The sequence below is a fragment of the Azolla caroliniana genome, unplaced genomic scaffold (genome assembly GCF_043228905.1).
Source record: "Azolla caroliniana isolate FFs.n. ecotype wild unplaced genomic scaffold, voAzoCaro1.0.p SCAF_17, whole genome shotgun sequence".
NCBI classification, from domain to species: domain Eukaryota; kingdom Viridiplantae; phylum Streptophyta; class Polypodiopsida; order Salviniales; family Salviniaceae; genus Azolla; species Azolla caroliniana.
This window is the reverse complement of record NW_028230452.1, coordinates 5,503,987-5,575,868: the sequence shown is the minus strand read 5'-3', so window position 1 is coordinate 5,575,868 and position 71,882 is coordinate 5,503,987. Positions and strand designations below refer to the sequence as shown.

Below are 71,882 nucleotides of genomic sequence, written 5' to 3'. Positions count from 1 at the left end.
TTTATGCGTCTATTTATTTTGTGAAACTGATCCATATTTTATGGAATGAAACCTCTAAACCAAGCACCGTTACTTGTGACGCCATGAATCCTGAAGCCATGTAAAGGATGTATCCTGTAATCTAGAACCCACAGAACATTTCAGAGTACATTTCTCTCCTTTCATGCGAAAAACCGATTCTTTAATAAATTGATGGTTTCATGAGCTAGACCATCCTATTTGGCAGAAAAAGAGTGGTAATTAAAGCAAAGGGGTAAGGGAGGAAGGAGGAGGGAGGAAGGAGGGAGGAGGGAGGAGAAAAATGCAGGTTATGATGGAAAAAGATGGCCATAAAGAAAGAGATAAAAGATTGAGAAGATCCTTTGCATGTAGGGTTTCCTGCCAAAAGAAAAAAGAATGGTCTTTCTACTGTAAAATGTAACAGTGTGAACTCCCTCATCACGTACTCCAAATGATTGCCAGTACATACACCAGTGATAACATGGAGGTGAAGAGAGAGGAAAGAAAGACAGAAACGAATACTGTTTAATATCTATTAAAGGCCAAAATTTCCTGTGAGTCAAATGTGTATGCCCGCCTGCTATCGGGAACAGTACCAATAAAAATGACACTCTCAAGAATGATAGCTATCTTGAGATGCTTATTGATAGGAAACGTATTTTTCTTCCAAGTCTTTCATCTTATTATGTTAAAGACTAATAAGAAATGTGGAAATAATGGGATTTTTTGAGGATGTTATAATATCATCTCATCAGAGCCCATCCAAGTCTTTCACCTTAATGTTTCAGAGCACTCGTCTCTTTATCTCAAAGCCCCAAACAAGAAATTTGTGGATTTTATCATTGGACTTTGACAATTGTTTCCTAAGTGGGATCATAATATGCAGAGATATACAAACTTCCATATATTTCAGTGTCAAGCATACGAATAATTCGGTTTCTCGAATTGGCTTTTCAAGCATTTATCATCAAATTGAAAATCAGCTGCTCAAAAGTATATTTGAGTTGGTAACAGGAAAGAAAACAGGAATTTACTAGATATGAGCTTTATCCTATCCTCTGTTGTTGGGAAGTTGTATGTACATATTCTAGCTAAAACCATGTTAGTTTCCATTGGAGTGATTCAAACTAGTAGTTTCTTTTTTTTAATGATAATGATGTACATGTATTAAGGAGTAGCTCCAGTAATCTAGATAATGAATAACTTTGCGACCTTTTCTTGATAATGGTGTTTATTTTTATTAGCTTTTTCTGCATTACCTATTCACTTTTGTTTTAATCATTTGGGTTTTTTTCATTTCTTTTCTTTTCTCAATGTATAACTGTGTGCTCAAAATGCATTTGAAATTTGAGAATTATTTACACATATAAATATATATTGTGCTGCAGTTTGGTTATGTGGTAGTTACCACATCACAAGGCATAATGGACCATGAAGAAGCTCAGAAGAAACGTGTCGGAGGTCAACTTTTAGGTTTCTTTTACTGAAGAAATTGGGCAATAAATTAGATGATTTGTTTTCCTATGATAAAAACTAGCTCTCTCTTCACTTCACTTGAATGCAGTTTGTGGAAAACTGACATAATTATACAGCAACAAAATATAATGACGAAGCAATGTACTACATCTTTGCAAAGCACTGTAATAACATTCTCAGTGTTTTGAAAGGGGATGTTAGTTTTAACTAGACCTTCCTTATATGCTAATGGTTATGGTATATATTTGGTCTTTCTTTTATATGCTTTGGGCACACAATGTGGGATGTCATTGTAGAGAGGCATGCCATGATGAAAGCATATGGGTAATCAAAAGGTGGTCATTTTTATAAGTATCTAAGTTCAGTGGATAGTGAGTTGCCATTTTCACATGGCTGTAAATATGGTTATGTATAATTACTGTATATCTATTTGTGGCATAGTAGCTCTTTACAGTAGCTTCTTTTTATAGAAACTATATTTGGAGTTCAAACCTTCCTTTAATTTATAGAGATGAGTGGCATTTCTAAACATGAATATGAACAATGATTTGGCAAAGACCCCTTTGCTTGAAAAGAGTCTGTAAATCTTTGGGCTTGTTGGAACAAAGAGAAGCCCGTAGTACTGGTGATCATTTCTTGCTTGTTCACATGTATCTATATGTAGGGTTTCAATAAAAGCATTGCCCACCTGCTATCTTTTTATGCTTGTGCATGCATTATTGATGGAAGTTTTGTATTTGTCAAATTTTTTTGTAGTGAGCACAAGAGTTTCTACTGCAAGTGGAATACCCCCAAAAATCATCCCAACTTCAATTTGGAGTAGAAGAGATAATTACAATAATATAATTAGTTCATAAGGTGTAAATAATAATAAGATGATATTATGAGACCTAGAAAATATAATTTAGGTACATTTTTCCTTCAATGTGACATCTCAATTGGGTCTTGTTTTTTGATGGGGTGCTCCTAATTGAGTGAAGCACCTATGCCAAGAAGTGTAACCACTTATCTATTGTTGTCTTATTGAAGTTTAAACTTCTAAACCATCTTATCTACAACTGTTGGATCTATTAAGCATTTATGCCTATTTGTTGTTGGGGAGGGGAGTTGTAAGGTTGGCGATTGACCATAATTAAGTCCCATGAAATTAAGACTATCGATCATGACACACTCCTAGTCAACAAGCGTAATGAATTTCAAGTCAAATTTTTTTGGTGCTTCTAACTTGATCACGAATAAAGGTTGTGCCATGTGCTCTTGCATGTGTTGCTTCCTAGAACACAATGCCTAAGAGAGATTAGTTCTTGTTTGCGATGCTCGAAACCCCCCAATTTTCGCTTCTTTAAATTTCTATTCACCGTAATTCAAGAGATGAGTGTTTGAGCACCACAACAAGCCAATATAATGTGACCCTACCCAATGTTTCTTGAATCTTTGAGAAGCCCAAATCACATTGTGGTAATATTTGTTATATTTACTAGGGACTTATGTGGCAAAAGCTATTGTGATGGAGGTGACTTCTGTCCTGCATGTTGTTCAACTCCTTTGTTGATTCTCTATTTTCTATGTTGTTTTATCTTTGATGTGTAGTTGTTTATATATAGTATTATTCATTGATATAGCTTTTTTATTGCATGTGTTTTGTTCTTGATGGCATAGTTCAAGAACTAGTTCATATGCATCAATGTAGTGCATCTACATAACTTGTGCATGGAAGAGCTCTACCACATTCAATATTCTGAAGATCAAAGCAAGAAGAAGAGAAGAAGAAATTGCAATCAACAAGATGCAAATGAAAAGCTCTCTCCCTATGAGAAGGTTGTTAGAATGAACTTCACAATTTGAAAGTACAAAATGAGACAATTCCTAGTTGGAAGGGATATTGAGTGACATCGATGACAACTTGGAGGTCATATCAAATCCAAGGAGCACAGATTACGTTGAATTTCAATAAGGAACAAGCTATGTGGTGTACTTCCTAGAATTATGAATGCATGATCACACTTGGCTATGTACAAAAGTGACGATATTGAAGGAAGCATGGTGAAATCTATGTGGAAAATTGCTTTGTTGGAGTTATTGAAGATAATATTCGACTTGGTTTATGCTTGGCTTTCTCTTTTTCAGAAATGTGCAAGTGAAAAACAACCCTCCCAAGAGTTTAGTCCAATATCCATTTATTCGACGTATACTCTCATCTCTACATGAATTTTGAGTCTAATTACTCAAGGAAATAAATAATTTACATAGTAAACATTTAGTAAAATTAAAATAAGAAGTAAATGGCCTAGTGGTTAGTGTTGTTGTTTATATACAAGGGGTACAAAGTTTGGCATTTTGGGAGGTTAATCTTTTGAGGATTTGCACATTTAAGGAATAATTTTTCATTAATTTTCACTTCTTCTCTACCCTTGCTTTGAGTTCCTGGTTTTTTTGGTCTTTGTCTCCAGCACTGAGGGCGTTGCATATCAGTGTCTTTGGAGAAAAAGGTTTGGTTCATTTGCACATCGTTTGTAGGAGGAAGTGTCTTGAAAACACTATTCCAACAAGAGGAGTCATTATTATCGATAGTAGTTGAGGTCTTGGCAACACTAGCAAACTCGGATCTACACTAGAAGCTTGATTGCGCCTTGTCATTTCTCTTGTTATTAATCTTGTAAAAACCATTGTAATCTTGGTAATATTTGGTTAACCCTTTTGTAAAAAGACTCATCCTTGTCTAAACAAGTGATTTTGGGTCCTAAATCTTGTTTTATTAGTGTTAAGTGTTTGACGCCCCAATATCGTGTGGTTAACACTAATGGAGTGTTAACCACCCCTATCATTGTTGTGTGTGAGAGAGTGAGAATGTGACGTGGTGGTAAGAAGAATGAACCTTCGCTTACCAACCTTTGCATTGTGAGCCTTCACCTCCTCTATTTCTTTCTCCTTCTAAAGACATGATGAATTCCATAAAATCTAATTAACTTTTGAACATTTGCAACAAACACTTTCCATGCTTAATAGCCAACAAACTGAACACAATAAATAAATACATCAAGCAAGTGACACATATAGGCATTGAAGACCTCATGATCCAAAAACGATGAACTAAAAATCAACGACAATTTTCCTAGAGCTAATTGAATGGTCCATGAATCCAAATTTAATGGAAAATTATCCGATATAATCTGAAAATATCCTAAATTTTCTGGTAAAAACGCTTTAGAATATATTCAATCCAACCTATTGTAAGCATCTTGATATTGAATCAATTGAAAGGTATAATCATGTTCCTCTCCCTTAATCAATTTTCATGTATTTCTCAAATTGATCCCACTCTTGACTCAATAATTTGGTCTCTTATATATATCATGGTACTCCACTAGTGGCCTTAGAGGAACAATATGAACTACACTTCTTTCATAAAAAACATGCAATTTATTGAGTAAATTTTCTTTATACTCTTGCAATACCAAAACAACCTCACAAAACTCACAAGAATGCAATCATCTTGTTACCCAATGTAACGATGGTTTAACCCTCGTAAGAAAGGGTATTTTCTCCATGAAAACAATAAGACCCCTCTATCAAAGAAATCAAGAAAAGATCCCAAAATATCCTTACTATCCATTTCTACCTTTGCACCTTTAATATTGACAAACTCATCATGTCTTTTATACAAATCTTCATTAAATAGTTTGGCTGAGTTGGCTAAGGTGTTGGATTTAGGCTCCAATCCAAAAGGGCGTGGGGTCAAATCCCACAATTGTCATTAATTTGCAATCGGTTGAAACAAGTGATTGTTGCAAGAGAGGTTATAAATCCATGGCCAATGTATGTAAGAAACCTGGTTGTTTTATTATTTGTAAGGAATTACCCTTTATTAGGTAGGAATGTCTAGTTGTTTTATTATTTATAAGGAATTGCCCTTTATTAGGTAGGAATGTCTAGTTGTTTTATTATTGATAAGGAATTGCCCTTTATTAGGTAGGAATGTCTAGTTGTTTTATTATTGATAAGGAATTACCCTTTATAATGTAGGAATGTCTAATGACTAATCCCATATTATTTGTAAGGAATTACCCTTTATTAGGTAGGAATGTCTAGTTGTTTTATTATTTATAAGGAATTACCCTTTATTAGGTAGGAATGTCTAATGACTAAGCCCATATTATTTGCAAGGAATTACCCTTTATTAGGTAGGAATGTCTAGTTGTTTTATTATTTATAAGGAATTACCCTTTATTAGGTAGGAATGTCTAATGACTAATGGGCTTGCAATGTCAAATGAACCCAACTTTGGGTTATCAAAATGTATACCATAATAAAGTCTATAATGTAAAAGTGGCCTCATTCTTTCAGTTTTGCATCCACTAGGAGCCAATTTCCTCCATGTAGCTTTTCCACACTAATTAATCAAGATATTTATATTTTTCACTTAAAATTTATCTATTAAACTTATGCATCTCATATGTTTCTTATTTAGTAATTATATAATTAATTAAGACAATCATGTTTCTTAATTAGTGTAGTGATTAAGTGTATATTCATTTTAGATTAACTTAAGAACCCTTCGAGACTTCCATGGTTACATGGAGTAGAGAGGTCACTAGCTTTATGTGTTGATGTTTGATTCGGTCTTTGCAATTGGGGAGTAACATCCTATAATCCCGTCGCTAGTCCACCGCAAGGAAGTTACCCCCTCAAGACTCGGTAATGACCCTATGAAAAGTTTGTCCCTTTTGGGAAACTCCAAGGTATGAATAATGTTCTTCCCTTCAAGGAAACTCAATCAGTAAAGTTGTTAAATATTAAGAGTCAATACTTACTTTCACAACAGTGACATCCCCCAATTCCTTGCTTAGTCCTCTAAGAGGAAGCAAACTCCTCAAGACTTGATAGTGACCCTTGTAAGTGTAGGAGGTCAAAGTATGAGTAATGTTGGCTCTTTGGAGGAAACTCAATTAAGTAAAGATCTTGAACATTGAGAGTGGCTACTTACTTTCACATGTATTACGTGAGAGTGTTAAGTTTTTGCCCTCATAAGTGAGACCCGACCTTCGAAAATGATTAAAAAGAACTATTTATTTATCTCTCTCTCATGGATCTCAATCGCTCTCTCTCTCTCTCTCTCTCTCTCTCTCTCTCTCTCTCAAGGTCCAAAAAAGTCCCTCACATCGACTTCCTAGAATTGCATGGGAAGCAAGCAAAAATATCGAGAAGACACATAAAAGCAAAATTTTGTGTTTCGGTTGGATGCAAGGTATAGAAAAATGGTTTGGTAGATGGGATGCAAGACACTTGCTTAATGATGCATCACTAGATTCCTCAGTAAATGAGGCATTTCTGCAACGTCAATGTATCATGACATGGGACAAATGTGGAGGCTCGTGCTTCACACATTATACTACACATGTTGCACTTAACTACAAAACCATATTCTTCGTAGAATGGGAAAACCGTACAACTCGATACACGTTAGAGCCCATCCTGTTATCTGCCATTCAAACCATTGCTTCCATGCAACTTAGTTCACATGCATTGCAATGTGAGACGAGGCGTTGGGGCACAAGTGATGAGAGTGGCCGACTATGCAGACTTTGCCCTAAAAAAGTTCGAGAGTCTGAGTATCACACTTTGATACAATGCTCTGCCTTTGATCGTATGCGACCATGCTTTCCACATCTCTTCGACCGAGCCCAATCCTTGCACGAATTTCTCTCACAACCACAATGTGCACTCTCGATTGCAACATTCATTGGTAAAGTTCTTGCACATCGAGAGTCTCTACTCACTTTCACATGTATCACATGAAATGTAATATTTTTGGTCTCATAGGTCATATTTGACCTCCGAAGACGATAATAGAATCTATCTATCTATCTCCTCTCTTTTTTTGGGTAAAAGCACACAATTATATTAATTGTATGTAAAATCCACTTAGTTACAACACTTCTTACTCTCTCTCTCTCTCTCTCTCTCTCTCTCTCTCTCTCTCTCTCTCTTTGCGGAATAGGGAAACCGTACACATCGATACATGTTAGAGCCCATACAGTTATCTACCATTTGAACCATTGCTTCCATACGACTTAGCTCACATTGCATTGCGATGTGAGATAGGGCGTTGGGGCACAAGTGATGAGAGTGGTCGGCTATGCACACTTTGCCCTAAACAAGTTCGCGAGTTTGAGTATCACACTTTGATACAATGCTTTGCCTTTGATCATATTCGACCATGCTTTCCACATCTCTTTGACCGAGCCCAATCCTTCCATGAATTCCTCTCACAACCACAATGTGCACTCTCAATTCCAACATCCATTGGTAAAGTTCTTGAACATCGAGAGTCACTACTCACTTTCACACGTATCACATGAAATGTAATATTTTTGGTCTCATAGGTCATATTTGACCTCCGAACACGATAATATAATCTATTTGTCTATCTGTCTCTTTTGGTAAAAGCACACAATTATATTAATTGTATGTAAAATCCACATATTTACAACACTTCTTAGTCTCCTCTACCTATCATATGCCTATGTGGGGAGAGGGACGTCCTGTAATGCCATTAAAAAACCTGAATATGCATTTGAGGAAATGATCCCCATATGCTCTGACACCCAAAAATTCCACATGAGAATACCTTTCAACTTCTTTATATAGGCTTTCACCCCATGTCTATTATCAAACATGAAAGAATTATGCATATTCCAATTGTGTTGTAGTCCCCAATAAGGTAAAGATTGGAGCAATATCTCCATCTCCTCATTTGAACCATTTTGAACATATTTTAAAACCCATTGTTGAGGTCTCAAATAACAACGGGTTAAAACTTGCCAAATGTCCGATAAGTACTTCCAAATGGTACATGCTATAGGACATTTAATGAACCTATGTGTATTATCCTCCAATGGAACGATGCAAAATAAACATGTGGCTGACCCTAGTCCTCGTCTCTTTAAGGCCGAACCTAATGGGAGCCCACCGATCATGACTCTCCATATGAATACCTCCATATGAATACCTTTGCACGAAATGGTAGATGGGAATGCCAACCACATTGTAATATTTTCCACCACCTTGCATCTGACTTACATACATTCCAAAACTTCTTTGCTTTAGGAGATAACCAAGATAATGATGTCATTGCATGATGATACAATATATATGTAGTGACCTGTAACAAGCGTGTACCATCTTATAACCACCAATCCACCCAAGGTGCAACATTTGTTTTCAATGGCAAAGATCCTTGCAACAAAGGTATATATTGTAGTTTCTCCCAAATAAATCCATAATTTGGGGGAATGCATAACTATCCCTTGGCATCTTCAAATTCCGACAACCTCTGAGATTCATTATCAACCACATCTTCCAAATGTACAACCCCTAATCGAAATAAACAATTGAATTGAGATCTCAACTTCTCTTTCCCATGCCAAAACAACACTTGAGACGAAACAAGCAATTCATTTTGTAATGAATTGCAAGATTCTCAATCACTTGATGGTCCCCACACAAAAAGAGATATAATTGGCCACCAACATGTCCCTCTATCAGAAGGATAAGGAATATCCCATTTGATTTTGGGGCTTTTTTGGCCATTTCACAAAACAACTTGATACTAGTATCACATGTTCTTGAAAACTTAATGAAAAAGCTGAAAATTTCGGTTTGTTGTGAACTGCTGCAACTTGTCGGCTCCCAGGGCCTTCGTGAAGATGTCAGTCAACTGCAGGTTCGTGTTGTACATCAATTTTCTATAATAAAACATAAATGAAAATAATATTTTACGTATTATAATGTATAGTCTAATGGTCAAGAGCTCGACCCATGTAGCATAAGGTTATGGGTTCGAGTCTTGCCATATCATGACACTATCCCCCTTTTAAAACGACTTACGAGTGTAACGAGTCGTTTTGGATTGAGGACCCGGTTTGTCTGGATATTGACGATGGAAGTCTTCAAGAAGAGCACGAGCATTGGTGACATTCTCTATCGGTTCCCAAGTACGCTCGCTGGGACTATATCCTAGCCAATCGACTAGATAGTAGAGCTTGTTGCGAACAAGCTTGGAATCAAGGATGGCGGCGACCTCGTACTCAGGTCCATCTTCAAGCTCGATCGGGGGTGGAGGCTGTGTAATACGTCCTGGGATGGTGCTCTCTTGATAGGGTTCGAGGAGAGAACTATGAAACATCGGATGTATCCGAAGTTGTGGAGGTAGATCAAGACGAAAAGCGACATCATTAATCTTTCCTATAATACGGAAAGGACCTAATCGCCGATAATCTAACTTCTCGCATGGGCGAGTGGTCTTGATGTGTCGTCAGAGTAGCCATACCCGATCTCCAATGTTAAAACTAGATGGGAGTCGATGACGATCCGCATAAACCTTGTGTGTTTGTTGAGCTTGGTGGAGGTGAGTAGATACATCCGCTTGTATCTTGCGTAATCTCTCCAAACGATCTTCTGCGCAAGGATTTGTGGACACCTCTGGGGTTTCAAGTACACACCACCGGGGGTGACATCCCGTATAAGCATAAAATGGCGTAACTTTAGTGGATGTGTGGATAGAGTTGTTATAGGCAAATTCGGCGAAGTGGAGAATATCTGCCCAATCATCCTGATGATAACTGAGAAAGCACCGTAGATACTGCTCCAGTGTTTGATTGGTTCGTTCGGCTTGGCCATCGGTTTGGGGGTGGTAGTCGGAGGAGAGGTTACATGTGACCTTGAGCATGTTAAAAAGGTGCTTCCAGAATTTTGACACGAACTGGGGTCCACGGTCGCTAATGATACTATCGGGAAGTCCATGATGCCGACATACTTCACGCATGACAATTTCGGCAATGTCTTCATTGGAGATCTCCTTAGTACATGGCAAGAAATGAGCCATCTTCGTATATCGATCGACCACCGTTAGAATCGCATTGAACCCCTTAGAGACTGGAAGATCTATGATGAAGTCTAGAGCAATGGATTGCCACGGCTTGCTTGGAATTGGTAATGGTTCTAATAAACCATATGGATGATGCCTTGGCATTTTCGCTCTGCAGCATGTATCACAAGTCCAAACAAAATCCTCGACAAATTGTCGCATACAGGGCCACCAGAATGATCGTTGTACTAAATGTAATGTTTTAGTACTACCAAAATGCCCAGTTGTATATGTGTCATGACAGTTTTGTACTACTTGAAGGCGGCAAGAACCATTAGGAACATACAAAAGTTCTTTAAAGAAGAGTAATCCATCATGGTATTTGAATTGCCGATAGTCCGTACCTGGTGGTTGCAATTGTGAACACGACACGCGAGAGGGATCAATTTGTGCTAGTATAGCTTGGGCGAACGCATCTGTCTTCAAGCCTTTGCGTATGGTATCGATAACACGGGAATCCATGGGCATATCAAAGATCTGTGTTGCTTGAAGTCATGTCGGTCCCAAGATGACTTGTTTTTGGTTATCGAAAGCTAGCTCGCCGGGACGGGGTGCTAGATACGAACGTCGTGATAATGCATCTGCCTTCCCTTGGTGCTTCCCCGGACGATATGTAATTTTGAAGTCGAAACGCGTGAGGAAGTGGGCCCACCGAGCTTGACGTCGATTCAACACACGAGCATCCTGAAAGTAGGCAAGGTTCTTGTGGTCACTAAATACAGTGACCGGATGAGAGGATCCCTCCAGAAAATGCCTCCATTGCATAAAAGAATCCACTATTGTCAATAGCTCCTTATCATGAATTTCGTAGTTGATTTCGGCGGCGTCAAACTTGCGTGAGTGAAAAGCCACAGGATATAGCTTCTCATCATTCCCCTGTTGTGACAGAATGCTCCCCAATGCAAAATCTGCTGCGTCAGCTTTGATAATGAATGGTTTTTCCGGATCGACATGAGCTAGAATTGGAGCCGATGTAAATGCCTTTTTAAGACTCTCGAAAGCCATGTCCGTTTCTTCAGACCAGATGAACGGTTGTCCCTTCCTGGTAAGTTGTGTGAGAGGTAGAACGATCTTTGAGTAATCTTGTATGAACTTCCGGTAAAAATTGGCAAAGCCTAGGAAGCATTGCACATCCCGCACCGAACGCGGAGTCTGCCATTCTACCACCGTTTTGACCTTAGCTGGGTCCATGGAGATGCCTTCTGACGAAATGATGTAGCCGAGAAATTCCACTTGGTTGCACCCGAAACTACATTTTTCCAGCTTTGCATACAGACCATGTTCTCGAAGTCGTTTTAGTACTAATAGTACATGAGAATCATGTTCTTCTTGGGCCTTTGAATAAACCAGTAGATCATCCAAATAGATGATCAAACAATCATCCAATAGATCTCGGAATATATCATTAGCCATGTGTTGGAAGACTGTCGGCGCATTAGTGAGGCCGAACGACATGACCGTATACTCGAAGTGCCCATATCTAGTGCGAAACGCGGTCTTCCATTCGTCTCCTGGTCGGATCCGTACGAGGTTATATGCTCCCCATAAGTCGATCTTCGTGAAGAACCTAGCACCATTGATCCGTTCTAAAAGACTTGAGATAAGGGGAAGAGCATACCTATTCCTGATTGTAACCTTATTCAGGCCACGGTAATCTACAACGAGATGAAGCGATCCATCCTTTTTCTTGACGAAGAAAATGGGCGTGCCAGCTGGAGATTTCGAATGCCGAATGAAACCATTTTCCAAATTCTCCTCTATATAGGCCCGAAGGACTTCCAACTCGGTTGGTGACAAATTGTAGATCGGTTCCCATGGTGGCTCTTTTCCCAGTTGTAAATCGATGGGGCAATCGTACGGTCGATGATGAGGAAGTGTGTTGGCTTGTACTTTATCGAACACATCGACGTAATGATGATACTTCTCGGGAAGTTGAACAGTGGATTCTTCTTTAGTGGTGCTGGAGGGGTTTACTGATCTATGTCTAGGTTATGGAACTCAAACCACAATAATCCTAAAACTATGGGATGTTCTGGGATACTAATAATATTAAATGATACTACACATGCTAAGTTATCTAGGACAATATTAATGGGCTCTGTCTCTTCTATGATATTTCCGGAAGCAATGGGACATCCATCAATGACTACTACAGAGGCTGGACACTGGAGTTTTCTTAGGGATATCTTATGAGCTTGAGCAAATTTCTTATCCATAAAGCAAGAGTTAGCTCCGGAATCTAGGAGTGCTAGGACATGTACTGGAGGGGTACTTTTAGTACTAACTATTACTTGGGCTACGAACACATCACTAACTTGCTTAGAGGGAATGGAACCACTAATGGGCTGCACAGATCTAGGGCTATCCAACCAAACGACTCCTATTTTGGCTGGACTTAGTCGTTTAACTCTTCTTCTAACTGACTAAGGACATCAAATCTGTTCGCTAGATCTGGGCTATTAGTACTATTAGGACTATCAGATATCCCTACTGAAATAGGCTCGGGTTTAGTACAATTAGAACTAGCGACTATTTGGTTTACCTGTCTTCTTGGCCTATGGGGGCAATTTATTGTAATATGTCCTGGTCCACCGCAGTAAAGACATAGTCGATTTGTACGGCGTCGTTGCTTTTCTTCTTCGGATAATGGCCCTCGATGACGTGTAGTGTCAATCTCCATCGGAGTCGGAGTATTCGCTGGAGGCGCATTATATGACTCCCTCAGAAAAGGTCTTGATACCACTGAGGCGTAGGTGGGCTCTGATCTTGCCCTCGGCATTTGTAGTTGTTGTTCCGAACGTCGCTCAAAGAGGCGGTTCTCACATCTCACCGCGCGACTGATTGCTTCTGTTAAGGACTTTGGCTCTTCGGGGAAGGTCAAGAGTAAATCCTTGACGTCGTTGCGTAAACCATAATGGAATTGCTCCATCAACACTTGATCATCCCAAGGGATATCGGCGGCGAGTAGGCGAAAATCTGCAGCGTATGCAGAGGTTGGACGGTCACCTTGGCGTAATCGCCGAATTTTGTTGATTGCGGTCCTGATGTTGTCAGTATCTCCGAAACATGCTTTAAACTCACCTAGAAACTCTTCAAAATTGTTGAGTAACGGAGATTCCTTTTCTAATAGTGGAGCGAACCATGCCAACGCTGAGCCACTTAACAAAGTGCCTACTAAACCCACTCGTGATGCATCGGTGGGATATCGGGAAGGATGCATTTGAATAACTAATCGTACCTGGTTAAGGAACCCTCTAAACTGCGATCGTGTTCCATTGAACTTTGTGGGAAGGCCAATCTTGGGTTCTTTATGAATCCCTTGTGTTCCGGGCCCTTGTTGTTGCATTGCTACGATGGTGGCTTCGAGTTGTTGCACGCATTGTCGCGTTGTTACGCGCGTACGTGTAGAAGGGGCGGGACCACCGGGGTCTCGGACTAGGGAGTGGAGGAGAAAGAATAGGACATGATATGGAGGCTTAGCTCAAGAGGAGAAGAGGAAAGAATAAGACCACGACATAGAAGGAGAGATCGGCGGAGGCAAGATGTTCAACAAGTTCTATATTAAACAACGAATGGTTACAACAATGGTGGCCACATGGGCCGCACCAAAACGACTATGAGAAAACCCTAACCGAAGATGAATAAGGAAACCCTAATCGAAACCCTAACCCTAAAACGGTAAGAACTCTAGGCTAAGTGGTATACCTCTCATACGCAAAATAGGCAACCCCTTCATAAGTGACCCCTCCCTTCCTTTTATAGCCCAAGGAGGGAGGGACCTTACAATGTGGGACAAAATTTTCCCCTCTCTTTCTATACACCATATCCTAGTATACATGTGCACATGTTGCACACCACCGACTTGCCCCTTCCACCCCGGTTTCCGCCTATGGACGAAAATCTTCACGACATCCACCCCCACCAAACCGCACATCCACCGATATGTGCCAAGAAAGGAAATGGGTGAGAGATTTCGGCGACAGTAATTAACCGGGTCTTTCGCCTTACCGACACCCAACCGCCTTGCAGGTCCCTTGCTGGCGTCGATCCGTCTTGTCGGCCTCGACCCGCCGACTTCATCCGATCCACCACGTCCACCGCGTTTCCCCGAACCGTCGGCTCCATCCTATCCGCCATGTCCGGCGCATGCACCTTCTTCTTCGACCGGCCATCCCGAACACCGTTGCCGATCCGGTCTCCCTTCCTTCGCTCACCGCGCATGTCCTCCGGTTAGACCCCCGATTACTTCGATTGCTCGTCGGGTGCCGCTCCTCGCGTATCGCGTGTGTTCCACCTCCGGCTCGACCTTCTCCTCGCCCCGAACACCTCGTACCGACTCCCTTCGTTCTGCACTCGGCTTCCGTAGGCACTTTCCGTGCGTCGTTGTCGTCCATCGAATGCGTGCTCGTTCTTCGGTCCTTACGTGACCCCATTACGCGCTCCTTGCTTCTCCCTTGCTCGTCGTGCTCTCTTGCCGTAGAGCGTACCGTCATCCCGACCACCATGTCAATGTCCTTCGCGACTCCCGTTACCGCTTCATCCCGACTCTCGTCCTCTTGGCCCGCTTGGCCTCGCATGCCTTCTGGGAAGCCGTGCTTCCTCTTCCCGGTGCGTAGCCCGTTGCTCTCCATGCACCTCCTCCGGTTCTCAAGACATAGCTTTTCACGCTCGTCGATCATCCGCCGATACCGGCACCTCACCGCTCCATCTCTCGCCGCGCGCATCCCTCGCAAAGGCTCGTATGTCCTCCGGGTGCGCTCCTGAACTCCCCGATCGTACTCCGGATTCCGTCCTTTTCGTGCCGCGTATGTTCCCCCTTTGGTTTTATCGTCTCCGCATGCCGAACACCTCGGCGTGTCGACTCTTCCTGCTCCGCGCTTCCCTTCCATGGGCTCTTCTCGTGCGCCGATGTTGTCCCCCGAATATGCGCTCATTCTTTGGCCCTTAGGCGACCCCATTCCGCGTTCCTTGCCTCTCCTTTGCCCGTCGTGCTCTCTCACCGTAGAGCGTACCGTCCTCCCGACCTCCGTGTCGGTGTCCCTCGAGGCTCTTGTTACCGCCTCGCCTCGGCTTGCGCCCTCTTGGCCCGCTTGGCCTTGTATGTCCTCCGGGAAGCCGCTGCGTTTTCTCTTCCCGGTGTGTACCCCGTTGTTCTCCGCGCACCATCCTTCGCTCTCGCCACCCATCCGCCGATCTCGGCACCTTACGGCTTCGTCTCTCGCCGCGTGCTTCTCTCAAAGGCTCGACCGGTCCACCGTTGCCGGTCACTCGTTGCCGCTCTTCCGGGTGCATGCTTACTTCTTGGCCCTTCGCTAGCCGTAGTGCATGCTCCGTTTTACGCCGTAGTGCATACTTCGTATTACGCGGCTCATCCGTCGTAGACCCGACCTCCGCGTCGGTCTCTTCGTTCTTTCTTGCCGTAGCCCCTTTCGACTTCGGCTTGCCGTCTTGGCCGTGCTCATCCGTCTTCACGTACCGGGTACCCGTTCTAGTGGCCTCGTCAGTTCCGGTCTCCGACTCCTCGCCGCCACCCGTCGTGTCTCCGGTCTTATGTTGATCCGCAACCGCCGAAGTCTCAAGGATAGATGTGGAGGGCTCCTCTCGCTCTCGGTCTTCTGCCAAGCCGTAGTCACCGTGCCCAGTTAGCTTCCTTCTCGCGCTCACCGGCTCCCACCGGGTGTTGTGGCCTGTTCGCCTCGACCTCCAACCGTGCCAACTTTGCCTTCGCCCGGATCGGTCTCGGCCGATCGAGTTCCGGTTAGGTCGGCTCCCTTCCGTAATCGTAACCGGCCGGTAGATGTTTGTCCGAACAAATCCGACCTTGCCAGCTCTTCTTCGGTTCGGGCCCGGTTGACCAGACCCCGCTCCAATGTTCTTCCGCGCCGTCTTCCGGTCATGTCGGATTATCGACCGGTCCATCTTCCGGTCGGGTCGGTTCCCGACTCTCTCCTCTTTGCCGCTCCCGACCTCTCCGTCGGTCCTCTCATATATGCCCGTTCCGGGCCTCGCGTCCTCATCTTCGTACGTGTTCGCTCCGGGCCACACCTCCTCATGGCCACCGCCCTTCTCTCCGGTCTTATGTTGGCATTCGAGCTCAACCGCCGTAGTCTCCGGTGTCGGTGTCGAGAGGTCTTGCCTCCGTCCGCTACGACCTTCCTCGTCGTCGTTTCGATCGTCCGCTTTGCCACCGCCACCTTCCGTCTCTCCGGTCTCACGTGGGCTCTCGGGGCCGACTGCCGAAGTCTCTAGAATAGGTGTGGGAAAAGTCCCGATACCGTTACTCGCCGATGCCATGTTCATAGCCACCTTCGTTCGGACGCCGTGGTCCGTGGCTATCTCTTCCTTGTTCTCTTCGTCGCCGTGGTAGGCCGCCTTGCCGCCACCACCGCCCGTCGCTCTAGGTCTCACGCCGGCACTCGGGCCGGCCGCCGGAGCCTCTAGGACCGGAGTGGATAAGGATCTGGCACCGCCACTCGTTGTGTCAGTAGCCGCTTCCGTCCGGTCGTCGTTGTCCGCGGCTACCCCATCTCCAATTCCGCAAACCTCGATTACGCTTGCCACCATCTCTCCCATGCCGTCGTCTCGGTTGCCCACCTTGCCGCCGCCACCGTCCGTCACTCTAGGTCTCACACCGGCTCTCGGGCCGGATGCCAGAGTCTCTAGGACCGGTGTGTGTAAGGTCGCGGCACCGCCGCTTGTCCGCTCCTCACTCAATGTTTCGGGCCGCCATGTCCCGAATCCGTAGTTACCAGCCTCCATGGCCGTCCCTTCACCGCAAGGCAAGAGGGTCGCTTGCTCCGCACCCTCTCCCATGTCGCCGTCGTACGCTCTTCTGGCCTCCGTATAGGCCCCGTCTTCTACGCTTAGGGAGGCTTCTTCCTCCGTATCCTCCGATCGCCTCCGGCCCGACTCCATAATAAGCCCTTCTTTGGCTTCGATTTTCGCCTTCACAAGCTCGCATGCCTCTCGTATTAGCGCTTCTAGGTCGAGCTCCTCCGAACCGTTTTGCGTTGAGCTCTCTTCCGGCGGTAGTGCGTACTCACTCGCCGCTCTCTCTTCTCCGCCGCTCGCGGGCCACGTTGTTGCCGACCGCTCCCCATCGGGTTGCCGGCATACCCACTCCGGTTTCGCGTATCCGCACGCTTCCAATAGGGCTACCTTCAAGGACACCCACGACTCGTGAGCTTCTCGTAGCTCCTTGACCTCCTTGTGCACCGATGCGGCCGCCACTCGAGGAAAATACTCTAGCCGCATCTCCTCGTCCACGCCCCCTTTCGCCATCTCAGCCTCGTAGGCTCCCAAAAATTTTGGGACCTTTCTCGTAGCTCCTTGACCTCCTTGTGCACCGATGCGGCCGCCACTCGAGGAAAATACTCTAGCCGCATCTCCTCGTCCACGCCCCCTTTCGCCATCTCAGCCTCGTAGGCTCCCAAAAATTTTGGGACCTCATTCCCATTGAACCGGCCGACTCGATCAACCACCCTTTCGACGGCTTGTTGAGCCGCATCTCGCTTCGCCATCTTCCGTCCGGCTTCCATCACGATTTTTGCCATCATCTCCTCGAAGTCCAAGTCTTCTTCCATCTCCATGCTCCCTTGCCGCCCTTTCACGTCGGGTTCACCAAAGATGTCACGTTGTTACGTGCGTACGTGTAGAAGGGGCGGGACCACCGGGGTCTCGGACTAGGGAGTGGAGGAGAAAGAATAGGACATGATATGGAGGCTTAGCTCAAGAGGAGAAGAGGAAAGAATAAGACCACGACATAGAAGGAGAGATCGGCGGAGGCAAGATGTTCAACAAGTTCTATATTAAACAACGAATGGTTACAACAATGGTGGCCACATGGGCCGCACCAAAACGACTATGAGAAAACCCTAACCGAAGATGAATAAGGAAACCCTAATCGAAACCCTAACCCTAAAACGGTAAGAACTCTAGGCTAAGTGGTATACCTCTCATACGCAAAATAGGCAACCCCTTCATAAGTGACCCCTCCCTTCCTTTTATAGCCCAAGGAGGGAGGGACCTTACAATGTGGGACAAAATTTTCCCCTCTCTTTCTATACACCATATCCTAGTATACATGTGCACATGTTGCACACCACCGACTTGCCCCTTCCACCCCGGTTTCCACCTATGGACGAAAATCTTCACAACAGCGTAACGCAAGTTCCCCATGTTGTTGTTGCGTTTGCTGCTTTTCTAAGGAGATTTGCTGAAGATCCCCTAGCAACCGTTGGTTTTCTTGTTCCAAAGCATGGAACTTCTCTTTCAAGCATTGAAATTCCGAAAAAACAGATTGATATTCTTCAGCGCTAACAATGGCCATGGGATGAAAGAAAAGAGGAATAAGAGATTAGTAGGAAATGAGAGAGACAGAAGGTAGGCAAAATCGGTTCAAACTATCAAGAACAGTACTAAGACAGAGAAGGAATTAGTACTAAAAGAAGTATTAGTACTAAGAGAGGTGAAGAACTCTCGAGAGAAGGAAAGAGTGAGTGAGAGGGAGGGAGAGAGAGAGAGAGAGTGATGATAAGAAAAGATATATATTATGTGAAGAAAATGTCCAATAGCTAGGAGGCTTAAGACTGGCGTTGAACCGATTTGGTTCGAAATAATGCCTTGTGCCTCCTTTTATAGTGTTCTAAGGAATACTCCTTAAGTTTCTAGAATGTTCCAGAGAAATCTGGAATATGCATCAATTTTCTATAATAAAACATAAATGAAAATAATATTCTACGTATTACAATGTATAGTCTAATGGTCAAGAGCTTGACCCATGTAGCATAAGGTTATGGGTTCGAGTCTTGCCATATCATGACAGCACCCGAATCGACACACAGAGACTTCCCGGCCTGGGAACAGTCGGCGAGCAGAGTTCTCTACTGCGTTGCGTCCTGTGTGAGCGAACAATTCTTGAGCTAAATTCGGGATGTAAGAACGCCGAAGGATGCTTCGGGAAATCTGAAAAAGATTTTTGCCACAACCACCATAGCCAAGAAGCTCCAACTCCGACAGGAGTTGAGCAATGTGTGTCAACGCGACATGACGGTGGCTGACTACACCTCCAAGATAAAGGATATCTGCGATTCCCTCGCCTCCATCGATGTGAACGTTGAGGAAGGAGAAATGGTGCAGATCTGCCTCAGAGGATTGGCGTTGAAGTTCCAAAGTACTATTTGTACAAGGGAGAATACGTCGTTATTTTTCGACTTGCAGTTGATGCTCCTTGTAGAGGAGAATCACACGGGTGCGTCGACAAGTACGCACACCGACATCAAGATGTTGTACACGGAGGGAAATAGGCCCCGTGGTCGTGGCGGACGAGGTGAGTCGGCACGCAATGGAGACGGTCGACGGGAGCAAGGAAGAAGCCATTGTGGTGATGCCGGCAACAATTCCGAACCTTCCGGAAGCATGGGGAGTTGAGGAGGCGACGAGAACCAGCAAGGGAAACAAGTCACGGAATGTTGGTATTGTGGCAAGAAAGGCCACAATGAGAGCAAGTGTTGGAAGAAGCGCATCGATTCGAAGAAAACCAGATCCGGATCTGGACCGACCAAACAAGGAAATTGGCAATGGATGCACTACGCCGAAGGATCCGAAAAAGTCGGAATGGGGACAGCCTTCGTGACAAGACATGAAGCGAACTCGATGAAGAAGACCACACCGAAATCGGATGAAGTGTGGTACGTTGTCTCCGGAGCGTCAAACCATATGACGAGCCATAAAGAGTGGTTCTCATATATGGAAAACTGGAACAACCGGGAGTAGTCTCAACAAGAGACAACATTCTGCATCCGATCATACATGTCGGTGAAGTTCCCCTCAGCCACGTCGGGCAAAAAGGGAAGCTAATGAACATGTTACACGTCCCAACAATTACGAAGAATCTGGTGTCGATCGGACATATCGTCGACCAGGGGATGCAAGTCCGTTTCACACATCCCGGGTGCTTCATCGAGGAAGAAGGCCAAGTTATTGCACAAGGGCGCAGAGATGGGAGGATGTTCATCCTCGACACTAATGACGTAGGCACCTCCATGTTCGCAAAAGGACAAAAAATTGAGTCGGATATCGACTTGTGGCATAAGCGGATAGGCCACATCAACTACCAAAGGCTTCAAGACCTGCAATCAAAACAAGTTGTGTTCAGATTGCCAAAATTTAGTGGTCGTAGGGCCCAAATTTGTGAAGCCTGTCAACTATGGAAGCAACACCGACTTCCTTTCCCAAACAAGCATAATTGGAGCTGAAATAAGCTCGACTTGATACATTCAAATGTATGGGAACCGACACAGAACGTCTGTCTTGGGGGGAGTCGATATTTCATCTCCTTCATCGACGACTACACCCGGCACACATGGATCTACCTCATCGAAAAGAAGAGTGAAGACTTCGACTATTTCCGGAACCTCAAAAATCTTGCCGAAAGGGAAATAGGGAGGAAGATCAAGTGTCTACAGTCAGATGGCGGGAAAGAGTACTTCTCCGGCCAATTCAACAATTATCTGCAACAAATGGGAATTCGGCGCGAATTCAGTTGCAGGTATACGCCAGAGCAAAACGACGTAGCCGAAAGGAAGAATCGGTCGGTGGTGGAAGCAGCGCGGGCAATGCGGGAAGAAAAGACCATGCCCAAGTTCTATTGGGCCAAAGCGGTCTGAACCGTGGTCTACATCCAGAATCGGATCGGAAAAAAAGTGTCGGCACATGAGCTGTATTTCAAAAGGAAGCCGAATCTACGACACTTGAGGGTTTTCGGTAGCATCGCGTATGTGCATGTGCCGAAGGAGAAGCGGAGGAAGCTAGACACGAAAGCCGAGAAGGGTATCTTCGTCAGCTATTCGGATGAATAGAAGGGTTATAAGTGTTATAACCCCCGAACCAAACAAGCTCGCATAAGTCATGATGTCGTGTTTGATGAGTCTACGCTTGGTATTTGCCTCCGACTCCGGACCTCAGTTGCAGTCGGAGTTCTGGAGATGAGGTCAGTGAGATTGAGATGTCTCCTAATGAACGTGAAGTCAGAACTCTTGAAGAGAGTCTGATCTCACTTCGGCTAAGTGGACTGAATGAGCGACTGAGTCAGTTTGACCAGTCAGATGAAGAGCCGGCGAGTAGTGGAGACTCGGTCGTGCATTCCCCGTGCAAGAAGCCGAAGAGATGGTTTATGCGCAAAGAAAAAGGAAAGAAGAAGATGTCGGAGCATGGCACGAATAGGGACGAGTCGGATCGACGCGAATCCGACTCCAAGAATAGTGATGACGGGCCTTCAAGAGCGAAGCCCGCGTCGGCCAAAACGGCCTCAACATCGGCAAATGAGCAATTACGCTGATCTACCCGCCAGAAGAACCCTGTCGTGCGGTTCAGATACAACAAGTACATGGTGCATCACTATGCGTACATGACACGTGTAGCAAAAGTGCGTGAGCCGGAGAGCTACGCAGAAATGGCAAAGGACACGAATTGGCGTGCCGCCATGGAGGAAGAGATGAATGCACTTGCGGAGAATGAAACCTGGGACCTGGTTGACGCCGCCAAGGGTGTAAAGCCGATTGGATGTAGGTGGGTGTACAAGGTCAAGTACAACACCGATGGCTCGGTCAACCGATACAAGGCCCCATTAGTAGCAAAAGGCTACGCGCAGCAACACGACATCGATTACGATGAGACGTTTGCGTCGGTCACAAAGATGACAATCGTCCGTGTTTTGCTTGCGGTAGCTACGGCGAAGGGGTGGCACTTACATCAGATGGATGTAAAGAATGTGTTCCTACAAGGTGAGCTTTAGGAACAAGTGTACATGGTACAACCCCCCGGATTTCATTCCAAAACGAACACTTCGGCGGTATGCCGGTTGAAGAATTGGCATGCCTGGATCGCGAAGATCACGGAACAATTGCGTTGGATGGGATTTGCGATGTCCAAATCGAACTCTTCATTGTTTGTCCGGCAAGGTCAACTCGGGCCGGTTAGTATTTTACTTTATGTTGACAACCTGGTCATCGCCGACGTCGACCTAGGTGAAATTGACCATGTAAAGCTCCAACTTGCAGCATCATTTGATATGAAGAACCTGGGGTTCATTACTTTCTCAGGATCGAAGTGATTTGAACCCCCAGAGGCATATTGATCAGCCAACAACATTACGTGTTGAGTATGCTCTTCAAGTTCTAGATGGCAGACTGTAAGTCCGTCTCAACTCCTCTGGACAGAACCATGAAGCTCCACCCTGACTTCGGAAAGGTCTGCGACCTGAAAAGGTTCTGACAGATTGTCGTAAGCCTCATATACTTGACTATCACCCGGCCGGACCTTAGTTACCCGGTCAACATGATTAGTCAGTTCATGGCGCGACCAACCGAGGAGCACCTTCAGTGCGCGCAACCTGTACTCAGGTACGTCAGTGGCACTAAGGACCGGGGACTACTATATCAGATCGGTACTGTCACGCAGTTAGTCAGCTATACAGATGCTGACTAGGCTGGAAACTCCGGCGATCGCCGATCCACATCCAGATTCGCGTTCTCCCTTGGGAGCGTCGCGATCACGTGGAGTAGCAAGAAGCAGCCGACAGTTGCACTATCGAGCACAGAGGCTGAGTATCGAGGAGCGGTTGTCGCAACATGCAAAGCCATATGGCTGAAGCAGCTACTTAAGGATCTTAAGGTGGAGGTGTCCGGTCCGACAACGATCTACTGTGACAACCTCAACAATATCCAACTTGCGAAGAACCCCATCTTCCACGCCTAGACTAAGCACATTGAGGTGCACTACCACTTTGTCCGCGAGCGTGTCCTCTCTGGTGAAGTCGAACTTCAATATGTTTTGATGGATCGGTAGAACGTCGACATCTTCACCAAGCCCCTTGGTCTAGACAAGTTGCGGCAATTCTCGGGTGCGCTTGGGTTGCGGCACCTCGGCATGCCGAACTTGAGGGGGAGAAAAGTGTTGCATGACCACGGAGAGGAGTAGGAAAGGAGCAGAAGTGACCGCGACACCAAATCGGATGACGAATTCGATTTAGTGTCGGCTGAAGAAGCCGAAGGTGGATCCGTGGAAGAGTCTAGAAGTGGACGAGAGGGCAATAGCTGAAAGGAAGAGTAGCATGGGGGAGATGAAGCCAACAAGGGCGAGAAGGCCAAAATTGAGGACGAATTGGAGACAGCCAATTCAGACAAAAGCGGAGATGAATCGGAGACAGATGATTCGGCTCAGATGTTTGATTTGGAGACACCAAATCAACTGAAGGCCAAGCGGAAGAAATGGCAGCAAAAGAGGCGCCAACACTATGACAGCAAGGGAGCTGGAAAAGGCCGCACAAGCAGACAAGCAGACTGTAAGGGTCGAGGAGCGCGAGCAAGGCGTGAAGTCAAGAGAAACCGGAGCGAAGGACCGGAAGAGCCTCAAGTTGAGATTGAGGGGGAGTGTTGAGATACAAGCTCAACATTGGCCGGATCGGTGCGTAAACCAATGCGTAAACCGGTGCGCAACAAGAGGCTGGATCGGTGCAGAAACCGGGAGGCCGTTGAACAGATATTCCGCGAGGGAATATATTTGGGAGTTAGTGTAGGAGCTTAGTTATGAGCATTGAAGTACGTGTCAGTACTTTTGTCAGTCTGTATGGACTTGTATAAAAGTGCTCTCTAAGCACATCCTATGTACAGAGTTTTACACATTATTCGAATTCAGTTTTTCTGTTTTTTTCCCTCTCTGTCTCTCCTGCGTACATTGTGTCTTAAGCTCTCCATTAAACCTTTTTTTTTTCCTGTTGGTATTCTATGTTTCATATAGCTTCCGCACATAACATTTCTCAGAAACGTATGTGTGTGTGAGGACTTGTCGTATGTGTTCAGCAAACTACACAGAATGGAGGCAATGAGATATAACAGAAGATCGACATGGTTTAAGCTTTAATGGAAGCTTTGTTATTGCATTCGTTCTCTCTCTCTGAGATCGCTATATAAGATGATCAAGAGGTTCTCACTCTTTTTCACCGTTAGGTTATTGCTTATATACTAAGCCCTAACTCTTTGGACGAGTTCACACTAGGATACAAATTGGAAGGAGTCGGTCTTTTATGCCAATAGCGAGACGAGACAAATTCAGATTAAAGCTTTAATAACCAAGCATCGGCAATGCTTGTACTCGCGGATTGACGAAGCTCTATCGCACGGATGGAACACATGGTCAGCCCAAGCGGCCGAATTGCAAATATTCCGTGCTGATCATGAGAATCGTCAAAAGGAGGGTCGAGGATTTTACAAGATGGATGAGAACAACATCCAACTGCTCCGAGAAGACCTCACCGAGGAATTCTCCTCCCTCGCCCAGACACACAGCAAGGAAGTCAAGAAACTTTTCCATGACTTCGAGGATGAGTAGCTACAATTCTCCCTCGACTTAGAGCGTTGCGAATGGGAACGGCTCCAAGACGAAACAACAACCGAGGCTCCAACAAACGACGAAGAATAAACCCCCCGAGAGAGCACAGTCGAGCCAGTGCCAACACGAGGAGACGAGGAGCAGATACGCGAGGAACATGAGCACGGAGACTCGATAGACCAACACCCTGACCTAGGCAATGCAATGAACGAACCAGTCCTGCGGACCACAACAGACACACAGCCAGTTGAGCAACCGAGGGTAAGTGACACGGACCGAACACTTGGCCGATTTTGTGGACAAAGCAGATGACTTGCAGCAGTCAGCAAGCATCTTGCACATCTTGGAAGAAGCATAATGTATATTATCAATTGAATCAGATTCTTTCAATTTTTTGTGATTTTTGTATATTATCAAGCAGATGACTTGCAGCAGTCAGCAAGCATCTTGCACATCTTGGAAGAAGCATAATGTATATTATCAATTGAATCAGATTCTTTCGATTTTTTGTGATTTTCGAGTTTTTCGATTCTTTTTCGAGTTCTGTGGTTTAAAATGCAAGGCATTGTCCCACACGGTGTTACTTGGTGGGACAGATGTAACAAGTGTGAAACGTATCAAAAGGAGCCAAGCACTAATAGTTGAACAAGGCAAGCCAAATATCAAGGAAGGAACGGGTGGAAAGTACCAAGCAGAAGGAAGCTATACATATCGGGGATTAGCAAACACAAAAAAACACACATAGGGACCTAGAGGACTACGTTAGGAATAGACTAATAGAGAGTGAGTAAGTGTTTTACCGAATATACTCAGTACTTCTATTTGTAAGCTACACGTTAATTGAATATATATACATATGCTTTGTGGGCAACTTCCGTGTTCTGTCTCATCTCTATTTCATATATCAATATAATGTTCAGTGTGTGTAAAGGACATAATATGGATCGGTTGTAGCCAGTCCCACAACATATCCCTCTTAATCCCCGATCGTGATCCTACCCCAAATGGGACAGTCTAACTAACGATCACGGGCCCCAAGAACTCACATTCTCTATAACGACCCGATTAACGATCTCAATAGTACGTCGTGACCATGACTCTCCTTCACACCACAATACCTTGACCCGATTACTCAGGAGGGGTAATCAAAGGTGTTTTCCAAGAGGGAGCAACACTTCAGATAAGAAGTCACTCCCCTTCGTAGACATCTTCGTTGAACGTTGTCGCGGATATCAGCGTGTACGTGTCGAATTGGGCAGGAGGGGTGGGGGTCTTGGACTAGGGAGTCGGAAGCAGAGAGGCGACTAAGCTTGTAGTGACCTAACTGACTCATTTGCCGGAGTTCTTCACTGAGCACACGGGCACAGAGAACCGTATCTGATCTGGCCCTATCGCCGGATTCCAAAAATGAGCACACGAGCTCACAGACTCATGTAGAAACACGCGGAACAAAGCGGGAGAGGAGAAGCAATGCCTCTCGAAGATATACATTTATCAAACATGTTCCAAGTAATAACAAATGTTCCGTACAAATATAATGTACTCTCTACTTACATATTCTAGCAAATTGCCCTTCTTAACTCACTACACAAACCAATGATCTAATTAAGAGCACGTATCCCATAGTGGACCACCCACATTCTACCAAATAACCTTTTTTCCCCCTTCCCCACACCATGACACCTCAATTCATCTCAAATGACCCCAATCCCTAATTTGTGGGCCGCAACCTAAAATCTAGGTGTAGGATGTAAATCATTGGTAAATGCACTTCAAGCGGACAAATTTGAGCCTACTCCAAAGCAATAAGATGTTGAGACACCACCACAATAACAATAAACAATCATTAGGACAACAACTCTAATGACAACTTTGATAAAGTATTTGAAAGTAGGCTATATCATCTTGTCGTCACCTTATGAAGTGGGGGTTTGTGATAATGGTTGATAAGGAGGTCCACCGTTGGGGCGACAACCACCTAGGAAGTTCACCATAAGATGCCATTAAGCACAAGGGGTGACCTAATAGAGTTTTTCCAAGCCTGCCACGCTAAATGTGTAACAGTCGGCAACAGTTATGTTTGAACCGAACTGAACCATGAAATTGTGGCTTAACGGTTTAAATGGTTCGGTTCGGTTCGGTTTCAACGGTTTAATGGTTTATTTTATTTATTTTTAAATAATTTAAAAAAAAAACAATCTTTTCATTTTTAAGCCTAGTTCTCACATTTGAGGAGAATCTTTAAATATTTTAAATTTTAAATTTTAAATTTTAAATTTTAAATTTTAAATTTTTGACCTAAGTTGAAAACCGAAACCGAACCACGAAATTGTGGTTTTAACAGTTTGGAATTTTTTAAAATGGTTTCATGGTTCAATTCAGTTCAAGTTTTGAAAATTTTAAAAGCTTCGGTGTTGACACTCTCAAACTGGACCGAACCGTTGCCGATTGTTCTCAATGTGGACAATACACTCTCTACACTTCAACAATTCACGGTGCTAATGGGCCCTCCTCGGCCGCCGCCCACTACCTCTCACATCCTCAAGCATGCACCGACTGACATCTACCCTACCCTACCAACAAAGATAGTGAGGAGCAGCACGGAAATTCGGGTCGCAAGTAGCAAATATTGTAGGAGATGCTCTTTTTTTCATCCGGTATGTAAAACCTAGAAAACTAAACATCACCTCCATATATGTATAATAATTATTTATTCACACAACATTCATTTCCTTCATTCACAGTTCTCTCTATGTTGTCTCTCTTTTATTGTAATTAGCTTACCCTATAGTGGGAAGTTGGCTACACTACAAGCCACTATGTATATATGTCTTGGGTTCGAAACCCAATTTTACCCACCTCTCTATTATATACATACATACATATTTACTCCATTTCTTTTCTTTTTTCGTAAATATATACATAATATGTATATATATATATATATACTCCATTTCTCTCTCTCTAACACACACACCCCATATAAAAACGCAGAGAAACCCCTCTCTCTCTCTCTCTCTCTCTCTCTCTGCAAGACAGACAAACATGGTAATGGCTTCTCTCTCTCTCTCTCTCTCTCTCTCTCTCTCTCTCTGTGTCTGTGTCTGTGTCTGTGCATTATTGTATCATTTCTTCACGGCTTTTGAACCTTAAACCCTAGGTTTTTCTTCTCGTCATCTTCATCCTCTTCTTCTGATCTGATGCGTTTCCTTCTTCCTGTCTCTTGCAGCCTCAGGGAGATCACATCGAGCTTCACCGCAAGCGCCATGGGTATCGTCCAGACTACTTCGAAAGGAAACGTAAAAGAGATGCTAGAGCTGTCCACAAACGCTCTGAGTTTGCTCAGAAGGTAGGTCTTTCTTCATCATCATCATCATCATCATCTTCTTCTTCTTCTTTGTGTGTGTGTGTTTGAAAGAGAGAGAGAGAGAGAGAGAGAGAGAGAGACAAAAAATCGTGCTACCTGAATGACCCCACACTCTGGGAGAAGATGATGTCGTGTCTGTGCACGTGGGATGAACCACCAATTTTGCTTGGGTCATACATGAATGGCTGGTAGTGAGACTGGGATGTTGGGAGAGGGAGGGAGAGAACTAGAAAGATGAGTATTATATTGAGGATTGCAATGCTTGACTTAGGGAAAAGAAACCTTCACTGTCATAGCGGCACTCAGGTTTTTCTGCCCACTCTTGCTTGCAGCAATTGCTTCCTTGAAATAAGCAAAACAGCTCATTGTTCATTGAAATAATCTTTTGTCTTTGAATGGTTATAAGTACTTCATTTTTACCCTTACGATAATGCCGAGGCTAAAGAACATAGATTGCATCTTCATTTTTACCTTTAGTGTCATCTGAAGGTTATTACTCAAGCTTATACGATTGCGGTCATATTAGAGATGAAAAGAAACTATACCTCGTACGCTTAGAAGTTTGTTGATTACAGGCACTGGGTATCAAAGGCAAGATGTTCGCGAAAAAGCGTTATGCAGAGAAGGCTCTAATGAAGAAGACGTAAGTGTGAAATTGCATTTTGAAAATGGATGATGATAGGATTGTTAGTTCTTGTCATTTAACTTTGTTCATTTTTTTGTGCTTGTGCAATTCAGTCTTGCTATGCATAGTGAGAAGGCTAGCCGAAGGAAAGTTGATGATAATGTTCAGGAAGGAGCAGTGCCTGCATATCTACTTGACCGTGATGTTACAACGAGAGCAAAAGTAAAATTCTAATAGACATTGCCTTTAGTTCTTGTTTTTCTCCTTTGTCTGACCATTTGGAAATTTGTGTTTTTATTATTACCTGTTTTAGGTTCTGAGCAATACAATCAAGCAAAAAAGGAAAGAGAAAGCTGGAAAATGGGAGGTTCCCTTGCCAAAGGTATGAATTTTCTTTACTCCATTTATCTACATCCTATCCGTATGACATTATATAGGGGAAAATTACCAAAATATTCTTGAGTTACAGAAATGATCAAAGTGCATTTCTTTATTTTCAAAAATCATACTATTCTTGGAATTGCATGAATGTGAAGATTAGGCATATATTTATACCATATGTGATGTGGGAAATGAATTTTGTTAATAGATAGATTTAGACTTGAAGTTCTCAAATTTGAATGTAGGCATTTCTTAATTGGTCAAATTAGAAGTCAATATGCTAATTAGAAAGTTGGCATGCACTAATTGAGAGGAATAGAAGGTTAATTCATTAATTAACCATATACTGTGGACCTGGGTTACATTAATTAGGAAAACTAGAAAGGGCTTTGTTTAATTATTAACTTGATTAGAAACAGCTTCAAGTTAGATGTTTTATTAATCAATATTGGTAAGCACATTAACCTAAAGGATTTCCCTTAAATATACTTCATAGATGGATTAAGCTAATATATTTTCTAGAAATATCTTATGCCCTTCCATTATGTGTTTAATCTTAATTCTCATATAATTAGGAGATTTGACTCTGACCAAGCATATCAGTAATTTTGAAAAACTTCTGTAAATTCTGTTGCTTTAAACATTTCAGTACTTTTCTCCACTAATAACTACTTTGGTATCTCAGGCAGTTTCATTGATTTTAGTTTATTCTCCAAGATGAGAAAACATTTTCAGATGTTATCTTCTGTTTGGTCTCATAGACTGTTTTGGACTATTAAGAGACATTCATATATCCTTCTTTCTTCCTTTCTTTGATAGATAAGATAATTCAGAATTTATTGTAGGTTCGACCTGTTGCAGAAGATGAAATGTTCAAAGTCATACGTTCTGGGAAGCGAAAAAGTAAGTGTGTTTATATTAAACATCTATGGTAATGCTAGTATGGCACATGAACTGATAAACTTGTGTGAATGCTAGAAGCATGTGACTGATAATTTGAATGTTATAATTTGCAGCTAAACAATGGAAACGTATGGTCACTAAAGCCACCTTTGTTGGTCCTGGTTTCACAAGGAAACCACCAAAGTATGAACGCTTCATAAGACCTTCTGGTCTGCGATTCACCAAAGCACATGTGACTCATCCAGAACTGAAATGCACATTCAATTTGGATATAATTGGGGTTAAAAAGAACCCGAATGGTCCGATGTACACCTCTCTTGGTGTAATGACAAGAGGAACAGTTATAGAGGTAATCATAATTAGTATGTAGTATGGATTGTTTTGTGTTAAGATGAGAACTTGGGTGAGCTTACTTGTTTTTGCTAGAACTTTTCATAAACTTACTTGCTTTTGGTAGGTGGGTAGTCGTATTTATTTCAAAGTGCAGACTAGAACTTGGATGATTGATTTAAATGGAAGGCTGAAATCGGATATTCTTATACTGTTTGTTGTGCTGCAGGTGAATGTGAGTGAGCTTGGTCTGGTAACTCCAGCGGGTAAAGTGGTGTGGGGTAAGTGATTGGAGGGAGAGAATGCTGATGGTTTTCTTCATTCTGTTTGTTTTATAATCTTATAGATGTCATAACTTTCATTTGGAACATTTATATAATTTTTTTATTACCGTTTTGAATGGAGAGAATGCTGATGGTTTCTTTATTCATAAATTTCATTAAAAGCATTTATAGACCACCTTGTCAATCTCTAATAGTATTTTAAAAAAATTCTCTTTGCAGGTAAGTATGCACAGGTGACCAATAACCCTGAGAATGATGGCTGCATCAATGCTGTGTTACTCGTGTAGCTTCTTCTTAAGGTACCAGTTTTACTCGTGAAAAACATGTTTTGAGAGTGGAAACTTTTGGGTGGCTTTTGTGTTTTCTGATTCCTCTTTCCTTGCAAAAGGAGTATAGGAAACAATATATTGGATTTAATGTTTTACAGTAACATGATGGGAATCAATGCTCAGTAAATTTTTCTTTGCATGTAACTAGAGGTGAAGCTTCTTTAGGTGTTGAAGGTCTAAAGAAGTTTGACTCCATTGCGCAGATAATAGTTGGAATGCCAAATGAACAGATTAGTACATGAATGGCTCTTGAATCTTTGTTGGCTTTTCACTGTATGACTATTCTATTACGTGAATATACAAGTAAAAATCTTGATGGACCACTTCTACAATGAGTTACATTCACAATTTTTATGTTTACTACTAAACGTTTTGTACCAGTAATGAACTCTACAAATATATTATCCAATGTTTGTTTGCCATTATTTGCTACAACCTTTACTCTTTACTTTTGATCTTATCACCCATTTTTACCACACCACAATATGTTTGTTTGGCACAGTTGACAATCTTCTTCTCAATGATGGCATACTGTCTCTATTTTTAAATCGCAATGTTTTTGCATCAAACTAATGCTGACTTCCCATATTTGGAAGTATACTTCAACATCTCGCTTTGAGAGATAATCATGCAGTTACAATGATTAGTATCATTATAGAGACCATCCTTGTACATGAAACTAACTCACCATCCATTATGCTGCCATTCCCTCAATACGTAGCTGTAAACATAATGTTTGAACATATGCACTTGGTAAGATATCATGTATTGATCTTGAGGTTTAAACATGGGAATGTAGGAGTTAATAATATATTGATCTTTAAGCTCTAGGAATGTATGTAACATGTCATAATTGTATGATAGGACTACCATATTTCCCACTTCTATTGTTAGGTGCATCACTTCACTCTAGTGTAATTTGAATATATTGTGCAACCATACATATTATGCCATGCTCCATTTCTAGAGGTTTAAATGGTTTGCAATGTTCTATGATTTGACATATTGGACATATATATACTTTCTTTTAGGATGTTGATGCAATTAGCCTTGTGTTTCGCAATAACGTTTTGATGTGCCTCCATATGAGTTTGCTTTGTCCATTGGAGGCACCCTTTTTGGTGGTGTATGTACCGTAATGTTTCAATGTTTGCAAGGTGCGATGTATCGTATGAAAGTTGTTCACACATTACATCATAAACCTCAACTTACATGTCTCATAATGATGCATCTTCCATATTTGTGTTGAAATTCCATATTGTAAATTCAAATGTCTCACACTCCATGTGTTATCACATACTATCAATACCCATTTGTAAGATACCATTTGGAGTCTTTATACATTCAAAAGTTTTTTGCATATTAAATTCTTTGAGGCATATAATTTTCTGTATTGAAGTTCAAAGTAGTGGGAAGGGTGCTGTGAAAATACATAAGGTGAGAAGATAACACATAAGGATGGGATGGAATACACATAGGTTTTTGGAGCTCATGTAATAATCTACTTTGTAGGGGACGAGTTTGTCCTCTACCACCTCCCTTATAAAGTGATATTGCATATTAATGTGCTTAGTGCGTGCGTGGAACATGACATTCGTATTATTGTAGAAACATATTGATTATACAGTTTCTTTCAAAGCCTTGATTGCTCAAAATTATTTAGCCTCAATAGTATATATTATGACAATCCTCTGCAGTCTAGAACACCATGAAACTACGCCGTTGGAATTGGCAAGTGGAAATGCATATCCGTAACTAGATTTGCATGTATCCACACCGCTTGCCATATCAAAACCATAGAATCCCAATTATTCAAATGGACCCTTTTGATTACTCTCACTACTAATGATCTTTATTATCTGTTCATTCAAGATATCATGCCTTTAGTCGCATCAAACGTAAGGTTGGAGTTATTAGATAATGAGCTACCAATATCTCCCAATTGTCAAGAACAATCATGATGTCGTGCCCATTAATAAAGTTCCATAAATCCATCTCAAACAATTTGATCGGGTATTGTTTGGAATGCATTTGAATCACCAAGATGCACTTGATTCGCGATTTCTGAAATTTGAGAACACTTATTGTCAAACTTCTCTAGGTGAGTTAATATTTCATTGTATATATTACTACCTAGTCTTATGCATGTTGGCCAACATGCATAGCTATTAGATAATGTCCTATGATAGCAATGATGTAGAGTGCGAGAATAGTGTGAACTTAGACAATACTAAATATGAGATGTTGCATATGACTATTTGCATTATATGATTATATTATTGTTGAAGTTTAAGGTGCACATTGAGGAGGTCAAGGGTTTTATGTCCTCGAAAATCCGTAACATTTTGTACATGTTCATGACAATTGTTCCAATTATATTATAAACTTGACTAAGAAAATGGTTTCCAATTCCAAGTTATATTTACGCCCACAAAGCTCTCTTGGCGGGGACAAGGTGTCCACAAAGCTTGGCTTGCAAACATATCCAGATGAATTTTCTAGGAACCGACATAAAATAAACCAAATTCAGAATGTTCAGTTCGACAAACTACCAACAGTTCCAATTGCATCACATACCCTAATACCGAAAGGTAGTAAAGAACAACCTTATATGATGGTGAGGATAAAGCTCTTGCTGCATGAATGAGAACCCATTGAAATGGTGACAAAACATCCCTAATTATCGATTCTTATTTAACACCAATACAACGAGTGGTGTCCTGTTGTGGTACATTCATTTGTAGTGTTGAATGTGTGTGTGTGTGTGGAAGGGGGGGGGGGGGTATGTTTGGAATTTGAAAAATTGGAGGGGGGGTATTTGTGTAAATACAATTTCTTCTGCAAATCAAACACCAAGTGTTGGTGAGACAGACTCAGAGTCAGAGACACGGAGAGACGGAGACAACATGAAGTTCAGAGAGCGAAAGTATGCAGAGGAGGAAATTATGCAGAGGCAGAACGTCGTCGAACACCCATTGATCACCTCATCTCATCAACATAAGGTAAATCTTTCTCCCTTTTCAACAATGTCTTCTTTCAAGGAATCCGGATGAATATAACAAGAAGGAAATGATTTCTCTTCCATCACTACGAAGAAAAGGAAAGGAAAAGAAAATGATTTAGGGGAAATAAGGGAATGTTGTACTTAGTCTTGGTGTCAATTGGGAACTTTATTTACATCAAACACTAATGCAATGGAAAATGACGCTCTTTTTGCACATCACTACGGCAAAAGGATATGGAAAAATCGTTATTTAGGATTGTTGAATCATGATCATCACACAAAAGAAGAGGAAAAAATAAATTATCCACACCACTAACTAGAAGGAAATGGAAAATTGTAAGAGCCTTCATTTAGACTGGATACACACTAAGGCGAACAGAAATAGTGGATATTTTGTTTTCATCAATGCCCAGAACAGATGGGAATTGTATTAGGTTAGAGTCATAGTAAAGCCGTCAAAATAGTGCAGTTTTTCTTCATGTATCCATAAGGAGGTGAAATTTGTACAATTGAACTTTTTCATCACTGGCCTGTAAGGAGGCAGAAGACTGCGTTAAGATTGGATTCATACTAAGGCAGAAACGACATGCACTTTCATCAATCCCTAAAAGTAAATGGAAGTTGCATTAAGCTTGATGATTTCATGTGGAAACGGAGGCAGTGACCATTGTGTATGTTTTCATCATTCTGAAGAACAGATTCACATGTAGGAATCAGAGAAAGATGCACTTTTTGATAACTAGGAGGTTGTGGAAGAAATTCTATTGTTGCCATAGAATTTAGATAAGGTAGTAGATGTGTTAGAATGCATGTTTTTGGAGTTCAAAGATTGGTAATACAAAATCGTAAGCTAATAAATCTACATAGAATAAACTAGACCCATAAGATTGAGGATCAAACCAAAAGCAGATTGAGATACCAAATCTATGCTAGAGAATGATCGCTGAAAATAAAACGAGAAATTGTGGCTTATTGTAGCTTGGTACAAAAATACAGAGAATAAAATTCTCTTGTGGGAGAAGAACTATATCAACTAGAAAATAGTGGTATCCATGTAACAAATATTTCAAGCAGAGGTGCAAGAGGGCTGTTCTATGGAATGACACATACTTATTAGTTAGTCATCATGAAGCTTCACCATTATAACATTATCTATCTTACTTTAAATTTGTAATCTACCACATATTGATCACTATTTTTATTATTATTCATTACACTATTTTGGGTGCCTCTAAATGTAAAGAATGCAACTTTGTTGTGTATCGCCGCAATGGGGCTTGTGGTTGACCTCTTTTAGATTTCTCCGCTGAGGTGCCACTCAACAATCACAACTATTCCTTCAGGGACTATACTTTAATAGAGTTGGGCTATTGTACTTCGATTCATATTCAATACCCACCGGATCAAGTACTTATATGATGGTTCTTGTTTGGAGTATGTAGTCAAAAGAGCACGCCATTTATTGACAGCAGTATATCACAGGCAGTTTGGATCTGGGATTATTCAAAGGATTGCCCATTTTTTGTGGGTGCATGTGTGTGTGTGTGTATAGATCATGATAAAAGGTCAATGTAAATGGCATTATAAAGTCAAGCATAGATTCTACACCAATGTTTTTATGAAGTAAACTCAAGGGCTATTTTCACCTGGTTCCCACCTTATTTTGGGCATTGATAATATTCACATAGATGCACATCTTATGTTTCAAACAATAGCATTAGGTCTCTTGGTATCAGTTGCCAAGTAGTTGAGTTTCATTGGCAAATTGTGCATACAGGATTGCCAGTAAAATGATCTCACTTGTAATGGAGTCACATGCTTCCTTCTTGCGGCTCTGTTCAAATGCCTGTGTGGTTTGATGTACAATTAGGTTACTACTCTCAAAGGTCTAGTTCCATCATACCCTATCTTTAGGATGACACATACTAGCTATGCCTCCAACATGCTGCCATGAATCAGATGACCAACAATGATATATCGTTTCCAGTAGACTTTTCAGCATCACTGTATGGTGTATCTTGAAGAGCTGATGTTTCTAGATACATGGTGATGGGTCCCAGGTTACAGCGGATGCATTCACAGTTTTAACTTTGAACAGTGATGGGATGCTTCTACTGAATTGTTAATGGTTGATTCCCTCTCACCTTGGAGAGAATCTTTCCAACTCTATATTTTGCATGGCCCACCCTGACTGTTGAGGCTGTATGTCACTTTCACATGCTGAGGCTGCATAACAATTCTGATCGGAATTCTCTACAACTCATATAAATGGAAACTTTCTTCAAAAATTGTAAAATTGTTGAAATTGGAGAAGGGACCCTGATATAGTATGCATCAATGTATAATTCTTTGCTAAAAACTCAGGTGCTGTAGGATGGTGATATATGTAAATAATAAAAGTTCGATTGAAAGCGAAACATTTTTAATAACATTTCTAAATCATTTGAAAATTTGATATAAATCACACGATGCATTATGTTTATGTAACGTCTAGAATTATCCTGAAAACTTTTAGTTTGATAGGTATCCATCAAATAGGTTGTGTTTGTATTGTGTTACTCAAGAATATTTTCTTATTGGTGGAACTTGTTGAGTTGCATCAATGAAGCTGATATGATACATGTCCATAGATCATATCAATGGAGCAGCAGGATGATGCCACTCCTGATCCTCTTTCAGTAAATGCGCTGTCTGATCCTCTCGGTGTTACTGCCGCCTATGATCCTGTATTGGCTGGTTCACCAGGTATAGTTGTGACAAGCAGAACACCTCATCAATCAACATCTACAGAGAAGCTGGATGATCAGGTTGAATCAGCTGGAGCTGAATGGGAAGCCTATAGAATCTCCATAATGCAACGGTTCACTTCAAATGACACAATCAAAGTATCATCAGTAAGAATAAAACAATCTTGTCTATCATCCATGCACATAAAATGTTACAGTTAGCAGATGTTTATTTATTTACTCTGATGCAGAACTTGGACATTATTTCAAAACGTGTCAAAGGTATGCCTATTTCAATTTATTTATGATTTTAATTTCAGTGTAAGCAATGTTAAGAGATTTACCATTTAAATGGACAGTGAAGACACTAATGGAGGACAATTAAAGATGATATTTAGTAAAAGATCCATTGTACAAGTTACAGAAAATTATTGTAACCTGTAAATTCATAATACAATGACAGTCGTGATCAATGTTGTCGTCATCATGATCGATGGCCTCCCTCAATTAAATCCTAATATAATGAATGAATAATAAGACGTAATAAAGAAATATAGTAGCTGTATGCCTAATTGGTTTTGTTTCCATGTGTTACGACACTCTTGAGTGACATTTTCAGAGCAACTTTCAGGGAAAAACGAAGCTATTTAAACAGATTTATCCTAGTTCATAGGATTATGTTCTGAGGCCAGGGATGACATGATTTACTATTTTCCCAGTCTGCGTTTCAGTATGAAAATGATTGCTGAATCCTTTTGCAACGGGAAAGTTGACTGCTGACATTGTCGTAATGATTACAGAGTATAAGCCTTGCTGTGTTGAGAAATGGTACTTTAATTAAAAGCACCATTAGCATTTAAGAAGTCAGTATGGAAAATTAATATAAATAATAGAGCCATTGTGAAAATTGATCTGGCATTCTTTGATTAATAATGCATCAGTCATTGATTATCAAGGTTTTCAAGGCTTGATTTCTAATTTTTTATCTACTCTAGTGTTCAAGTTCTTTGCACTAAAAATTTCACAAATGCACCTATAAAGATTTTGGCAGTCTGCCATGGCAGGTTGTAATAATATGATGAGCATAACTGTATGACTAGCGGCCTATAACTATAAAGAGGCCAAAGGTCCAACAATGTTGTAATTTATGAGATCTAAGATATCTTATAGCAGTTGAGGTCTAGCACATAATGATATTTAAAGAGGTACTTTATGTGGCCAATGAAGCTTTAATACCATATGCATGAGCGGTGTAGACAATACAGTTGATATGGTTGTCACTCCCGGCTCCCTCTATATAAGAGGAGAAGTTATATCTGGCCTCAGACTAGAGCATCACTCCTCGTAAATCCGAGATTAGTTTGAATGGTGCTCTTAACCACCTTCTATTATCGAAGTGCTGCTGCATACTTGTACTCATATAATCAAACGGTTATCATTTAATCCGTGTTGGCTTTACTTGATCTGGTGGCATTTCACTCTGACTCGTGAGTGTTCTCAACTACTGTTCATTAAGTAATTAACCACACCAGCACCAGCTGCTTGTTGTTGACCCTGTCGACTGGCGACCACCGATGCTATACAAATCAATGCCCTGACCATCAGAACATAGTCTTCTCCAGCTGGCCGATTCCTGGCTAATTGACGATTATACTTGACGACCATGACAACAAAGGACTGAGAAATATGAAATTGATGGGGAAACAGTAGTTTTTTCAGCTTGACAGCTAAGATGTAAGTTGATTTTTAACTATGCATTTGAAATCCAAATGAAGCATTGACAATATTTGGATAGCATATGCATGAAATATACTGGAAAATACTCCTTGATTTCCAGAGCATGGTAAGAAGAGATGGAAATTACCTTATCCGAGTGGAGAAGTGGTACTCTCTTTCATTTAGAGATTTTAGTGTATCTTTTACTTATGTTTCAGGTAGTGTTGAAACCAGGGTCTAGAATTTCAAGCTGCCTGTCTTTGCTTTTGAGAATCTTTGTAATTTCAGAGAATTTGCTTCTTTAGAAGCACATTTTTATTCAAATATTAACCAACAGATATCATTTTTCATTGGTGGATCACTCTTGAATCACAAATTATAGATATGTTAAACGTGCTATAATTTTAAGAAGGTTGGAAGCCATAATTTATTTGTCAAAGGGGAGCAGATTGTTGTAGTTTTAACATTGTCGCTGATAGATAATCACAGTGAACTTCTGAATGCAGGAAGATCAATAAAAGCATCACATGTAGAGGAGCTGGATGATCGTAGTAAATCGACAAATGAAGAAGAAGAGATCATGTCTCAAGAGGAGTATGTGACCCGTTTGCGTGAACTTAATGATGACATTGCTCATGCTTGGCTAAAGAATGAGCGTGTTGCTGCTCTCAGATTAGCAGTGAAGGTTAGATTGGTTACTGAGGATATCAAAATACTGTTTTTTTATAGCATTGCTATCCTGAAGCAAATTTTCTGGAGTAGAACATATGTAAATAGAAACACCGATGACTTCAATGAATTAATAGAATAGATCAAATCTAAATCTAATAATTGCACTGTGATCCATAAAAATGTGCTTGCTAAATTCCATATTCTTGTTTGAAGTTAATTCCTAAAATTGTCTCACCAGGAAAAACATTTGATCTTTGGTAATAAGATGTTATCATACCTGCACACATAGAATGAACCATATGTATCATACGTGCATTCGCATTCGAGAATGATTCAATCATACGTGTATGGTAAGTCATTTCAACGTTGGATTGGATATATAAGAATGGTATTGATTGAATCACATGTCATCAAGTTTCAATACTTTAGAAATTATTAAAGTACTAAAGATTAGAAAGAGAGAGAAAGAGGGAGAGAGAGCAAGAGAGTGGCAGGTGTTATGAGCTAAAGCTTCAACTTCTATGGGAGTAGTCCCAGGACCATTCATCTTCCTTCTCTTCGTCCTCAGATTTTTCCTATTGTTCGATCACCGCCATCATCGTGATAACTCTGATTCTGTTTTTGTTTCTGAGGATCACCATGGTCCATGGACCATGACTATGATTCATCTGATTATGAGGATCACCATGACTATGATTCATCTGATTCTGGCATCTGATTCTAATCGACATGGTGGATCAAGCTTCTGTTCTTTTTGCTCATCATCATGGTGTTCTTGAGATTAATGTTGGCTCTGAGCATGTCCCTGGCTCTAAGGATCTCCTCCCTCATCCTCTCCACGATGATGAGCCACACCTACTGCCCAGAGCTCCCCATCGCTCCCCATGAATTATATTGAGGAGGCTGAGATGTAGCAGAAGCCATGGAGCACTGCATCCATGGCCTGGCGGCAGAATCGTTGTAAAGAAGATCGTCATAGCCATACCCGTAGACTAGGTGGAAAGGAGGAGGATCAAGAAACACAACAGAATGGTTGGAGAAATCATGGCCGCCAAGATATGGTGGATTAGTGGCGTTCTGATCATGATTAGCAGAAGAAGATTCATGAGGAGGAGAGAGAGAGAGGGAGAAGTAAAAAAAAAGTAAGAAAAGTAAAACAAAGTACAAAAAAAAGGAACACGTATTTTTGCCTTTTCAAACATTTGAATGCTTCCATGAACACGAATATTACGTTCTATGCCTGCACATGATACCAACCTCTATTTATTTTATATAAACGAGGTTGTATTAGTTTGAAAATTATACAAGAGGACCCATGATTGAATTAAAACATGTGTGACCAATGGGGCTGTATAAATGATGACATGTTTCTAGCAACATAAAATTTGAAACCATGAAAACCTGGCAAACAAAAGAAAAAACCTTCAAAAACTGTAGAACAAAGTCACTATCTACAAATCCAAAATTGAATCTACCTGAGAAGAAAGTGCTTATTGGCAAATTATAGGAGACGGTCTAGAAGTCTTTGACTGTTTTAATCACTCAATGATATTTTTCTATATATTTGATATTCATGAGTCTTAAGTTAAAGTTTCAGCAACTTCTCCAGCCTTTCAAACATCTAGAAGGAATTTCTGAACTTGGATAGCTGATCTTTTGCATTCCTCTCACTGGATGCTTGTTAAAACATCAATGTGCATGCCATAGAGGCATTTATCTTTCTATTTTTGTTACCTAACAGGTTCATTTCTTATGCCTTTGTAGGTCGCCAAACTTCTTTCCGATACATCTGTTCCAAAATTTTACCCCACCCTGTTCATATTGGTCACAGATATTCTGGAGACAATTGGGTCATTAGTCTGGAAACGGATAAAAGGAAAAGCGGAGGTGAATGATAACGGACAACGAATTAAGATTTTGTCCAGTAAGCCCAAAATTCCATGAGTGCTGAAGTGCATTTGGTATTCTCTTCAATGGAATGAATATGTGAAAGTTCCTTTGTATGTCAAAAATTGAATGCCAAATGGTATGGTTCTGTTCATAATGATGTTGCCTAGAAGAAGTGAAATATGAAGGGTTTTCTATATTTCGGGAGGTTCAATTCTATTAATTTTCAGTGTGTATGCAGTTTCTTTAATAATAGTAATAATAACTTCTATTATTTCTCTTCACTTTTATCATTTTTTGCCTTTGTCATAGAATCTGTTCACTTGTTATATTTTAAGTTCAACCCTTTCTTATTGTTAAGGACTTGTGGGAATAGCAGTTATGGCATATGTATTTTTCTTACAGTCGGATATGCAAGTTTTGCATAGATATCTTGGAGGTTTCACCCACCTGGATTGTGAAGATATTGCTTGTGCAATAAGTTTGCAAGATAGGATTAATAGGGTAGTCTGACTCTGAACCATATCTAGGATTGTGGGCCAGCTGGCAAATGCAGTTTTGTTTCAGTAAACTCTGGTTTATTGAGCATTTCTAAGCTGCATGCTTTAAATCACGCATGCCCCTCAATAAAATTCTGCTTTAGTATCTTGCTTGATCCTCTTTTACTGAATCAAGATTTGAAATAATCTCTAAACAATGATTACCATTATTGGCATATCCTGAACTGTGCTCTTTTTATGATGTAGATAATTTTTCATCTGATGATATATGCCAAGAGGCAAAAGACACATGCAACAATTGGTTCTACAAGATTGGTTCCATTCATGAGCTCATCCCTCGAATGTGAGTAGCTATATTTCTTCTGGTTTAGTCATAGCTTCATAATTTGTCAACTAAAAACCAGTTCTCACATTTGAGCTTCAGTATACATTTTGATATTTTTATCTTAAACGTCTTTAGGAAAAATTCATATAAGATTTTAATCTTGCTTCATGATCATATGCAATCTTTATGTTTTGTATTTGCATGCTCTTGAATTTTTGTGTTAATACTATGTGCATGTGGACTGACATAAATTCCCATGCAAGCTGTTTCTTAAATAGAGTTGCTATATAATATATCTTATAGGAGCTGTAAGAAGATAATTAAATCTGATTTTCTTTCCAGTAAGCCATAGTGATGAGGCATATTTAGCGGCTAAATGAACACATAGTAAATAATAATCCTGGACTCCCATGGTCAAATATTGGCATGCTATTTGTTACAACCTGTCTATGAAAGTTAAAATGGTTCAGAACTGGTTAAATCTTCCTTGTTTCAGGGAAATTCTTAATCAAATGTCCTTATAAATTTAGAGTAAGCTTAAGGCATCCATCTTTACTAACTCCACTTCTCCTTGTAATTGTAGAAGTAATTGAGATTGAGTTCTTGTGGCTCTTTGAGAGGAATGCCAGCATTCTTGTAGTTAGTTGTGCTCATTTACAAATCTATTGGTCCCAACAAATTTTTCATTGAATTATCTTTTATGTTTTCATCTTTTCGGTTTTTTGTGAATATTTGCAGATATTTGGAAATTTCCATCATGCACTGTATGCGTTTTCTTGAGAATGAGCCTCCCAAGTCAACTTTTCAACGTTTGGTGTTGATGATTAGAGGCATCACCGATCCATTAGCAGCTGCATATGCGCGCATATACCTAGCTCATAAAGGGCAAACTATTATGCCACGAGATACTGGTATGAGACAAATATTAGCATAGCCCTATTTTAGACTTAGTCATTTGGGTAACCAACATTGAACTGTGTGGATCTAGAACAGTGGTATGAATTTTGTAAGTGCAGTGAAGTGTTGTCTAATGCTAAACCAGGATATGAATTATTAGCTCTGATCAGGCATTTAGGGAGAGTGTAAGTTTTGAGGAGTTGCGTGATTCCCCTTCCCCAATCTGTTGGGTGAACTTCAATCAGTGCATTTTGTAGATATTCTGTTTTCTAAAAGACAAAACATGCCTTCTGGACTATTAATATAATTCTAATATGTTGAAACAGGATACCTTATGATGGGTCTGGATGATTATCTTTTACTGTTCCAGAAGGTTCTATCAGGAGAAATTAATACTAGCAGAAGTTCCTTGAATAGGCAAGCATATGCTAGCTTGATGGAGCCTATGTTTGAGCTGTACATACATTATATATGTCAATATGCTACAAAGGTCAGTGTATCTGTATTCTTGTAACCATTCAGTTGCGTAGGTTTCTTCAAAATAAATAAATAACTCGAACCTAGATTGTATTTTGATGATCAAGACCATAAAGGATACCTTCTGGTGTTTCCTATGTAGGAGGAGTTATTGTTTATTCTCAGAACATTTTGTGATCAGCAATCAGGCTTATGTGTAAACGCAGAAGGTACAGGTCCTGTCTCTGTTGTTGTGTATTACTTACTGAAAGAGCTTCCTGCATCTCTGGTGGCAAGTCAGGTGATAGACCTATCAAAGATAGTGAAGAGCTCCAATGATGCTTCAAAGCCCCAAGTAAGTATGTGTGATATAGTGAAGCCAATAGTGCTTCAGTTTAATGGTAAGTAGATGTTTAATTGCTATAGATTTCTGTGATTATGATGATTTTCTTCATCGGTGGTTGTGCGCATATTTGAGGCCCCACTGTTAAATTTTTCTCAAGAAGCAGACAGACATTATTAACACAATCTGCTAAATCTATATAGTACATGAACTATACACTTCTTGGAGCGAAATTATGCGAATATAACCCTCCAGAGGAAACCCGGCTAACGGTTCTAAATGACATTTGGAAGGTAGAGTTACAGACGTTACCAGATGGGGTACTGTTTTTTCCTGTAGAACCTAAAATGAATGTTTTCATAACAGGTTGTATCAAAATTTTCACGCTTAATAGAGTATCTGGTGGTAGCGGATGTCTTCATTGATTATATTCTCCAATGTTGTTCGGTGAGCTTATCTAAACCAGGGGATTGATCTAGCTTATGTTTTCTGCATGATTTGAATTATGGGTAGATGCATATGTGTGCAATTATGGGGAGAACTGCAGGAGACAGAACTTCATGTACTACTGAGAGACATCAAGAAGCATTTGACAAAGGCGGAAATAACAGATGAGGCACTTCAGATTCTGGAATCTATTATCATGAAAGTCATGATAAAAATATCAGATCTAAAGCACATTCTTGATTTGGTAATGAGATGACACTGTTAACAGTCATATTAATTTCCATGTCAATTTTGTGTTTAAATTGAAGGTGTTATGCAGCCATATTTTGTTGATATACTTGATGAATTGCTTGGAGATGTTAAAATATCTGTACATAAGAAGATTTTACACCACATTTCTAGGTCAGTGGACCATTCTAAACACATAGAAACTTCTATATTTGTGATCGTTATGTACTCATTTATACATTCTCATATATAGAGGAAACATGCAGTATATGTCTGTCTCTCTTTATGGCATGTCAATGATGTAGAGTCTTTGAAATCTTTTATTTTTATTTGGTAAATTTATGATACAGGACCAATCAACACATACTCAATCCTGTTTCTCAACACTTTGTTTTTGAGCTGAGTAAGTCCTTGTACAAATCTTTGGATAGCATGAGTAGTGAGGATGAACAAAGGCAAATTGCCCGATTGATTTCTCGTTCTGTACAGCTTGTAAGTTGTTTCCTCTACAGGCATTCATGATTTTGAATTTTCGATTGCATTTCATACTGAGGTGCATATGTTATAATTGATTTCACTTAATTGAATGTAGTTTTGTTGATGATTTTATAATCACATACTAAACACTGAAAAGTTTTTCTGCATGTTGCTATCTTATTTGAAGGTTGACTTCAAACATGACTTAGAGGAACATCTCATGTTCCTTGTGGAGTGGCGTGGAACATTTGTCAACTGTGACCTTTTGCGAGTATTCCTTCATCTTTTTACCATTGGGAATTTGGGTACTGACAGTTAAAAGCTGTCAAGACTGTATGGTTTTAGAGAGCCTTGTAGAATACCAGTGTTAGCTAATTTACTTGTTCAAAAATTATGAACAGGAAACCATTGTTCATGTCAGCAATAGGATTGCAGTGACAATGTTGACTCTTGCAAAAGGCATTCTAACACAACATTCTATGGACTTCATAAAAGCGTGTCTCACGTTCAATGAGGTTACTATACCTTCTATTAGAAGTGTTTTGAAGCGTTCCCATTTGTACATTGAGACTGCAGAGGTGAGTTGTGGATGATTATATTGGTTAATGGCATGGTCATAGTTCATTGAAAACACTTGGATTGTTAATGGCATAGCTACATGTCAATTGAAAAGACTTGGATTTCTGTCTGGAGGTGAGCTATTGAGTGTTTTACAGGTAGCATTGATGAATGGTCTTGTGTCACATTCAGAGTCTCTATTGAAGAGCACGATCATGTGCCTAGAGGAGATTCAAAACCCAGAAGGTAGAAATTTTATGTTATTGTTGGTTAGATTGTTTGCATGGGCTAAACTGTTAATCATTGCAATCTGCAAATCATTTTTTTCATGGCTGGAAAAATAATTTGCTTCTTAATGATAGAGGTATAATCTGCTCTGTTTAAAAGTGGATATCTCCTCCTTAGATGCAAATAAGTTGTAAAACAGTCTTATCTATTAGCAGAGTAAGTCATTGTTTCCAAATCATTGCATTCACTTAAAAGGAAGATGACTTCCTTTGGTTGAAATTAATATAGAGATGGAAGGATAGTGTCAGACTGTCTCAATTAAATAAAAGATTGGTTACAAATATTTGGCATTCACCTCAGCAATCAAGGATAGATATTGGACAATATTAGAGGATCACGTTTACCAGCTTTGCAATCAAGAAGCTGAATCTGAGGAGCATTATGTATGTCACTGCCTGGTTTCTGAAAAGGTTTTGAACCTCTCCGGCTGAGTGATGAACTAGAATGATTAAAGATGCTTAAGGCTCTTCCTTAGCAATACGAAGACAGTCTCTTGAGGGGAAACTTGACACTCAACGATCCACCTAGACAGAACTTTGATGGAGTTGTTCTGCACAGATATGACTTAAAGACACTCCGCATGTCGTATGAACAAAGTGGATTCACAGAGTATGTCCTACACAGTATGACAAATTATATATGATGGTTGATTATGTCCTACACAGAGTATATCATATTACTGACTTATCCGTAAGTGAACAATGCGCTGGCATAATTAAAGAGCTCGTTAGCCCATGGTAGTTTTTATTGTTTTGCATAACTGTGGAGAATGCTAATAATATACTGTGGAGAAAGATAATTTGAGGTCTTTCTTTTCAGGTATGGAGATGCAAATTCTTGGATGCATTCAAAAAATTTGCTCATTCCTCATAGTTGTCCCTGGTAAAAGCATTTTATGAATCTGTACATCAGTTAAATTGTTGTACCTCCATCTCACGATCAGTTTGTGAGTAGGGGATCAAGAACAAGGCACATTCTTCTTATTCAGAAGCTTAATGCAACTCATACAAAGACTGTAAGATTTTGTCTTCTTTAATATAATAGGACCTCGCTTTAACTGTTCATTTTCTTACTTTTCTGGCTTGTCAAAGATTGAAGGAATCCTTCAGAGTGCAGGCTATCCTTGGGGTGATCCTTGCTTGCCATGCTCTATCGCAAGAAATTTTACCTTACCATACGAAGGCAGTTGAGGTTTGCATCACGTTTGTTCAATCTAGTAATAAAAAGAAAATTCCAATTTTGTTAAAACTGGCCTTCCATCAGTGCAAATTAGTTTAGTTGATTGAGTGATGTTTTACTTATGGTTTTATTTTTTAATAACATCTTAAGTGGACGTGTTTCTGTGTTTACCTTTTCTAAGGTGATAAGCAATGACGTTCTTTTTGCTGGAGAATCGTCATATGGTGAAGAACTTGGAAATTTTGTTGTTGAACTTGTGAAAAGTGTTTTCTCAAATAGTACTGATATACGAGGCCGAGTAAGTGTGTGAACTCAGAGTTCTTTGTTTTGTTTTGTTTAATTGAAAATAAAGCAAGTTGCAAGCTATATTTTCTTTTGAGTAAATGCAGGATTATGAAGCACTGCTAATCTTTCAAGCTTTTGCAATTGCTTTTGAGGTATTTTTTCCTTTCTTGATATTTTTTTCCGTTAAGACACATGGGTGTACATTTTGTGAACATAATTTGAATCTTTGTTTGGTTGTGGGCTGGTTCAAAGTGTGAAGAAGACGATGAAATTTATAACTACTGCAGAGATCTTTTTAAGGCAGTGAAACCCTCACCATTAAAATATGGGAACCATATCAACTCTGTTATTAACTTCTACCGGGATCGATTTCAGGTATCTTCCGTTCAATCATTTATAGCTTTTACTGATAAGATATGGTGGTTTGGAAATCCAGCTTATATCATGAGTCATGACGGATTGAATGCAGGCCAAAGAGAATTAAAAGCTTAAAACTATTTTTGAGACACTGAAACATATTCATAGCATTTGTGGTGTTGAAATCCATAAAGAGATGGTGATGATCCATATCAATTGTTGTACGGAAGTTTTGTATGTGGATATTTTTTGTAATATTATTTATATATTATTATTAATAAGTAGATTTTATATTAAAGCTCTTGTTCACCCACTTGTGAAGAGAACTAAACTGACAATGATTATACATAGCCATTGGATATTTTTTGTAATATTATTTATATATTATTATTAATAAGTAGATTTTATATTAAAGCTCTTGTTCACCCACTTGTAAAGAGAACTAAACTGACAATGATTATACATAGCCATTGGATGGTTTTTGTTAAGAGAAGGTGATAATCCATATCAAATTGTAGTACTGAAATTTGTACGTGGATATTTTTTGTAATATTATGTGTAAGTAGCTTTGCATTGAAGCTTTTGTCCACATGTGAAGATAGCTAAGCAGAGGCATTGATTTTGTGGCGTTGGTAAAGGGATTATTAATTTTGTCTACATATATACTGTGCCTGTGCAATTGTATTTTTTACTTTAATGATAACCCTGAGTATATTTGGAAAGCTGGTTAGGATATACGAGAAATGTTCTCTTATGTTAGGATAATTTGAAACTATGAAATTGATTATTGAACAGAAAAAGAAAAGATACCAACCATTTTCATAGAATGAAAGAAAGAAAGATATATTAACGTCTTCTAAGGCCAAATAGATTTTGAACTGGGATATTTGCTACTCTACTCGTCTTTAAAGCAATCCTTGTAGCTGATTTGTTGAACAGATGCAATTTTTCCCAATTCACAGAGAATATGAGCAAAATGTTGGGTTTTCAATAAACCCTAAACCCATAGTATTGAACTACAGACCATGTCATTGAAATTTTATTATAGTCAATATTTCTATAAATCATGGTAGCAAATACCCAAAACCCACTATACACCATTTCCTTTATCAAATTTGTGCCATCGTGTGCATGAATTAATCTGTTCACAAATGTGATTTATGACACATGTACAGCAAAACACTACCAAACTTCTGCCATATGCCATTTTCTCTCTATATATATTAAGTGTATTACCTGTTTCTTGAAAATGAATAATCCTGATTGACAAGCATGATTTAGGGTAATAGATTGTACAATTATTCAGCCATAAGTTGCCTCAACAGCTGTGGAAAACAAAATTGTTCGAAGGTCTCTCCAATGCGTGACTTTTTCAGTCAATTGTTGCTTACAAGATTTACTAGATGATATCTATTGTCTGAACTCTGAATTTTCATCCTGAACAATATCCATTGTGGGCATGATATCCAGCTTTAGAAACACCACAGAAGGCATGATGGTTGAGATGTCAATTGACATTAGTAAATAAGTTTCGTCATCTTTGAGAGCCATGTAGTGAAACTAATTGCTGGCTGCTGGAATGATGATTTTCCCCCTTAATAAATACCTGAAAACAAGCTTCAACCTCAGAATATGCAACACTAAGATTATGCCACATCTCAGACTAAAACATGCCAGAACTTCACCTCAGTTGGGATGGTATCTGAAGAGAACCAGCCCATCACAATGCCAAGCTGCATAATGATGGGAATGAATTTAAATAGCAATGGAGTTGTGACCTGTGCAAAACACCATATAAGCATGTACCAGTAAGTCTCTTTACATGTTGCATTACACAGAACAAATGGCATCATAATTAAGCATATACCAGACTTAGCGCTGTTGTCCCTAAAAGCAGCAAATATACCTTGTCCTGTGAATGAACAAAAGCCAATGTCGTTACAGAGTTTGTGTTTATGTAAATTTATGGATCTGAAACCTGATCACTTGATAAGATACAGTTTCATAAATAAACTGCAAGATGCATGAGACCACAGAACCATGTCTTTCTCTAAAATTTCATATTGCTATCGACCTTCCCCAGTTGACATATATAATGACAAGGAAATGCGTGTTTCAACCCTCTGCCCAGCCAAACAATAAGATCCATTCAAAATGTCTCATGCTACTTGAGAGCTGAAAAGAGGTATAGAACTTGCCTCCACTAAATGCAGGTTTGAAGCACGACTCAAGAGAACAAAAGCAAACTCTCCTATTTGGGCAAGAGACATACCAACCTGTCAAAAACAAGGATACAGAACAATGTAATTTAACTCTTTTAAGTTTCATCTTTAACATGATGTGTAATTTCGAAACAGAAGTTAAATCACAATTAGGAATAACACCCTGAATGTATTGAGCATGTAGAAGAGAGTGCTTTGCATCGGATCTCTAACACCATCAATGACGGACTAAGCAAGACATGGGTTGAATGTCCTAGGAAGCTGAATCTAAATGTTAATCATATCAAATAGCTACCAGAAAATATTCCAAAATGACTATATCTTGGGAACCTGATACACAACCTATAAAACCCCTATCAAATAGCATAGGGGGTCAACTAGAAAATATTCCCAAATGACCAATTTCTGCTTAACAGTCACACTGAAGAAGCAAAAGAATGTTACCATTAAAAACTCTTCGCATATGGAGATATCAACGAAAAGATATAATACTTATTAGAAAGTAAAGTAGACTTGTTAAATCTATATTTTTGAGCATCACAAAATAAATAGTTGTGTCATCAGGTCTAGGTGGCTCAGGATTATAAATAATCACTTGGTTTTTGTAAATCAAAGAGAATATTATAAAAAACTTCCAAATTAGTACACTTATTATACATAGCAGGGCCATAAATAAAATATTATAACAAAGACGTGGTTCTCTACATATGCATTCTTTATTAGTATGTTCAGCATGATTTCCATACACCAAACACGAGACTTACCAACAAGGAGGTTTTGATGCTGTAGCCGAATACTCTTACTACAAGAGTCACAAGAATAGTCTTTGTGATGATCACAAGAATAACAGACGCCAACAAAATATCCATATGGCTGAGTAAGAACTGCACATTTATGAGCATCCCAATACTAGAGAGAAAAAGCGCAGCGAAGAGATTTCGAATTGGTTCCACCTTTCCAATCAACGAGAGTTCATATTAAGCAGTGAGATCATGGGATCAAGTTAAAATACTTCTAGTACAGCCAGATAATATAATACTTAAAAAGGGGAAACCCTGAATCTTGACAGCTTTTGAAATTTCAAAACTACCATGGAATAACCAATGTTCCAGTTACGTGGAGTACTGGTAATCAAACAAAAGAAAATGTAAATTGATAACACTAAAGAAACAGTTTTAAATATGACAACTTTCAATGTAACCATAATATAGAAATATTCATGGGATTACAACTATTGTGTGGGTCACAATAATGGAAACTACACATTCACAGCCAATCAGAAACTTCTACTATACAGACTTTAGTTCCCTCGAAGCAAAAGAGTCTATGTTCATGTCTATGTTCTCTTGATGTTTGGCAATTCATACAGCAAAGAGGATAGATTTTTATGAGCAAGAATAAATCTTCTACGTTCTGTAACTGATCTAGATTCTAAACACACATGGGAGATAACTTCTTCAGTCTTACAGACACTGTAGCAAACTTACTTGTTGAAGTGTATGTTCTGCAAAATCTGTAGTTGAAATCATGACTCCAGCTACAAAGGAACCAAGTTCAAGGCTCAAACCCAACTTATCACTGCACTGCAGCAGCAAAGAGGGTATCTTAAAAACATGATTGATACGAATGACCAAAAAGGCATACTTCTGTGAAGCGCAATGGCCATACCCAAGCAACAACTAAACAGAACGCTACAGATGCCAGCTGATATAACTCATTTGTCTGCATCATGAAAAATTATATGTAAGTGTTTATGGAACTTCAAAAAGAAACCATGACAATTCTTAATCATTGTTCTGACATTAGATCTTACAATCTTCACATCTAGTATTACATTAAACCTACAAGGAAGCACTACAGACATTTATGCATATTCAAGCATATCCTCGTTCTTCATATCAAGACAGTAGTTATTTCTGAAAATATTATTTCTTATGATGGTGAAACAATCTTAGCTTACATAACACATTAAGCCATCACAATTAAGGCAAAACTTCAAACAGTAAAAAAGTGTGTCCTGCCACATAGGAGAATAGAGGTGGGAATGGGTCTTTAGCATATTGACACCATGTTTATCTATTGCCTCTATCTTCTCTTGCTCTTGTAATATAATCCTTCAATATCTTGTAGACTATTAGTTTCTTCCTGCTCTTGTAATATAATACTTCAATATCTTGTAGAATATTAGTTTCTTCCTGAAATGGAATCTTAGTCCTTGGATCATCCTTGGGATGAATAGATCCTTGTCTATAACATCACAATTTCAATGTCTCCCAAATGTCAATGCCAAGTTGTCTCTTCATAAATTGCTATAGCAAGATATGTTGCAAACTTAGGCTCATATTCTATGACCAGATCTCAGATAGCTAAATAAAATACTATCCATTGTCCTTGGATAAGCATTGCTGGTAGTTAATTCCTTGATATATTCTTAACATTTCTTATAAGCATTGTAGCATTGTTCGAGCACTGCAAAGCTAATGGTTTAACTTGTGGTTTTCATTAGCATTATACATTAATACATTACTTAATTAAGACATAAAATTTTCATGTTTTAAGATTAATTAACCAAGTGAGGGATTTCCAGAAAACAATCCCTAAAACCTTGAACACCATGTTTTCAGATTAAAAGCAGCATTTCCAAAAGATAAACCTAAAACATTAAACATGCACACTCCAATAAGAAAATATTAACAGACCTGTTGACAAGAAAGTCGCATCATCAACTTTAAAAACCGTGGCACAAAGGATTTCGAAACAACCATTGAAAGAAGGAGAAATATCACAAGAAGTAACAAGCTGCAAAAGTTGATCAAAACAATATAGTTACTTAATAAAATATATCCACAGACCCAAATAAGCAAGAATTCAAAATAAAGAAAGTTTGAATGATGAGAGAAACCCTAAAGTTTACAAAGGTTCCAACATTCGTGAGTATCATAGATTACAATCTCGAGAGCCATGCAAATACGGAATAGCCACTGTTTACACAGTATTTCCACAGCTCCAGGAATAATGTGTCAATTACTTTGAAAATAAGAAGTGGAATCTAAGTCACAATGACAAATCCATCCAAAGTTACACAGTATCAAGAGAAATAAAAAGAAGAATGGAATATCAACTGACTATGGCATACAAATATTTATGCATGGTAATCCATGGATATGCATTAGGTGGCCAAAACTTCTGCGATTTCTTTGTCATTCTGATGCAGATTGAATGACCATGACATTGCTTACATTTACCTTACTAAATAATGTATACCCCAACCTGGTTGTGCAGGTCTGTTAGCAGCCAGTTTCCAAAGTTATTGGCTGCTACTGGGATTTTCAAGATGCCTCACCGACATCCTTTCTGGTTGAAACCCTATTTTCATTTTATGTTACTTTAGACCAGGTACATTTGCAGAAGAAAATAGCCACTTAACCCAATTAATAGCATTCATTTTGAGGAGTTAGTTGGGAGCCTATACCCATCTAGCTGCCCTCATTCATTGAGGTCTACAGCTACCAATATACTCTAATATGGGACTCATAAAAATGCCTCATCCCTATTCATTTCCTTATCTAGCTTTCATTCCACTTTCACTTGTCTAGATTCAGGCATCCAGACTCTCTCTTTTGTGGGCTTACTTGAGCCGGTTTTCCGCTGCTCAGTCTTGCAAATTATTTTCTCATTTTATTACAAGGCTCATTCTCCCATTTCTTATTTCTGCTGTAATTCCTAACAAGATCTGCAATATGGCATAACAAATTATTAGCTTTGAAAGTCTGAATAGAATCTATCAAATTTCGCATTGTTCTTCCACTGCATATTCCACTTAATGATCAAAAATCTGTATACAACTAAGCATCCAGTTATGTACACCTCAACCTACTGGTTGTTGCATCTTGACTCACAGTTGGGTTAACTTGTCCACGTACCGTTAGGATGTAAATTCACTCTTAATTGCTGGTTGTCAACTCTATTGGCTGCTGCGTGATTTCCATTGTACTTAAATTTGAAATTAAAAGTGATTGGAAATGAGAAAACTCAATGTCAAGATGACATCGAATAAGAGAAAGGCCTTTTAAAAACTGTGTACAAGAAATTCCGTGACTATTAATATATAGCAGTTATACAATAATGAGCGCAGAAAGATGAATCAAGCAATCATAATCTCAAGGTAAAAAACTATCTCATCACCCAGAACTTAAGTGGTGCTACAGTAAAAACTAGCCACAAAAATCGACTTAGAGAAATAGTGTGAGAAAAAAAAACTTACGATCTGAGCATTGAAATAACTCCATGGAAAACACCACTACTACCTCCAAGCACAGGCAGTAATGCAAACAACAGACCAACGCAACAATCCTGATAATTCAATCCGATGATGAGTTTCAACTGATGGAGAAAGGTTATTACAATTTAAATCAAAATTAGGAGCAACTAATACTTGTAATATAAGAGTTCCAATTGTAATTTGACCATGAAGCACATTTACACTGTTCCGTTCCATCAAAAACTTCAGCACCTGAAATGAAAATTTTAAACAGGATTACTAAAAAGATAAGTTTCTCAATATTTCCTGAAAGATTCATTATATTATAGCAAGTTCCCCTGAATAATTCTAAGATCAAGATTTATAATGAAATTTCTAAATTCTTAATTTGAAGTACAGCCAGTTTTATTTGATGTGATACGAATTAATGAAATCGCCCCCATTGTTGTGTATGACATGAATTGCAGCATCTAATCCAGACATTGGTTCTTCAGTTTAAAATCTTTGGAACAGTAATCATATGGTAGCTTTTATATCTTATACAGTACAGCTATAAAATAATTTTGATTGGAATAACAAATTTATTGAGCAGAGGTAGCCATGTAATTGTATATTGCACATGCATTGCATGACAAACTCATCATAGTCTGTGCTGCTTCTTAAGAAACTTGTTCATAATTTATATAGAGATCATCTTTACCCTATGCTTTTTATCAAGCAACAAATTAAACAAATGTGGCCCATTTATGGTTCCTTTTCTGAGGTGGTTTATGACAATAAATTGTGACCTGCCAGTTGGTTAACTATGTGCAAAATATTAATCTTCTGTATCCAGCATCAAACCCACCCTACACAAATTAGACATACAGGAACCTGGAACCTCAACTTGTATATGGGTTAATTATTCAAGCATCCCTAAGCTAGACCAATCATGAGGCTATAATACAACAAAGTGATACATACTGCTCAGATTCACAACCCTAGAGCATGAAAAATTTCGCCATCAAAGAATAGTTATTGGATTTCCTGAGCAAACTTCTATGCTAAGTTGAGGTGCACCTGTAATTTTTCTTCATTGTGCCTTTTTTCTTTTATCAGTAGACAACAGACTCCCCATTGTTTGTCGTGAATAATGGATGACTCATAACGTAGCAAGAATAAACATACCCAGATAATATATTTTTGAAAATACAGCAAAGCCATGCTAAGCAATTTCTCTGTTATTACCGTAGCATTCCAACATAGAAAATCCGCCCAAAATATACACAAATGTTTATGAAAATAATGATATATATAAGAAACAGACCTGAATGATAATACACAAATGTGCATTTATATCCAGAAAATAAACTAAGGGTGCGGTATGCCTCTTATTCCATCCCTAGAATTGAATTAAATGGACTATGTTACCACTGCTGTAGATGAGATCGACAAGAAAGCCCCTATGAAGATTCCCTCTGTTGTTTTGCCTCCACATAGCTGTACAGTAGAGAATGATGGATTGGGAGTTTGATACTAGATTCCATCTAAAAACAACCACATTATATACATAGTCTCTACCAGTGCTGTTATGCCACACAGGCACATGAAGAGAACAATCTGCAGGATGCCCCCAAAGATTGCCACTGACCGCACAACCCTTAACTGCATAATCAAATGCAAAACAAAGATCAACAAAAAGCACATTTCATATTTTCTTTCCAAATACTACAGTACAAACACTTATTGCCACTGCTTCTCCAACAATAGAAACACTTTATGATAAATAGAGACAAACCACTACGCAAAAACTCATAAAGTTTTGGTGGCATTCCCCTGAATAATGTATATTAGTGATTAATTGTTAGCAAACAGAAATGAACAAGGTAAACTATAAGGATGTTAAGGCAAGTGATTCCAATCTTGCACAATGGACAAGAGCAGGCTAAATGCCCAACAAGGCAACCAAGCGAAAAGAGTCTCTACAGAGGCCAAAATGGGATAGACCCAAAAGGATACAAAACCATGATCAGATTGAGCACATACAGCCATATGAAAACAAACATTCAAATAGCTAAATCTGACAAACGAACAAAAACTTAAATTAATTCTATCTAGAGCCAAAGCAGAACTACAAAAATCTGATATCATAATACAACATTTCGTACAATGCAACACAATAAAAAGAGTAAACAGATAGTGCATATCAAAGGCCAATGTGACTGCTGGAATATGAGAAAGATATCAGAGCATAAGCTTATGTGGTACCTCCTCAATGAAAGAAAAACAAGAAAGAAAGAGAGACCTTGCTTGTTGAAAACTCAAGACCCAATGCAAAAAGAAGGAAAACAACACCAAATTGCGCAACAGTCTCGACCTGGCAAACAGAAAAGCCTCACAGTCAATCGATCATTAAAAGACAATGAGCTGCATATGCAGAATTCCACTTACTTGAACTAGCTCACTGACAAAGCTGGCACCACCGGGCCCAATAGCTGATCCAGCTAGTAAATAGCCAGTGATAACCTGATATGCCATTATTGAAATTAAAATGAACCTAAAAACATTTTGCAGACTAGTCATCATGAGAATACCAGAAATGTGAATGGCTTCTCTGATGAAACAATTTAGAATTCATTATATGCAGATACAAACCGGCTGGCCAAGGCATGCAAATATGATTCCACCAATTGCTGCTGACACTATTACCACCACCATGTCAGAAATGAACCTGAAAAATAATAAGTTTTGGCTTCAAGAAAAAAAAATAGCAACAAAACCTTATGAGCTTGATGTTAAATTTACAGATTAAAGCCAATTCACTTATATAAACACTAGCATGTAATCATGTAGTTATAACTTTGACTGAAATTATTCAAAATACCTTAAGTCCAATTGCAAAATGGGGTATTTGGACTTTCTGTTCGAAATGATGAAAATATTATCCTGAAATAATTAGAATTCATCACCACAAAACACATAAAAAGGTTCTATGAATGTAGCCCCCGTAATTCTTCCAGATAAAAGAATAAAATAATTTTTCCTCTACAGGTATTAGAAATTAAATAAAATATCATGAACAATTTGCAACGTTAGAGCTCAAAATTTTACCTATTTCAGAAGGTGCCTAACCTTCTTATCAATGAGTGTTGGTAATTCTTCAGCCCCATTATCAGCATCACCTCGTAAGATATCCTGAATTTGTTGAAATTGATTTGTTGTTCCACTGTAACAGTGGAGCTTTTAAAATGGCATTTATAAGCTGCACTCTTAACACATTCAAACAAAACTTCCACCATTTTCAATCCACAAAATAGTTAGAAAGATGTAATTTATGGTAGTTACATCTTGCAATCACTTCAAAGCGACATATTACTTATGACATTATTCATTCTTGGAACGAATATGCAGCCTGAGGTCTTACTTTTCTGAGGTTGTATCATTTTTTTTTGGTTTCTCATGACTGACCCTAGCAACTGTTTCCAAGACAGCCTAACAAAAGCCAAAAAAGAGGGAAGTTGGGTATTAGATCTAACACATTCACCTCTTAAAAAGCAGTTCCAATACACACTATAAAATGAAAAATGTGAAACAACACTCGAACTGAATCATCCAAAGCACACAATAGTTGTATACTTGGTGATTTTTTCAAATGTTTAGAGTTTTTCAAGATTGTCTGAACTGGATGTTTACTGATTATTATATAAAGGTTAATATAACATTTGTGAGAGAAACCTGAAACTTCCAAGGAATATCTCATGCGATATATATTTTATATTTTCAATAGATTCAGAGTATCAGAAGCAAAAAGAAGAAAAAAATAACTCACTGAATCATCACAGCACACAGACTTGTACTTCAGAACTTTTCTTACGATTTGGGTTTAGTTTACAAGATTGTTTGAACTAGACATTAAAAGCTTAGAGCAGCCATTGTCCTCTGAATGATTATTATAAAAGGTTATAATAACCTTCACAAAGCAAAAACGATTAAACTGTACATTTTGTATTTTCAAAATTTGACAAATATTTAAATTCTAAGTATTCTGCATGCAGAAACACCAGGAAGGTATTCTTTATTCAGGATTAGAAGTCCTATACCTGTTGTTCTGATACGCTGCTATTAAAGTTACTACCATTTCCTTCGGTGCCTATACAAAATAACAGACATGAGACTGCTGCTGATTGAATACATACAAATTATGCTACGAACTAAGAAATTGGAAGCATACCTACTCAAAACAAATGCTAACCTGATCAAGTTTGTGTAAAAAGTGCAGGGACCTTAGACTAACTCTCATACAGCAAGATCACTTGGAGGACTTACGGAAATCAATAGATTAGGAAAAACGAATTTGAAGTATTATTTGAGTCAGCTGTTCCTGAAGGGGAGGGAGACTTTGAAGAAGAACTTGAAGTTGGATGTTCATCAGATCTGAGGACAATGTCCCATACCTGCTTTGCAGCCAATACATGCCTCATCATGCATGCCCACATAGGATAGTTAGTACCACCCAACTTGTCTCTGAAAACTGATTGCTGCAGTTTCTGTGGAGTTACGGTTTGGGACTGTCGTATCTCCAAAACCGAAAAACCGATTTGGCGTGTAAATAGTCACAAGAATAGGATAGAGAAAGTACCCTAAACCTGCTCTAATACCATATGCAAAAATGCAAAGATCTTAGACTAACTCTCACACAACAAGATCACTAAGAAGACTTAAGGAAAATTCAGTAGACTGGGAAAACGAGCCTGTGATTACAAAGATGTAGAATGGTTTATAGTTTGTATAGAATATTAAAGAGTACCATAAGCCATTTCCATTTGGGTATGTTGGTAATGTTACGGTGAAGTGTATTTGCAGCTTTGGTGTTGTATTATTCTCTTGTATATATATTACAGGACAATATAGATTAATGTGCATTCACATAGCTATGGCACTATAGACTTCACCCCAAGAATCCCCGAATGAAGGCCAATGTTTCTTCAAACAGGAAAAGCAGCCAGGAGCCATAAATTTACACAATGCAAAAGCGAGAAATAGTTCCATACATATACATCATTATCTTTGCACCTCTAGTGTGTGACCCTCTCCTTCTCTTCTTCCTCTCCTTCTCCTTAAAACTAAAGTGACGGTGTTTAACACCACTTCAAGATTGGGTAACAAAATCAAAACCAGAATCCATATTGGACAATAACTTTCTTGTGGGTATGAAGCCATGGGTGTCCTGGAAACACAATGTCCGCAGATACAATTCCAAGAGCCACAAACAAATTTGTGGTAGTTTGATACACATGTAGCACCAACGCTTCTCTATGGGGAAAAACTTGGCAAGTAAGCCTTCTTACATTGCATAACTTGAGAGATTGTGAAAAACTTTCAGTTCCAATGATTTCCCACATCATAAGGAGCAAAGCACTGGTGCTCCATGATATAACTTGGAGGGAGATAAAGAAGCCATGCTAGTGCTAGACTATTCAACAGATTTGTGAGCTCCCATAGCAATGTTACTCGAGATTGGCATCTGTGTCATCAAAACAATTGGAAGAACATGGACATAGTCCTTATAGTATGCTGAAATGCAAGAACTATTCCAACCATATGGCATAAATATAAAATGCACCCCCACTCCTACATAACTTAGACCATCCACACATAGACATAGCCAATGTGGAAAAAAATAAAGTGATCCAAATTCATATCATTAATATTGGACAATGAAAGAACTTGGATTAGCCCCACAATGCCTAATTGTAGGAGGATGGGCTACTATGAAGCCCACTTCTTACACACATCAAGTTATGGATTTATAATCAGGCCCTCTTCCATGGATACACATCTAATTCATGCACTCCATAGTGAAATAGGGCAGCTCAAAGCCCATTCACAACAGTTACAAATTGAGATTGTCAGGTATGCAAGCAAACATATGGAAGAACAAATCTGCCAATTGTGGAATCGGAGGAGATTATGTATGCCATGGCATCAACTTTTATGAAATACATGGGAAATACCACTACCTCTTCAACCAAGTCTTTGACTCACTCCATAATGATATGGAAAATGAAACCCACAGATGTTTGGGAGTATTCTTGCTAGAAAACAAAAAACGCATCAGACCAAGAATGTCATTGTTGGAAGACAAGAAAACAACCAAAAAACCTTATCTGCAAAGCACCATCATGCCTTTCTTTAGCTCCATCACTCCTCATTTGAAAAGTCAATCAAGGGCCACACAAGTAATGTCTCAACAACTACATTCAAAAGAGGTTACAATAGATCAGGAATCTTGCATATGCTCACGGCCCTATTACCTTTGTTATCGACAAATCAAGGCGACTGTCAGCTCACATTGAAGATGTTTCCCTCGCTCCAAAGACCTCTCCATCAAGGATCGGTCCATGTTGGACATATTCTATCTATCTAAGCTCAAATGCTAGTGCTTAGATAACAAGATTTTTCTGGCACCTTGGGCAGTTCTACAAATTTAGAAATATTTATTTTGGATTGATGTTCTCAAAGATGAGACAATGTTTAGAGAACATAATCTCTCATTCAGTCTCATCGGCTATTTTGACCTCTTACAAAATGACTTGTGTGTACATACATACACCCTATCTACCTATATACATTGCAATCCTCCAACTTTGATCGCATTCAAGCTTACTTTCACCATATCTTCAACTTTGACCTATCCTTATACACATTTCTCTCACAATAACAATGTACACTCTCAATTTCAGTATTTGCTGGTAAAAATCTTGAACATGAAGAGTAACTTATCAATTCAACGTAAACACTGTAAAAATCTTTCACTTTGGTCATTTAGGTCATATTTGACCTCCAGTGATGATAATAAAACATATGTTCATTCGCAGAGTTCTTGAACATCAAGAGTCACTTATCAACTCCACATACAGAAAATGTTCATTTAGGTCATATCTGACCTCCATGGGTAATAATAAAACATATATATCGCGGTCTTGCCTCTCAAGGGCATTCAAAAATCATTGTTGTCATCATCTTTCATATTTGACCTCCATATTCAGAATAATCTATCTATCTGTCTATCTATCCAAGAATGGTTATTAAAAATAGTTATCAGCGTCTCATACTAATGGAAAATGAGCATACCTCCATGTTGCTCTTTCTCGGAGAACTCCTTCTCGAGAGCACGATCAATCATATCAGCAATGCTACCTTCTTTGGGGGGAGGAGCGGATACTAACGATGACGCTGTTGTCGTGTTGGAAGAAATAGACTCATCGAATCCTTCATCAAAAGCATCGTCTGCATCTTCCGTGATATCGACGTCGGCAGAGAGTCCTAGATCCACGGAGCAGACGAGGAGCAGGAGGAGGAGAAGAGCGGGGCGAGCACCTGGAGGGAGCGCGCTGTTTCGGATGGTTACCATGGCTCTCGAACCTTCTTCTTCTTCTTCTTCTTCTTCTTCTTCTTCTGGGAGCAGCTCCTTCTACGAATTCAATAGAGACAGAGACAGAGACAGAGAGATGGTGAAGAGAAGAGAAAAAAAGAACGAGGAACGTGTGTGTGTGTGTGTGTTTCAATTTATACTATGTATGTAATGTATTCATGGTTTTTTGTTGCCTTTTGGAGTATTCACTAAAAATTATTAGCATACATGGTATGGTGTTGTGTACTGTAGTAGTAGTAGTAGTAGTAGTATGTATGTATATAATTCTTCTTCTAATCGAATCATATCCATCTTTAAACCTCATGTGTGTGAGTCTGCTATGTATGCAGTCCTGGTCTTTGTTTGCAGATCGTCTCAATATGATCCTACTACTAATGCAATGTGGTTGTGGTTGTGGTTGTGCCACTACTGAGAGTCGAACGTTTTGCGTCGTTCTTCCAAATTGCATGACTTTGCTTTCAGAGACTGTAACTTGAATCAACTATAGAATGTGTGTGTGTGTGTGTGTGTGTGTGTGTGTGTGTGTTGTGAGGGGGGTGCACCGGTGCTCAAGTGCTCGCGCGCGCGCGCGCGCGTGTGTGTGTGTGTAAGAGAGAGGGAGGGAGGGAGGGAGGGAGGGAACATGGTGCGTCCTCGCTTCATGTACAAAACATGATGTGTTAGAGTTCATGTGGTCAAGAAGGATTGTGCATCATGCCTTTACTGCCTTGCTGTGTGATTTTCCATCACCTTGGATATCTAATCATGGTGGAAATGTCACATGTGAAACTTATAGAGTGGGCATCTAAACAAATGGAGATTAAGTTTATGTATTGGAGGTCTCAATTCTGGTCGTTTCATTTTAATACATAGTAAAGGTAGTCCAATTGATTTTGGTTCCTACGGTATGTTATTGTCTTCATTTACTACCATGTTGAAGAAAGTTCTTGAAATAGTGTCACACTAAATGTGGATGTTGTTATGGAAGGGAAAATTACAATATCATGGTTAGCATGGGATCATGTTTGTACTCCTAAGAATCTTAGTCTAACATCAATATTGAATTTATATGAGCATATGATAGCTAATCGCTTTACCTTCATTTGGTTTATGTTTGAGTTCGTATAACCTTGCATGGAAATGGTGACTAGTTTATTGCAAAAATAGGAATTAAGCTTGGAAACACATAGGTTGAAACTAATTGTTGGAATGTCATTAATTCTAAAATGCATGTCAAACATACAAAGGTTTATGATAGGTAATCATTTGTTGACATCTTAGTAGGCTATATGTAGATTTTGTGTGATGACATCCTTCGAAATAAATGGAATGTGCCAATTCATTTCAAATAGAGGTTTTGGCAAAGACAATGTTATTGGGGTGGGAAGGTAAAAAACTTCTTAATCTTCAACTTAATTAGATGGCTAGATTAGGTTTGGTAATGATGGAGGATGCTATGTTGGTTTTCACAGTGAATATTAATGGCATTCAAAACAATAACATCAACAATTTGTATTCCAAGAGGTTATAACTTTATTTGGGATAAGTTGCAAACAACAAGATCAACGTTTTGTATTCCAAGAGGTTATAACTTTATTTGGGGTAAGTTGCAAGGATCATTATCATTGCATGACCCAAATCTTGATTTAGATGGTGGATCTCAAGAACTTGATTGGGCATTTGTTGGAAATAGGAGACCGACTATGATGCTCATCACGAGTTTATTGGCAAACATAAACAAATGGAATAAAGACTTATAAAGGTATGGGGTTTTCATAAGCCCAACACTTGGTGGTTTCATGTGATCACAGGAGGTTAGTACCAAATTGATGTTACGAGCTAAGGTACTCATTTAGAGAGTTATGATTGGAGCTTTACCAATGGAGGATGCATTAAACAAAGGAAAGATTGCTAGTGGAATGTACTTCTCTTTGTTCAATGGAATTAGAGCATTATACATTGATTTCTTTCATGGACGATGGCTAGAGTAGTTTGGAGGTGTATCAATTTAGTGTGGATATCTTTGATTGGAGTAAGACTATCCCCATTCAATAGGTGGAGAACAATGGAGTGATGCCCCATTTCAAAATGCTTTTTGAGTTCTTGAGGTATTGGAATATATGGTTCAATACGATTATGCAAAATGCCTTTATTTATATTCACAAGGTGGGGCGAGGAAATATGTTGCAAAGTTAAAAGGACTTCTTTTGTGGCAATTAACAGTCTCATAAAAGTAATGGAATCTCAACCATGAAGAGAAGTTATTGTCGAAGTTCACAAGTCATCATATTTGTCATTTGAATTGGTGTGTAGGGCGAAATCAAGTTCATAATATTTAGATCCTCATAGTTGTTTGTTGTAAGTTAGTCATGGTGGTGTTTTCTTTCGTAATGAAATGCATTATTTACACACAAAGTGCGTGTGTGGTGAGTGACTGAGCGAGCAAATGGATATTGTCGATTGAAAGGAAAATCTATTTAACAATTTTTGGAGCTAAGTTGTCCTTGGGGGAACGACTTTTATGTCACTTGGTCTTACAAGACCTTTGACAGTTTGGCTCACCATAGCATCATTACAATAATACTGGGGATGTTTACACTTTTTGGCAATATCATATCATTTTAAAATATTTACTGATTTTACGAGAGATGGATCTATGGGTGGATGGATTTTATTATTGTCTTTGAAGGTGAAATATGACCCATGAGACAAAAAAATATAACATTTTCACATACTACATGTGAAAATGAGTAGTGACAACTGATGTTCAAGAACTTTACAATGAATGTGTAAGTGATTGTGAGAGAAACTTGTGCAAAGATTAGGTTTGGTCGAAGATGTGTGGAAAACTCGGATGTGATCAAAGGTAGAGCATTGTATAAAAGCGTGATACTTAGACAATTATACTTGTTTAGGACAAAGTGTGAATAACTTATTATTCTCATCACTTGTGCCCAAACGCCTTGTCTCACATTGTAGTGCGTGTGAGCTAAGTTGCATGGAAGCAATGGTTTGGATGGTAGACAACGGGATGGGCTATAACATGTATTGATGTGTGTGGTTTCCCCGTTCGGTGAAGAACATGGTTTTTTTGTTAGGTGCAACATTAATATGTGAAGCGCGAGCCTCCACATTTTTCTCATGTCATGATATATTGGCGTTGCGAAAAGGCATGATTCACAAAGAAGTCTATGACACATCGTGAAACAAATGTCTTGGATCCCAAATTCCAAACCAAAATTCCACATCTTGCATCTAACTAGAACACAAAATCTTGCTTTTATGTGTCTCTTAGATCGTTTTGCTTGCTTCCTATGCGATTCTAGGAAGTTAATGCAAGGAAATTTTTTGAGCCTTAAGCATGTATTAAAGTTTAAATAATACTTTCCATGGCCATGATCTTAATGAGAAGTGATTCCGTTAGAAGAAGTAGGAGGGTATATGATGTTTGTTTCTTGACTTGGAGAAACTTTTTAAGAAAAGAGAGGGGGGGAGGGGATTGAAAGGTATATTGGAGCATGTGGGGATCATTTCCTCAAATGCATGTTTAAGTTTTCAATGGCTTTAAAAATATTACATTCTACCTATATACAGTAGGTAGAGAAGACTAAGAAATAGTAACAATGGTTTTTACATGCAATTAATATAAATTGTGTGATTTGAGAGAGAGAGAGAGAGAGAGAGAGAGAGAGAGAGATGATGATGAAGACCTTTGTTGATAGAATGGTGTACAATTGGGGTATAGTCCAACCAAGGCAAATAAACCGGCCTTTGTTAAAAAGTCTAATCTTAAATGAAATTTGTTGAAAAGCCTATAGATCTATCTATTCAAGACAAGAGAGATTAGTACATACTACATACTAATTCAATATATATATAAAATAAGTACATTATACATATATAGAGAGTATGTTTGTGCCAATCCTTTTTGTTCAAAAACCTAGATTTATTAATATCCTAGGAAAGTGAATTTGTGATGCTAAAAACAAAAGGATTTGTTATACTAGATGTAACATTGAATTTGTCACTTCGCACTTATCTTTGTAGCCTTTGATTGCTAACTATGTATAATATTTGCCTTTACATCCTCGTGTTGTCCATTTAAATTAAGATACGCTGCATTTAATGAAGGCTACCATGAAGTACAATCAATGATCTCATAGGATCACATTGATGGGGAGTATATTTCACGAGAGCATTTCAACCTAATGAAGACATATGGAAGTTGTCAAATTACTTCTTGTACTTAGAAAATAAAATAAAAGCATTCATAACAATAAGAAAAATGAGCATAATTCAAACCGCATTAAACAAAACTTGAATTACATCTAAGCATAGACACCACAAGAAACTTAATGCCTATAATGAAAAAAATAACATTTGATTTGATTTCATCGAGAAAGTTGTTAGATAGTAGAAACTATCAAATACCAAGAGCTTTATCTAATGCAATTCAACGATGTTGAGAATGTTAATGTTCATTTTATTTTCATGGAACCGATTTTCTTTAAAAGGTTAAATGAAAGCTACACATGGAATTGCCCACATGTGAATCATTACATTAGTTATACAACCCAAATGAGTGCAAATTTGTGTGCGAAGTTTATGCTTTATAACCTTTTAGTTGTAGGTTCAAATTCATACTCAATGTTCACAACTCAAGGGTTGAAAATCATGAAAATATGGTCTTACAAATTCAATTTCCATGACCCCCAAGTTCAAAAATGGTTGCATCACCTATTGTAAGGCAATGCTTATAAAAGTATGCTCTATAAAGATTACCGTATCAACAAATGATAGGCATGAACATAAGTAGTATGACTCTTTATGAGATAGGCCATACATCCACAGTTATTAATTAAATCGTATCTATATGCTTATAAGCCAAGTTTCTAACACACATGTAATGATGTAGACTTTTCTTTAAGCAAAGTTTTTATGCATTTAGGTGCTGAATGTATTCTTTCCAATGTGGTGTCAAGTAATGACGTATATTGGCAGCAAAAGTCACTTGGCTTTTCAACACAATTAGTGGATCCTTTTGACTAGAAACACCTACATCAAAGGCAACATATGAGGCAAAGAGGAGCTTGGGGGTTCACATATTGAAAAATTCTATATCATGTCCATTAATGGGCCTATTTAAAAAACCATTTTATCTCGCCTTTTTATAAAGATAAGTGTACCCTAAACCTCATACGTGTAAGAAAAGGATTTAAAAACCCCTTTTGTTGACCCAACGTGCTTTAGCTACCTATTCTCGTGTAATACAATGAACTTGGGATAATGTTGTGGGTGATGCAAGAAGCATATGAATGTTGGGCAAAGTAAGCAATCAAATCATGATTAGTAAAGACGAGATGTCATGCGCTTGTCCCAAGATCTTAGCCAATGAAGATCTCAATCTTAATTAACTTCAAAGATTTCCTTCAGTGCACGATAGAGGTTTGATGTCTAATTCATTTGACAATTCCCACCATTAAGAAAAGAATCTAAATATGGTTAAAGTTCTTAACTTTGATTAAAGAAAGATGAACTAGTTGCACAGTTTCAACATTCAAATGCATAAACAATGGCTGCCTCACAATATTTTATGCAATCCATTTCCACAACTTTGCTTGGTTTTTCACTTTCAACTAGTGTGCACATGGATATTACTACTATTATTGGTGATTGGGTGCAACATTGCATTGTAGTATGTGATCAATATTGGTTTGTCAAGAAGAGCAAGGTTCCCCATATTAGGACCAGATATCCCAAGGCTCTCAAGGCACATGTAATAGAGAGACTAAATTACCGGAAAAGTTCATATGAGACAATAAAAGCAAGACTAAAAAATAAGGTTTTATATAAATTGGTGCATACTATGTAGGAGTCAATTGAATTTGAGAAAAAACCAATCTTTGTTTACATACAACCTATAAAGGCTAAGCAAAAGACAATGGATAAGATAATCATCCAAGGTTATATTCAAGATGGGTATTGCATTGAAATATTAACATAATTAATTCCTCTTGCAATCCATATAAATTATGCCATATTTAATAATGGCACATTGATTCATCATTATGCAGATGGAATTGATACATTTTTGTCAAAAATTATACATGTATATTACCCATGCGAGGTAATGAGAGACTCAAATCCTAGTCCTTATAAATAGGTTGGACATGGATCAAGCAAATATAATTTTACTCATTTGAAGCTTCTAAGAATGTTAGAGGGATATTGTGATTAGCTTGATGACACTAAACCCACATCTTCAATATACTAAAGGGCATGAGCAGATCTCAATCCACGAAAAAATTCATTATTGCATGCTTTTGAGAATGCAAATTTGTGGTTAACTCATGGATTGGCGATGAGCGAAAATGTGACTCGAATTCGATAGTGCCCGCGATTCATGACTTTCACCGCATCTTTCATGTATACTCTTTAATCTATCCACAGATTTACAAATCCCACTACATGACCAATCAAATGATGCAACACATGCATTGCCTGCTTGCAACTTCCATTCACAATCTGCAAACAAATTATAATTGAGAACATGGGGTAATACTCTTCTAAGAAGAAAATCATGTTAAAAAATCATATATGTCGTGAGTCATGGCACCCCAAAGGTTTTGAACTGGTCTGACATAACTTCAATTGGAGTACTACATTGAAATTGCTGAGCTTACCAGGAGGAGTACCACAACACATTCTTCTGTCATCAATGTGGTCGACGTCAAGGCCAATAAACCATGCCCCTAGTGAAACATCTTCATTGGCATATTTGTGTAATATGTCACTGTAGTTAAGAAGGTTACATAAGTCTAGCAAAATCTTCCATTAGCAGGAGTTATCATGATTTTAAACAGCGAGGCTTTCGAGAACTGACATGTTTTTGGATATATACACCGCTAAGTCACGAGAAATGGCATAGAATTGTCCAGTGGCATGTCGGAAGTATTTGTTTCCGGGTTCACCAAATTTCCAGTGCTCTGGCTCATGATATCTTACTCCCCTGTAAATGCAAGATATTTTAATGCAAATCACAGTGTGCGATGTATTGCCTCTTATTTGTGTATTGTAGTATTTAAAAGCCCCAATTCGAGTCGGAGAAAAATTAGCACCATGAATAAGAATCCACAACTGAACATTAAGTTTTGTACATAAGTTCCGTCAATTCATCAGTATACATTAAAGAAAAATAAAATGGAACCTTACTTTTGTGCAAGAACAGGGCCAGATTTCATGCAACCAATGTAAATGCGTGGTCGGGTTCGATGTCGGGCTAGAGTTGCGGCAAGAGCCCCTACAATGATGTATGTATCCCATATCAATCATGATCCAACATGATTACATATATCATAAGATGCGTCTCTTTGTTATAAGATGTATGTGTGGATTTTCTTTAATCTGTCTCACCCAAGTTCACATGCACATCATCATCCACTTTCACATAATACTCGGCATCCCATGTGGAGACGGCAGTAGCGAAATACATCTTTGTTTTGGCTGATAATTCATGATACCCTTCGCCATGTGCCTGTCAATCATCTAATAATTAGTGAGCAAATTCAAACCTCATTATCGATCCAAAAGGAATGCTACTCCAGTGCATTATTAATTTGTATCCAACACATTGAGCATATGTAATAATAGCACGGTAAGTTTCTTCGCAAATGGCAAAGGAACATTTCTAGATTTGTTGTAGAGAATGGGGAAAATGTGTCAAAATCAGGGAACTAGGAAACATGAGTCATCATGTCCTAGTCCTAGAGATGTCTAGAAATCATACACAAGTGGGGGGGGGGGGGGGGGGGGAATGTTTAGATCAGATCATATATTAAGTGGAGAAAATGTGAGCCTGTAAGAAATCTTGTGAATTAAGCATTCCATGAGCATTATAATCAAATCTCACTTGCAATCTCAAAAAGTCATGGTGTTGCGAGTCTTCAGCTTCGATAGCTCGGTCCAGAATACCACCACGAGTGCCACTATAATATATCACACAAAATACTATCATGGGTTGATCTTATAATAAGAACAAAACCAGAAAATGAGGCATAAGATTCATCTTATGATCATATTGCAAACTTCCATAAATTGAAGCAGTGTATGCAAACACAGTTTTTAAATGTATGTATGTAAAGTATTGTTTCTATGTCTTACCCATGGCCTATTACAAATCTGACAACAATACCCTTCTCCTTCTCCAATCTTGTCAACTTTTCACCTGATACGCTTAAAATATACTCGATTCAATAATTAAAAACCTCCAGTGTTTCAAGTATAAATTAATGTAAGATGAAATAACTATATGCAGTAACGACATGCATGTAATGTTTCAAATGCCAATTATGAAAACTGTGGCTTTCCGTATCTTTGATTGGACCACAATATATATATTTAAAATCAGACAATTCCACGAAATTTCTATGCCACGTAGAACATAATACTGGATTTTTTGACATTTCTTATACCAGTTAAGAAGTTATAGACATATTTTTCCCATTTATGTACTAGTTTCAACAAGGTCTCACCACTTTTATGTTCCCTGAAAATGTTAGGTCTGATTAAATTATCAATGTGGTAATGGTAGTGAAGATCTTTGTCTAAGACATATCCTGTGTGAGTGAGTGTGTATTGCATGTAATGATCGAACCTCTTGGCATCCATGTTTGTCGAATGGAATCACGGCGTCTTCGGCTGCTAAATGCAGTAATGATTCCGACAAAGACAAACACTTTGGGTCGATTCGGGGGCTCATCGCCATTCCTTCTTGGAGTGCTATACAGTAACTTGCTAGTGGTCATGTAAGAATTATCTGCTTCTGGATGTGGAGAACCCTCTGGTTGAAGGTTTGCTTCATGATGAGCGATGATACTATGTGATGGTTCCAACTCATGATCGTGCCTTTTATCTGCACTTGAAATCATGGAGCTGATAGTTTCCATCAAGATTCATCATAGTATGCTATCCACTCCAAATTACACACATACAAATACAAAATATGGAAACATGCACATACCGGACATATGTACACATATATACATGCATGCACATAAATAGATATGGTTACAAAAACATGGAAGCAAAGAATACTAGTAAATACCTGCAGGTACTTGAGGTATGGGCAGGTGGAAGCATGATGATAATGGAGCAACTGATGATGATGTGAATGTGAATGTGGTGTCTAGTTTGTATAAAGGAGGCCTACAACGGATTCATAAAAACAGGAATGAATGAAGTAATTAAGTAGCTTAGTGATTATTAATGTAAACGGAACAGCAACAACTTATATTAATCAGAATAATATGATGATAATGATGATGATGATGATGTATATTATGAAGTTAAATCTGTGAATTGGCAGGCACCTGTGGGTAAGTAGGAGCATTGGTAAGGCCACTAGGATGCATAAAATGCTACTGCAAACAGTGCTGCATAGAATGCTGCCCCATACCCAACAGCCATCATTCTTGTGGTGATGGTGATGATGATGATGACCAAGCCTAATCACTTCATAACCCCTTCTTAACAGACAATTAGCCATCATATACCTGTAATCTGTCTAACAAACATATATATATATATAATAATTACACCTGATCAAGAGTCAGGTATAGCTATATGATTAATGTAGATTAATTGTATGGAAAATAAGAGACAAGGCAGAGGGGGGATACCTTTACATTTTACAATTTTGTACATACGTACATACACACATACTTACTTACTTACGTACGTACGTACGTACATTATACATACATACATACATACATACATTATACATCCATCTATACATATATATGCATAGACATACAAACATATGTACATACATACACTTACTTATAAATCCAGCCATACATTGATATGCATAGAGACTAGACAAACAAACATATGCACATGCATACACTTATATACACACATGCATACGTACGTACATGGCTTAAATACATACATGGCACACATGACATACATACAACATACATACATACATACATACATACATGGCATACATGCATACATTCACTTCTTTATTTCTTCTTGCTCCCCACCTCCCTTCCATGTTAGTTAGAAGGAGTCATTTTTACATATATCGATTGTACCCCTCTAGTTCTTATCTTCTTTTTAAACGGTATCTCATTTATACCCTTGGTCAAAGAAAAGGCAGCATCAAGCTTGGTCATGTGAAGCCTCGGAAAACCCACAACTAATGATTACACAACGAACTATGCCCTTTTGCCCATGTTTTACGAATAGGAACATGGAAAGAGAGCAAGGCACACATACATATGTCATACATTTTATAAAGAAAAAGCTTCTTGATGGAAAGTATGATGAGTGTTTGGTTATGGACATTATGTAGATTGTTCGTTAGTCAATGAAATGCCTCTAATAATCGTGTGATAGTGCACATTGCACTGAACCTATCATGCTACTCACACTTGCGTTGTTTTGGGAAGGTCAAGTCGTAAGATCAAAATGGAACGTGTTTGATCGAATTCACATGCTTTTCAAACTTCTCCTTGGATATCGGGCCGAGACAGTGTGCAATGTGAAATGTACTATGTGTTGTATAAATTCTCTACAAAGTACAATGCTTCACCTAGGGTCCCTTGTTAGGATGGGACCACTCTACGCTCTACATATAGCAGACT

At 39.1% G+C, this 71,882-nt stretch overlaps 5 protein-coding genes across 7 annotated transcripts in view; 3 read left to right on the top strand and 2 right to left on the bottom strand.

The window, feature by feature from the left end:
• LOC147852980 (small ribosomal subunit protein uS8-like) overlaps positions 1-1,686 on the top strand; it is a 3,731-nt gene extending 2,045 nt beyond the window's left edge. Inside the window, exon 3 of the mRNA XM_087333555.1 lies at positions 1,389-1,686. Coding sequence (XP_087189681.1) covers positions 1,389-1,487 — 99 coding nt within the window. The 3' untranslated portion in view covers positions 1,488-1,686. The remainder of the gene's footprint in view (positions 1-1,388) is intronic.
• Positions 1,687-27,758: 26,072 nt separating this feature from the next.
• LOC147852979 (Ribosomal protein S8e family protein) lies at positions 27,759-31,148 on the top strand. Its single transcript, XM_087333477.1, has 9 exons — positions 27,759-27,838; positions 28,020-28,139; positions 28,733-28,800; positions 28,896-29,004; positions 29,096-29,164; positions 30,009-30,066; positions 30,180-30,415; positions 30,626-30,677; positions 30,900-31,148. The coding sequence occupies exons 1-9, from the start codon at positions 27,836-27,838 to the stop codon at positions 30,965-30,967; spliced, it is 783 nt and encodes a 260-aa protein (XP_087189603.1). The 5' UTR covers positions 27,759-27,835; the 3' UTR covers positions 30,968-31,148.
• A 2,731-nt stretch (positions 31,149-33,879) lies between these two features.
• LOC147852978 (uncharacterized) lies at positions 33,880-47,652 on the top strand. Of its 3 annotated transcripts, none has more exons than XR_015531279.1 (24): positions 33,880-34,011; positions 36,644-36,907; positions 36,991-37,021; positions 38,962-39,140; positions 40,892-41,051; positions 41,761-41,857; positions 42,578-42,750; positions 43,063-43,226; positions 43,356-43,547; positions 43,739-43,828; positions 43,902-43,982; positions 44,083-44,226; positions 44,302-44,384; positions 44,561-44,702; positions 44,875-44,958; positions 45,089-45,265; positions 45,404-45,491; positions 46,353-46,415; positions 46,488-46,548; positions 46,625-46,724; positions 46,894-47,010; positions 47,102-47,149; positions 47,285-47,372; positions 47,467-47,652. XR_015531279.1 is itself a non-coding variant. In XM_087333184.1 (24 exons), exons 1-24 carry the CDS (start codon positions 33,916-33,918, stop codon positions 47,479-47,481), a joined length of 2,772 nt encoding a protein of 923 aa, XP_087189310.1. In that variant the 5' UTR covers positions 33,880-33,915; the 3' UTR covers positions 47,482-47,652. The 3 variants fall into 3 exon arrangements, 2 of the variants coding, with proteins under 2 accessions (XP_087189310.1, XP_087189311.1); XM_087333184.1 differs by having other exon boundaries at positions 47,250-47,372; XM_087333185.1 differs by lacking the exons at positions 33,880-34,011; positions 36,644-36,907; positions 36,991-37,021 and adding an exon at positions 38,764-38,867 and having other exon boundaries at positions 47,250-47,372.
• Positions 47,653-48,576: 924 nt separating this feature from the next.
• Positions 48,577-61,268, bottom strand: LOC147852977 (K(+) efflux antiporter 4-like). Its single transcript, XM_087332960.1, has 20 exons — positions 60,951-61,268; positions 57,917-57,966; positions 57,241-57,308; positions 56,949-57,042; positions 56,701-56,762; positions 56,472-56,547; positions 56,268-56,342; positions 56,122-56,193; positions 55,398-55,481; positions 55,248-55,316; positions 54,012-54,089; positions 53,841-53,929; positions 52,276-52,375; positions 51,245-51,298; positions 51,064-51,159; positions 50,341-50,529; positions 49,553-49,630; positions 49,222-49,266; positions 49,040-49,132; positions 48,577-48,960 (listed from the first exon to the last, which is right to left on the bottom strand). Exons 1-20 carry the CDS (start codon positions 61,228-61,230, stop codon positions 48,889-48,891), a joined length of 1,824 nt encoding a protein of 607 aa, XP_087189086.1. The 5' UTR covers positions 61,231-61,268; the 3' UTR covers positions 48,577-48,888.
• A 5,908-nt stretch (positions 61,269-67,176) lies between these two features.
• LOC147852976 (beta-1,3-galactosyltransferase 7-like) lies at positions 67,177-70,851 on the bottom strand. The gene is made up of 10 exons (XM_087333147.1): positions 70,599-70,851; positions 70,334-70,434; positions 69,884-70,141; positions 69,391-69,454; positions 69,140-69,215; positions 68,644-68,764; positions 68,443-68,530; positions 68,114-68,239; positions 67,914-68,023; positions 67,177-67,755 (listed from the first exon to the last, which is right to left on the bottom strand). Exons 1-10 carry the CDS (start codon positions 70,775-70,777, stop codon positions 67,574-67,576), a joined length of 1,305 nt encoding a protein of 434 aa, XP_087189273.1. The 5' UTR covers positions 70,778-70,851; the 3' UTR covers positions 67,177-67,573.
• Positions 70,852-71,882: the final 1,031 nt, after the last annotated feature.

Coding starts and splice junctions, on each gene's coding strand:
- LOC147852977 (XM_087332960.1), bottom strand. CDS start 61,230: ATGGTAACCATCCGAAACAGCGCGCTCCCTCCAGGTGCTCGCCCCGCT. Junction 56,763..56,948: donor CAACACTCATTGATAAGAAG/GTTAGGCACCTT, acceptor TAATTATTTCAG/GATAATATTTTCATCATTTC. Junction 52,376..53,840: donor GTTATTTCAATGCTCAGATC/GTAAGTTTTTTT, acceptor CAACTTTTGCAG/CTTGTTACTTCTTGTGATAT.
- LOC147852979 (XM_087333477.1), top strand. Junction 28,801..28,895: donor AAGGCTCTAATGAAGAAGAC/GTAAGTGTGAAA, acceptor TGTGCAATTCAG/TCTTGCTATGCATAGTGAGA. Junction 29,005..29,095: donor ATGTTACAACGAGAGCAAAA/GTAAAATTCTAA, acceptor TACCTGTTTTAG/GTTCTGAGCAATACAATCAA.
- LOC147852976 (XM_087333147.1), bottom strand. CDS start 70,777: ATGATGGCTAATTGTCTGTTAAGAAGGGGTTATGAAGTGATTAGGCTT. Junction 70,142..70,333: donor CATACCTCAAGTACCTGCAG/GTATTTACTAGT, acceptor TTTCAAGTGCAG/ATAAAAGGCACGATCATGAG. Junction 68,531..68,643: donor TGATGTGCATGTGAACTTGG/GTGAGACAGATT, acceptor ACATCATTGTAG/GGGCTCTTGCCGCAACTCTA.
- LOC147852978 (XM_087333184.1), top strand. CDS start 33,916: ATGAAGTTCAGAGAGCGAAAGTATGCAGAGGAGGAAATTATGCAGAGG. Junction 43,227..43,355: donor TATGTCAATATGCTACAAAG/GTCAGTGTATCT, acceptor TTTCCTATGTAG/GAGGAGTTATTGTTTATTCT. Junction 43,983..44,082: donor ATATTCTCCAATGTTGTTCG/GTGAGCTTATCT, acceptor GGAGAACTGCAG/GAGACAGAACTTCATGTACT.